The sequence below is a fragment of the Perognathus longimembris genome, chromosome 16 (assembly GCF_023159225.1).
Source record: "Perognathus longimembris pacificus isolate PPM17 chromosome 16, ASM2315922v1, whole genome shotgun sequence".
NCBI lineage: Eukaryota > Metazoa > Chordata > Mammalia > Rodentia > Heteromyidae > Perognathus > Perognathus longimembris.
The window spans coordinates 11,993,697-12,065,785 of NC_063176.1; positions in this window are offsets into that span (position 1 = coordinate 11,993,697).

Here is a 72,089-nt window from a genome sequence, read left to right on the forward strand (position 1 = left end):
AACATCATCAATAATAGAAGCTACAGATACACATGGGATGTTGAAAGTAGTTACAACTGTGATATAACAATTGTCTCCATAACATGGAGTTCATTTCACTTAGCATCATCGTATGTGTTCATAAGGGTATAGCTATTGGGCCTTGTGGTGCTCTGCTATGACTTGCCTAAACCTGTACTAATTATTCCCAATAAGGGAGACCATAGAGTCCATGTTTCTTTGGGTCTGGCTCACTTCACTTAGTATAATTTTTTCCAAGTACTTCCAATTCTTTACAAATGGGGCAATGTCATTCTTTCTGATAGAGGCATAAAATTCCATTGTGTATATGTACCACATTTTCCTGATCCATTCGTCTACTGAGGGGCATCTGGGTTGGTTCCAGATTCTCGCTATGACAAATTGTGCTGCAATGAACATTGTTGTGCTGGTGGCATTGCTGTGATTTTGTTTGTGGTCTTTTGGATAGATACCCAAAAGTAGGGCTGCTGGTTCATAGGGGAGTTCTACATTTAGCCTTCTAAAAATCTCCATACTGCTTGCCAGAGTGGCTGAACCAGTTTACATTCCCACCAACAGTGAAGAAAGGGTCCCTTTTGGCCACATCCCCTCCAACAATTGTTATTGTTAGTTTTCTTAATATATGACATTCTTACTGGGGTGAGATGGAATCTCAATGTTGTTTTGATTTGCATTTCCTTTATGGCCAGTGATGTAGAGCATTTTTTCATATGTCTCTTGGCCATTTTCAATTCCTCATCAGAGAAGTCTCTTTGTAGGTCTTTAGCCCACTTGATGAGGGGGCTATTGGTTCTTTGCAGTTTTGTTTTGGAAGAAGGCAATTTTTTTAGTTCTGCATATATTTTAGATATGAGGCCTTTGTCCGTTGAATGGCTGGTAAAGATCTTCTCCCAGTCTGTGGGCTTTCTGTTTATCTTGCGAGCTATGTCCTTTGCCGTGCAGAAGCTCTGCAGTTTGATGCAGTCCCATTTGTCCAACCTTTCTTTGATTTGTAGCCTTTCTGGGTCTTTGTTAAGGAAGTTCCGGCCTGCGCCAAGGAGCCCAAGTGTTTCTCCTACTCCTTCCTTTAGTGTTTTCAGGGTGTCTGTTTTGATTTCAAGGTCTTTAATCCATTTGGAATTGATTTTGGTGCAGGGTGATATATAAGGATCTAGTTTTAGTTTGCTGCATGTGTTGAGCTAGTTTTGCCAGAACCATTGTTAAAGAGGCTGTATTTCTTCCAAACTATTGTTTTAGCTCCTTTATCAAAGATTAAGTAGGCATAGTTCTGTGGGTTCATTTCTGGGTCTTCAATTCTGTTCCACTGGTCTTCAGGCCTGTTCCAGTGCCAATACCAAGCTGTTTTTATTACTATAGCTTTATAATACAACTTGAAGTTGGGTATTGTAATTCCTCCAGCACTGTTCTTTCTGCTTAGGAGTGTTTTTGCTATTCTAGGTCTTTTATTGTTCCATATGAATTTCTGGATTGCTTCCTCTATTTCATCAAAAAATGGTGTTGGGATATTAATGGGTATTGCATTGAATTTGTAGATAGCCTCTGGCAATATTGCCATTTTGATTATATTAATCCTCCCAATCCAGGAGCATGGGAGGTTTTTCCATTTCCTTAGTTCTGACTTAATTTCGTTTTTCAAGCTTTTAAAGTTCTCCCAAAGAGGTCTTTCACTTCTTTGGTTAAGGTTATTCCTAGGTATTTTATGTTTTGGGGGGCTATAGCAAAGGGAGTAGCTTTCCTGATTTCAGCCTCGGTCTTCGGGTCGTTAGCATAGAGAAAGGACATTGATTTTTGAAGGTTTATTTTATATCCTGCAACTTTGCCAAAGTTTTGGATCAGCTCTAGTAGCTTGGGGGTAGAGTCTATGGGATTCTTTAGGTATAGAACCATGTCATCTGCGAAGAGAGAAAGTTTAACTTCATCTTTTCCTATTTGGATCCCCTTTATATTTTCTTCTTGCCTAATTGCTCTGGCTAGGAATTCTAGTACTATGTTGAAGAGCAGGGGAGAGAGTGGACATCCCTGCCTTGTTCCTGATTTTAAAGGGAATGGCTTTAGTTTTTCCCCATTTAGAGTTATGCTTGCTGTTGGTTTGTCATAAACTGCCTTGATTATATTCAGGAATGTTCCCTGGAATCCCAGTTTTTCCAGGGCTTTTAGCATAAATGGGTGCTGGATTTTATCAAATGCTTTTTCAGCATCCAGAGATAAAACCATGTGGTTCTTTACCTTGCTCCGGTTGATGTGGTGGATTACATTAATTGACTTGCATATATTAAACCAACTTTTCATCCCTGGGATGAATCCAGTTTGATCGTGGTGTATGATTTTTTTGATGACCTGTTGAAGTTAATTGGCCAGAATTTTGTTGAGAATTTTTGCATCTATGTTCATCAGGGAGATCGGTCTATAGTCCTCTTTCCGTGATGAGTCTCTGCCTGGTTTTGGGATGAGGGTTATACTGGCTTCATAGAATGAGTCTGGAAGTGAATGTTCTCTTTCAATTTCATTGAAGAGTTTGAGAAATATTGGTGTGAGTTCTGTTTTTAAGGCCTTGTAGAATTCTGCAGTGAATCCGTCTGGACACTTGCAAAGTCTTTTACCCATCTGCTGTGCTCCCCAGACTCTATTCAAGAAGTTTCTACATATACCTATAAGTTTTAATGTTTCTGTGACTTCCCCTTTCAGTAGTTTCCAAATTTTGGGTCTGATGTTGAGATCCTTGATCTACTTTGAACTGATATTAGTGCATGAAGACAAACAAGGATCCACTTTTAGTTCTCTGCATATGGATGCTCAGAGCTAAAAATGGCAATGAAATACCTGAGGAAATGCTCATTATCCCTGGTCATAAAGAAAATGCAAATCAAAACAACTCTGAGATTCCATCTCACTCCAGTAAGATTGGCCAACATTGTGAATTGAAACAAAAAATGTTGGCAGAGATGTGGGGGAAATGAACACTAATGTACTGCTAGTGGAAATGTAAAGTTATACTAGTACTCTGGACAGTAGTCTGAAGGTTCCTCAAAAAACTAAACACAGGTCTTCCCTGTGACCCAGCCATAACACTCCTGAATACCTACCCTGAGTATCATGAGCCAGGATATAATAAGGACACCTGTGCGTTCATGTTCATTTGTACACTATTCACAATAGCCAAGATATAGAAATAGCCCAGATGCACCACAATAGATGAGTGGATCCAAAATGTGGTAACTATACACAATGGAATTTTACACAGCCATTAGAAAGAATAATGTCATTTGCATGGAAACATATGGAACTAGAACAAATCATGTTAAGTAAGGTAAGCCAAGCTCAGAGAGAAAAATGGTACATATCCTCTCTGTTGTGTGGAAATTAGATCTACAATGCACTGGGATATGACCAATTAGACAGGATTCTAGATACTCACACATAGTGAGACCAAAAGAGGTTACTCTTAGAAGAGAAACGCAAAGGGGAAATGCCTTAATGCCTCGTCATATTTAGATAAACTAGCATACATACTGAAACAAACACCAAGATATAGAAACAAGAGACTTCTTTTTTCTTATTTCCCTCTTCTCCCCCCCTTTTTTTTTAATTTTTAGTTTTGAAGATTCTGTCCTCTTTATGGTATAGTCAAGAGTACATCTTTGCGGAGAGGGTACAGAACTCAAGGGGAAAGTTTCAAAAACTGCAGCAATAGAGTTCACTGGACATTAATGAAAATGAACTATACAACTCATAGGTGGAGATAAGAGTGGAGGATGGGGAGAGAATGAGGGAACAAAAGACACTGTGCACATAACCTGACTCACATAAATATAATCCTTCGTACATCGCTTCTATAATAACAATAAAGTAAATTAATTTAAAAAGTATGCTTCCATAAATAGTTTTTTACTAATATTCTAATTCATTAACTTACGAATCTGGCTATCTTAATTTCACTAGTCAAACCATTAAAAGTAAAAGGTATTAAAGTAAACAAGGCACCTTTGTTTTCTTCTTTTTTAAATTTTAGCATTATAGTGCTGTAGTTTGGATCTGGAACATCCCCCAAACACCTATACTTTGTCCCTGACCTGTGACACTTTTGGAATATGGTAGGAACTTTGAAGTGGTGAGAGCTTGTTCAGGCTGAGGCCACCTGGGAGGAAGCAAGGGAGAAAGAGAATCCGCTCATTTCTCTTCTCCCTTTCCCACTCTCCCACATGAGTTCATTTTGCTTCCCGTGTATGTTATGATTTCCTGTATCACCACATGTCCAAAACAATGCGGCAACACAGCCAGGGACCGACCCCTCCAAAACTGTAAGACAAAGCAAGTCTTTCCTCCTGACAAGGTGATGCCCAAAGCATTTCGTTACAGTAACGAAAAGCTGATGACACCTTCTGAGAAAATAAAAAAATTGATGAGAGATTTTACACTCCAAAAATTATGTGATGCCTCCAAAGAGTAATCAAGTAGGCAATATTTGAAAGCATAAATGACACATAAACTTTGACATATATGTCATTATTTACAGCAAAAATGATTATTGTAGTATAAGCTAATAACATTCACCAAAAAAGGATTAAAGAATCAGCCAAAGCAGTTTATGAAAGATGCCTTACTCAATATGAGAAAAGAAGCATTTCATATTACTTAATCATAAGACAATAAAATATACATTAGCAAATAAGAAAGGCAGAAATTAAAATTAAACCTACATAACATACTTAAAATATACTAGTAAATAATCAGGAATAATCATGAAACATTGGGTGAAAGTCTGCAATGTTTAAAATAGAAAATAATGAGGAATCTATATTCTAAGTAAGTTAGGTTACTAAAAATAAACTGGAAGGAAACATAGACTTATTGTGTCTGTATAGACATACTTTGGACGTCAAATTTTAAATAATTATGTGAGCCAAGTGTATACATTACACTGAAGTTCAACCAAACTTCTCATTTTTGAAAACCTAATGCAAAAAGGTGAACTAAAGGTGAGACGTTAAAAACACATTAGAGATCAATATAAAAAAAAAGTGGCACTGGGATCAAGCCAGAAATAATGTAAAAAATTGTAAAATGACTACTTTACAGAGTTACAAAACTACTCAAGAATTAAACTTCCAATCCATAAAAGTATTTTCCATTGGAACTAAGCACTAGTGTTTTCACTGAATTCTCACTATTGTGCTGCAGCAGTGGACATTATTCACACTTTGGTAGTAGTAGTGTTCATGGCATTAACTTTCAACTGTCATTTGCTGAAATGTATACCACAAATCGAAGGTAATAGGCTACATACAAGAGGAGTCTTTGTGACTTAATACAGCCCTTCATTTCCAATGAGCAAAGAACTCAATAATAGCAAATACAATTTCATATCCAACTGGGATATATGCCTTGTAGTAGCTGAGCATCAATTTGTGATTACCAATTTGTCCTTCATGAGTTGCTATTACAAATGGACAACTTAGGCATGCTAAATGACAGCTACTTTCTTATAAAAAATATTAGCTTTCTTATTAGAGCCTTTTCGTTTCAACCATGTTGATTTCTATCTTGAAAACTATTACATGACATAAGAATATTTCAGACTATTTAAAAAATCACAGTTACGCAAGGTGAAATAGGAGTTAGTAATGAAGAAAGTCAGTTAAATACTAAATTGACTGTTCTTTGGTTGGCTAACTCATGTTTTGAATTATTCATGAGGAAGGAGCCCTGATGGACCCCAATGGGCTTATAGAAAAACCTTCTATCAACAGAACTCTTTAAGGCTTTCTCCACTCAACTCATGAATATTTTTGGGCATAATGCTTAAGCTTGTCTAAATAATTGTGCCTTTTTTCCTTATCTGCATATGGATTTTTTCTTTCTTTTTTCTTATATTCACTTTCTCCTTTGAAGTTTTTACAGTAATGTCATATGATCTATTCACTTTTTTAATCCCCCCTGTAGTTTCAAGCTTATATTTTATTACATCCATGTATCAGCATTACAGAGGGGAAATCTCATCAATGGAACTCCTCTCTAATTAACTACCTAATTTAGGATGCCAAAGGCTTGAGTTATGAAAAATACTGATAGAAAAAGTTTTGAGCAGTTAACAATAATTGGGTTGATTCATACAGAATGTATAAATGTTTAATTACATGGTCTTTTACAAATCAGTATGCCATGAAAACAAGAAAAGACAGACTGAGTAATGAAGTCCAGTGTGTCTCCAAGGAGAGAGAGATGAACTATCAATGGTTGTACTGTTTGAAATCAGCTGCAATGAGACAACAGGCTGCCAAGAACATGATGAAAAGCTCAAACTGTTGAAAAGTGAAGTGTTTGGAGAGATAGGAAACAGAGACAAAAAACTCAACCTGCAACAAACAGATCATCTTCTCCATAAGAAAAAAGAAAATATAAGGTATCCAGTCAGACTTTAGATGTGGTTAGAAGCAAAATAAAACTTTACAAATTTTTTGACATCTTTCCACAAAAATACATTCAGAAATGCTATTATTAATGAATAACAGCTTTTTATGAATCATGGGAAATAGAATTTAATTCACTGATCCGTTATAAAATGCTTCATAGTAGAATATTCCCCTAAAGTCATTATTATAATAAATGTCAATACCTACGAAAATCCTCAAAATATCTTTTTTATGTATTCATTTATGAGCTATCCAAATCAATGCAAGCTGCATTTATTAAAAATCTAAAACACAGTAATAATGAGAATGTTACAACATGTATCGTGTGTCCCAAGGTGATTCATTCCAAATGAAGATTGATTTGACTATTAGACCAAAAAAATGATCAATTATATCTTGGTTTATATACTATATCTCCCTGTTATGGAAATAATTCTAAATGAACATTTTACTTACCTATAAAAATATACACACTGCTTGCCAGAGTGGCTGAACCAGTTTACATTCCCACCAACAATGAAGTAGGGTGCCCTTTTGGCCACATCCCCTCCAACAATTGTTATTATTAGTTTTCTTGATATATGATATTCTTGCTGGGGTGAGATGGAATCTCAATGTTGTTTTGATTTGCATTTCCTTTATGGCCAGTGATGTAGAGCATTTTTTCATATGTCTATTGGCCATTCTCATTTCCTCATCAGAGAAGTTTCTTTGTAAGTCTTTAGCCCACTTGATGAGGGGGCTATTGGTTCTTTGCGGTTTTGTTTTGGAAGAAGGTAACTTTTTTAGTTCTGCATATATTTTAGATATGAGGCCTTTGTCTGTTGAATGGCTGGTAAAGATCTTCTCCCAGTCTGTGGGCTTTCTGTTTATCTTGCGAGCTATGTCCTTTGGCAAGCAGTATGGAGATTCCTCAGAAGGCTCAATATAGAACTCCCCTATGACCCAGCAGCCCCACTTTTAGGTATCTATCCAAAAGACCACAAACAAAATCACAGTAATGCCACCAGCACAACAATGTTCATCGCAGCACAATTTGTCATAACGAGAATCTGGAACCAACCCAGATGCCCCTCAGTAGACGAATGGATCAGGAAAATGTGGTACATATACACAGTGGAATTTTATGCCTCTATCAGAATAAAGAATGACATTGTTCCATTTGTAAGGAAATGGAAGGACTTGGAAAAAGTTATACAAAGTGAAGTGAGCCAGACCCAAAGAAACATGGACTCTATGGTCTCCCTTATTGGGAATAATTAGTACAGGTTTAGGCAAGTCATAGCAGAGCACCACAAGGCCCAATAGCTATACCCTTATGAACACATAAGATGATGCTAAGTGAAATGAACTCCATGTTATGGAGACAATTGTTATATCACAGTTGTAACTACTTTCAATGTCCTATGTGTATCTGTAGCTTCTATTATTGATGATGTTCTTGTATCACCTTCCTGTGGTTGTACCTACACTATCTCTGTAATCTTATCTGAGTATATTGGAAACAGTGTTTATGGGTATTGGAAGTAGGAAATTCAAAGGGAATACCAAAATTGAGAGACACAGGGTAAAAAAAGAGAAACAACTCCAAAAGCAATACTTGCAAAACTGTTTGGTGTAAGTGAACAGAACACCTCCGGGGGGCGGGGGGGGGGGGAAGGGGAAGGGGGGAGGAAGGGGGATATGAGGGACAAGGTAACAAACAGTACAAGAAATGTATCCAATGCTTAACGTATGAAACTGTAACCTCTCTGTACATCAGTTTGATAATAAAAATTTGAATAAAAAAATATGCACACATTTTTATGGTTAAAAATGAAATTACACTAATTCATTTAAAATTGACTCAAATGCATGATGAATATTCACAAATAAAGAAAATTTGAAGCTTTCTGTAATATGATAGTTGAAATGATAAGTTTATTTCTGCTCAGTCTCCGTATTTTCTTGAGAACAGAGTAAAGGAATTAATTAGTGTATTTTCCCAGTCATACATATAATTCTTAATAAATATTTATAGTTTATATTTTCCTATAAATTGCACAACAATTTCATTGGTAAAAATTACAAAGGCAAAACAATGCAACAGCAATACTTACAACACAATATGCTATAAACCAACTGTACAATATGGAGGAGGGGACGGGAGGGAACCAGGGAGAAGGGCAGGTGGGAGGAAAATGAAGGAGGAGGTATCAAGTTTGATAAGAAATGTATTCACTGACTTATGCATGAAACTGTAAACCCTCTGTACATTACTTTGACAATAAATAAAAAATTAGATTGCACTAATTTAGTTAAAATCGACTCACGAATGCATGATGTATATTTATGGAAAAAGAGCTGAAGCTTTCTTATGACATGTAGTTAGGATGGTGTGTTGATTTCTGCTCTATCTTGATACTTTCTGGAAGAAAAGATAAAGGAAATAATCATTCATAAACCTGCAACAATAACAGTCTGTGAAATGAGAGTAGAAAAGTGCTATCAAAAACATTGAAAGCTTGCTCCCATATCTTGGAGTTCATTTCACTTAGCATCATCTTATGTGATCATATCTGCTAGGACTATCCTAGGCATATACTAATTATTACCGATGAGGGAAACCATAGAGTCTATGTTTCTTTGGGTCTAGCTCACTACACGTAATATGATTTTTTCCAAGTATTTCCATTTCCTTACAAATGGGGCAATGTCATTCTTTCTGATAAAAGTATAGAATTTCGTTGTGTATAAAACTTCTTTTTTTTTTTTTTTTGTTTTTTTTTTTTTTGGCCAGTCCTGGGCCTTGGACTCAGGGCCTGAGCACTGTCCCTGGCTTCTTCCTGCTCAAGGCTAGCACTCTGCCACTTGAGCCACAGCGCCGCTTCTGGCCGTTTTCTGTATATGTGGTGCTGGGGAACCGAACTTAGGGCCTCATGTATCCGAGGCAGGCACTCTTGCCACTAGGCTATATCCCCAGCCCTGTATAAAACTTCTTGATCCATTCATGTATTGGGGGAGCTCGGGGTTAGTTCCATATTTTAGCTATGGTAAATAATGCTTCAATAAACATGGTTGTGCCAGTAGCTTTCATATGGCCTTGTTTGTGGTTCTTTTGGTAAATGCCCAACAGCCGGGTTGCTTAATATGGAAACAAATGGTTTATCATTGTTGTGGTTATTTTTAACATACTATGTGAAATTTTTCTTCTGTTCATCTTCTCTATGATTTAGCCCCTTTTGGCATTGTATTTTATTCTGGTACCCTGGGTATTGTAATATACGTTTGTCTGAATTGGGGAAGGGAAGAAGAATATCAAAATGGTAAGACAAAGAGTAAAAGGAAAAGCAATGCAACCACAATATTTACAAGACAATATGTTGTAAACTAACTGTACAACTCATTGAGGGGGGGCTGGGGGGGAGGAAAGGTGGGAGAAAAATGAGGGAGCAGGAAACAAGTTTGACAAGAAATGTACTCACTAACTTATGTATGTAACCGTAACCCCTCTGTACATCACCATGACAATAAAAATAAAAATTAAACGTTGAAAGCAGCAATGTGGATAGAGGTAACTGACCTAAATGAGGAAGGGTGAACCCTAAGTAACTCTGAAAGCAGATTTCTCAGTGTTAGGTGTCATGAAGTACTAGGTAATGGCTCTTAGTCTTCACAGTGAAGAGTTAGATGCTGAAGTGCTACTAAGTACTGGGCAATTAGGTCATGTTTCCTCATTTTCTGATAGGCGTTAGATGACTATGATTCTCAACTGCCAAAAGCAGCTGCAGGTTCTCAGCATAATAGCAGCAAGAGGCTCACTCTCTGGAGAGCTCAAATTAGCAGGCTGAATTCTTGAAACAAAAAGGCTAGTTGAAGATCAGGTGGGCTGAATGAAATTGAAACTGATCTGAACTGTGATAACTGTAATATACATAAAATTTGTTGCAGGAAGAATGGAGGCCACATTGACCACAGCATAGGAAGGAACTATGAAGCATATTTTCTGGGAGGGCTGATTAGCATCAAGGAAACTTCCTAGGTACTGACATGTTGGAATATCCATCACACTGTGTAGACCATGACTGTTATACCTTAATAAATCCCATGTCAACAAACAGTACTTGTGAAACCAGAACTGACAGAATTTTAATGCCTCAATCTTAAGTATAAAGAAAAAGGATTTACACGGATTTGAAATGAGGCTTTGTTGATATGGAAAAGACTAAAATAATACAAAATATGTGAGCACATTTTAGAGTATACGGTATACTCTAAAAATAGTCATCAGAGAGTAAAGTGATATCCTATAGAAATAGGAGATGGCTATTTCTGTTATATTTCATTTTATAAATATTGTAACAGACTATACAATAGTACATAACTGTGTAACATTTATCACTTAAAGATGTGTAACAATGTTTTAATTTGCTAAAGATAAATTAAAATTAAACATGGAAAAGGTCTGGATCTCAAGGACCTAGCTGACACAGGGGTTCGTGTGTACTTTTGTGTAGTACCAGGCAATAATTCAGGTTCTTCACTAATGGTTGACTAGATAACAGAAACCAAATTGCAACAAGCACATCAAAATGTGAAATAATTTTAGGAAAATCAAACTTATGGAATTTAGATTCTATATGTGCAAAAGAAATAGAGAATGAATATGATCAGCGCATGTTATGTGCATAGATAGAAATATTATAAAAAATCCTAATTATGTGTACAATTAACATGTGCCAATAAAATAGGTGGGAGGGTGGAGCCAAATGTAAAGGGGTGGAAGAATGAAGGGGGGAAGGGCTGAATGCAGGCAATAATTCAGTGTACATAGCACAGAATTGAGAACTATAATGGAAATGAGGGCCAAATAGGATGAAGATTTTGAAGTGATGACACAGATCAAAAGGCATTGTACACATAAACTGCTTTGTCAAATGGGAAAAAATTCAATTCATAACCTAAAAATTAAGAAAAGCGAGGGAAATGATGGATTGGGAAACAGGTGAGACTGTTGAATGGTGTAACATTGAACAAGATGCACTGTATTCATAAACTGCTTTGGTGAACGGAAACTCCTTTCTCCAACTACTTAAAGATAATAAAAATATTCAAAACGTTGAAGGCATATCTCAAGTCTTATCAGTTCTAACATGAAATTATATGTTTAATCTAAAGTGGTAAGTGTTCTAAGTGGACTAGCAATATCGGACGGACTCCCTTTTCCTACCTAGCTATAATTTTCTTAATGAAACGATATTATCAGAATTATTTTATGCACAGACATGTTTATTTTGTTTTTATTGTATAGTTCTCATCCAATGTAAGAGCTACCTTTATCTGATTTATCAATTATATTTGCTACTAGACTGTAATGAAGTAGAATAATTTCTTAAAAACAGAGTAGACATTCAATGAACATTTCTTGAACATTATTATGATGTATGAATTTATATTCGATAAATATGAAAAATAAATTAATTTCAAAGCTGTGTGATGCTGCTGCATAACGCAAATCTTCTTTGTTTGAAATACAGATAAACAATGCAGGAAGACATATGTTCTTTTGTGGCTGAAGCATTGTAATTAAGCAGATTAGAAAAGGTAATATATGCAAGCCTACATCCATTCATTGTAGCTTTCTAACATAATGTCAATAACTTAATTAAATTGCAAAACATTTTTCTTTCCCTGATCTGATTCAGTCCTGTGTGTGATATTCTTACAACACAATATTCAATTTTCACTGAAGTTTATGCATTTCAGCTATTACTCCTTTGCATTAAGCTCCTCTGTGCAGAAAATAATTGGATGAGCAGTTCTACTAAGTGGTCAAAGGCTGGGCACTTTAGTTATCAACTCGCTTGCAGTTCATACCATTTGTTAAGTAACAGGAAAGATGACTTGAATTTTCTTGTGTTCTTTCAGCTGGGAATCAAGTGCAAATGCTTTGGACATCCCTGACATTCATATTCCTGAGTGAATACAATTCAAAGAAAGTCAAAAGTCTGCATCTTAGGTAGCTAACATTAATATATAGACAAAATGACCACATCCAACTGAGTTACAGATGAATATCAGTATACTAGAGAGCTATTTGCAGATTATGATTTAATCGTAAAGGTAAATAGAAACTGCATGAATTTTCTAATCATTTCACATGACATTGCCCTTATTAAGGACCTGAATCATAGTCTCTGTGAAATTTTATTTTCAATATTCTATACCTGCTTTAGTCAATTTATAATAACTCAAAAAGCTGAAGGTAAAGAGTTTTTATGAAGAAAAATTTTAGCGATTACAAGAAATAAAATCAATCGCTCTTCTTTTTTTCATTCAGTTCTTCTACTTTTTGGATAATCTGTTTCAAAATTTCCAGGAAGTGACCTTCCCGTCCATTCTTTACCTCTTTACCTTTGCCTTCCCCAGTTTCCTTGTAGGCAAATTTTCAAAGAGCAATTCTTGCAAACTGACAAGACAAGCAGTGCCCTGGTCCTTCGTGTACTGCTATAGCACAATGGCTGGTTCTGGATAATTTATGAAGAAGAAAAAATTAGTTGACTGCTGAGTTGGGGTGCTGGGAGGCCCCAGAACATGGAACTGACACCTGTTTGGCTCCTGGCTAAGGCCTCAAGAGATTTCTAACTTGGCTAGAAAGCAGCAAGAGCCCCAAACCAGAGTCATACTGGCTATATAATTTCATATAACACTTTCACTTTCATATAACAGCCCAGGCCTGGGGAGGGAGCAAGAAGTTATTTCTTTAATAACCAAATCCCTTCTTAGAGGCGTCACCACCTTCTATCACTGCCATAATGAAAAGAGAATTCAACATTCGTGCACGTTATCCAAACATCAGTGCTCTGAAGGATCATACTGACTCCCGTAGAAGAACTGAGAAACAAACAAAGAAAAATTAGGTTTCCCACTTTCAAAAAAGGAAACTACAAATTCAGGAAGGAGGCAGTGGGGTGAATTTTGTGAGTTTAGATTACCATTAAGTTCAATACTGGTCAATCCAGGCTGTGGGGTTAATTTATGGCTTCTGTGTCAATTTAAGGTGAGAGAAATAGGCATAGGAGTGTGTGTGTGTGTGTGTGTGTGTGTGTGTGTGTGTGTGTACATGGACATATACCACGTATGCATTATGCATTACTTTTTTCTAGCTTACTCATTTAGCCCACTGAGCAAGACTATACACTGAACCTAAGTAGCAATAAGCACACCTGGCTATTACATTTTGAATTCTAAATACCTTTCTCCACTAACAGGAATCAAGACTCATTAAGAAAATGGCAAACTTGGAGAGTGGGGCAAGAGCAACACCAGCCTAGAACATACCAATAAACTGGAAAACCAATACAGGCCCTCAGCAAATGACCGAAAATGTCAAACACACACACACACACACACACACACACACACACACACACACACAATCTTAGGCCTAATTCATCGAAAGTTGAGCAACAAAACAATTTCATTGTTATTTGATGTTTTATTTACAAAAGAAAGAAGAAGTTAACCCCTCTGTACATCACTTTGAAAAGAAAGAAATTTTTAAAAAGTTACTGTTTGGAAAAAATTAAAAATTGAAAATAGCTTTAAAATAACTATTTGAGGATGTCACCACTAGAGGTGAAAGTTTGATGGGGAAATGAAATCGCTTCCAAGTATCCTCTGGCAAAATGCATAGTAACTATTCATCATGAAGGAAAAAAATAGTAATTTGCCTTGAAGACATCAGTTTAATCAAGTGATGTCAGCTATAAATCACTAGTAATGAGAAAGAGATGTAGATCTTACAGTAACCTACCGGTTAAAGTGAAATAAAAATGCAGCTTCCTTGGGCTTATTACTGTAGGTACTACACAAATGTAGATGGGGAAGTAGCTAGCCGAGTAACCAAAGAAATAGGTAGAGATGACCCTCAGATAAGTGAAGTGAGATGTCTTCAGTTGTGGAGTCTGGGTGGTGGGTTTTCCTCTTCACAGTTTTGGTTTAGTGTGTATGGTTTGTATTTTTTGTAAACTTGCTCTAAATTTAAATTGTTTTACAATAATAAGAAAGGAGCTGGGAACTGGTGGCTTATGCTTGGAATCCTAACTACTCAGGAGGCTGAGAGCTGAGGATCATTGTTCAAAGCCAACCAGGATGAGTGTGTGAGACTTCTATCTCCAATCAATGGCAAATAGTTGGAAGGGGAGCTGTAGCTAAAGTGGTAGACTGACAACCTCGAGCAGGAAAAAACAAGAGCCTGAAACCAATATTATCACCATATTAATTAATTAACTAGTCAGTTCACTAATATTTTTAAAAAGGTAAAAGAAAGAAAGGAAAGGGAGGGGGGTAGGAGGGACGAGGTAACAAACAGTACAAGAAATGTATCCAATGCCTAATGTATGAAACTGTAACCTCTCTGTACATCAGTTTGATAATAAAAATTTGAAAGAAAAAAAAAAGAAAGAAAGGACAAGCATACCGAAGTGGCTCCTTTAGGAAATAAAAATAGTTTCCCAAAAGGAAAACCAGTTAATATTAGGTGCTTTGTCGTGATTCGTTGGTGTCTAAGGTAACTAAATTTACCAGGATGGTAATACAACCAGGACATTGAGTTAGAAAAGAACCAGAGACATGTTAATTGCCAGCAGGCCTATTAGTACAAGAACCTGCGACTGTACATTCATTCTTTTGCTCACAATACTAATTTGCCCTACTTTCAAGTGTAATACAGACGGCAAATGGCAACCGCTTCATGCCCTACATCTTGCTTCGGTTTTCCTAAGAAATCAGGAGTATTGGTCTGTAAGTTGAGAGTCTCACACTTGCTCAGCAAGTTCTCTGCCATTTGAGCCCTATCCCCGGCCATGTTTCTTTTAGGTTATTTTTCAGATATCTCGTGTCTTCGTTTGGTCAGCATTAAACAGAGATCTTCCTGAGGATGTCTGCCTCCTGAGTAACTGACATTATGCTACCATACAGTTTAGATGAAATCTCTACATGTTCTTCTAAATGTTTCAAAAATAGAACTAAAAAAAGCCCTTCCCTTGCCTTAACCTTTTCCCATGTTTGGTTAACAAAAGCGCTAAATAGATATGCAAGATTTTTTTCCCTTTACCATATTAAAACCATACACATATACAAAACTATTACTCAGAAATAGATTGTCACCATATATGAATTCACATGGCAACAACAACAATAAAAGAATGTTATAGCTGTGATTACAAAGGTTCAAGAGTAAGAAATCACTGAGGGCCCAAATAAACACTTGTTAAAATCAATAAACATCTACATCAAATTTTTAAATTGGTATTAGGAGAAGAATTAATATTTTAAAATGTTTTTTCTACATTGATACTGCAGGAAAAAAGAGCAAAATCAATTTACACAGTGTAATTCAAAAATACACAAGTTCATACAAACAAGTCTAACATTTATTATCATTCTACTTCCATCATTCTTGATGGGAATCTCATTTACTTGTTTTTGCATCTTCTCATTTTTCCACTGTGAATTTTTCTTGCAGCCAAAGTCAAGGGAATATGCTGAGTTCATCCTGCTTTGGAAACACGCTTGTCAAAGGTGGTTCTTCCGCTTGACCCAGGGAGCATCACGCTACTGGGAGAAGGCATGTTTTGGCTGGAGGGACATTGAGGTTGTATTTACTTTCAGAAGTAAAACTGATGCACTTTAATCCCTATTTTTGGAGCAGGTTGGCTTGAATGCCAACAGAGATTAATGAGTGATTTTTTTTTATCGGTGGTTTTCCAGGACTACCTTGTTTTAGAGGCAACAAACCATGTGAAATATCTTCAGTTGTGCTTTACCTACAACAGAACAGAAAGGAGACCATCTTCTCCTTATAACAGTCTTCACAGATAGTCTCCATTAAGAAATGGTTGACTAACAATTCTTTAATTTCTGCTTACTTACCAATTTCTTTCTTTCTTTCTTTTTTGTTGGTCATGGAGCTTGAACTCAGGGCCTCTGAGCTTTATTCCGCTACCACGTTGAGCCACAGTGCCACTTCCAGTTTTCTGGGGATTAATTAGAGATGCAAGTCTCACTGACTTTCCTGCCTGGCCGGGATTACAAAGATTTCAACCGCGACCTTCAGATCTCAGCCTCCTGATTAGCTAGGGTTACAGGAGTGCTCAGCTCTATTTCTACATCAACATACATACTGACATTTTCAAAGCTTTGATTAAAGTTACGATAGTCCATAAATCCCTTAATAAATACTTGACTTAATGAGGAACCCTATAATCTTTATTAAGATATATTGTATTCATAAACTGCTGTTAGATGGTAACTATTTTGTACAACTGCCTAAAGATAATAAGACAACAATAATAAAAGATTTAGAATTATTAACATCTAAAAATATACCTTAATAATTCAATAGCTAATATAAAGTTGTTACTTTAAGTTTAATGATAATTCAAAATATTAAGCATGGGCAATAGTATCAAGTAAGAGGCAGATTGCTCTGCTTCTAGATATGAAATGCAACAATAGTGCTATAAAGTTTTCATATATCCAACAAAGACTTTAATTGAATGGCTGCTATTATAATGCATAATATTATAACTGTAACTATTCTTCCAAATATTTTATTTCACTTTATAAAATACTTTATAAAATACTTTCCCAAATATTGCATTGTATAAAATACTTCAGTTCATTATATAAAATGAAATATTTTTGAAAATAGAATCTCTTGCTCACTTTCAGGATTAAGGTCAATAAATGTTTTAAAATTAAAATAACTTTCTTTAAAAAGAAAGGTAGCTTGGTACTGGGTACTGGTGGATCACGCCTGTAATCCTAGCTACTCAGGAGACTGAGATCAAAGTCAGCGAGGCAAGCAACTCCAGAAGACTTCTTTTTGGTCAGTCAGGGAGCTTGAACTCCCAACCTGGGTGTTGTCTCTGAGCTCTTTTTGCTCAAGGCTATTGCTCTACTGCTTTGAGCCACAGTGCCAATTCCAGTTTTCTGGTGGTTAATTGGAAATCAGAGTCTCACAGACTTTCCTGCCCAGGCTGGCTTTCAACCCCAATTCTCAGCTCTCAGCCGCCTGAGTAGCTAGAATTACAGGTGTGAGCCACAAGGCTTCTCCAAGATTCTTGAGGCCTTAACACCCCCAGTACTGGCACAAAAAAAGAAAAGGAAAAACAAACAGCACACTGGTGTGATCACATGCAGCTTTTTATATATAAACTGATTAATGTTCAAGAAAGTGTTCACCCCTTAGTGAAGGATTGTCTCAAAGTCGGTCTTCCTGGTGAGTGATAAAAAAAAAAGAAAAAGTAAAATTTTAGTGTGTACTTGCTGCACTGTTATGGCTGTATACTTGCTTCAAATATAATTACATTTCCACGCTCCTAAGTCCTAGAGTCATCTGTGCTCTACTCTCCAAATAGATGAAGTTAATGACTTGTGTCTTGAACCAAGGATCAACAAAGAAAGAAGAAAAAGACTTGTGGGCATCTCACCATGATGGACATATTGACTATTAGTAGAGAATCTAAATTAAGTATAAAGTGACCTTGGCAACGTATCCATTTCCTCCCTAGAACACAATACAATGAGGACACAGCCACATCATTATCCAAATGCTGCTTCATCATTACATAGACGATCTGTAGTGTTCTGCATCCATCAATAGAAGATGGGATTCAAATAAGAGATAAAAGGTTCTCCTCTGAAATATTTTTTAAAAGAAAAATGCCCTTCAAGGAAAACAAATATTTATAAGAACTCTGTTAGTGATGCAAAAGGGTTTATAGCTCCATCTAGTGGTCAGAAAATGTTTGACCTGCCCTTGGTCACAGAAATGAACAGCTCTGGCTTTAAGACAATTATAATCCCAATGACCATTAGAATCTTGCTGTGCTCCTGGCTAGTGATGGAGATAGTTAGCACAAGACATTACGTTAGATGACTCTCATCAAAAATGTGATAAGAGAATTACATAGTCGGCTTGCTTGATATTTCAGATCACATTAGTATTATCTCCATCTTAGAAGTGAAATAAGAACTCAGCATTGTGCGATGGCACAACTTGGAACCCAGCAATTAGAAGGAAGCACAGGAGGATCTCAAATTCAAGACCGGCCTGGACTAGATAATGAAATCCTATCTTTAAAAAAGAATAAATAAGACAAGACACTGGTAGCTCACATTTGTAATCTTTCTCTAGATGGGAGACTAAAAATAGGATCCCAGTTGGCAGACAATCTCCACAGAATAGTTCACAAGACTCTTAGGTACACACAAAGCCTCATACATGCTATCCCAAGCTATACGGGAGCATTTCAGTGCCAGCCCAGGCCAGGCAGAAAGGTCTTCGAGATTGTCTCCATCAAGGAAAACTGGAGGTGGTGGGACATGCCTGTCATCCCCACCATGACAGAAAGCCTGAAAGTAGCCAAATCCAGACTCAAAATATCTCTTCTCTTCCATTTTATTTCCATCTTCTATTGGTGTTGAAAATGACTTCAGATTTTCTGGGTAATGACAAAGCAGCATTCTGGTAATGATGCAGAAGTGTGATTATTACTTTACTTGAAAGAAACCTATCCAAACAAAATGAATGCTATCGGAATGGCTCAGAAGTACTATGTGGCCTAGCAAACACAGGGCCCTAATTCAAACGCACAGTTCCACAAAAGTTAAAACAAATTAGAAAATAAAATTCTAGCTAGGTGCTGGGTGGCTTGTGCCTGTAATCCTAGTTCCTCAGGAGGCTAGGATCTGAGGGTCACAGTTTCAAGCCAATCTGGGCAGGAAAGTTCCTGAGATTACAATGAACAAACAAAAACATGAAAATAAAGTCATGGCTCAAAGTGGTGGAGCTCTGCACTTGGTGTAGTTATCAAGATGCAGCACATTTTTTTGAAAATAAAAAAAAAAACTGTCAAGCAAAGAACCTAGGCAAAGATGCAGTACTTTTTAAAATAATTACTTATTTACTGTCAAAGCGATGTACAGAGGGGTTACAGTTTCATATGTTAGGCCTTGGGTACATTGCTTGTACTATTTTTTACCTCCTTCCTCCTTCCCCCCTCCCCCTCTTCCTCTCCCCCCAGGAGTTGTTCAGTTGGTTTACACCAAATGGTTTTGCAAGTATTGCTTTTGGAGTCGTTTGTCTTTTTGTCCTTTGTCTCTCGATTTTGATATTCCCTTTCACTTCCCTAGTTCTAGTACCACTATATACAGTTTCCAATGTACTCAGATAAGACCCAGTGATAGTGCAGGTACAACCACAGGAAGGGGATACAAGAGGATCATCAACAAAAGAAGCTACGGTTTCACACGGCATGTTGAAAGTAACTACAACAGTGATATAACACTCATTTTTATAACATGGAGTTCATTTCACTTAGTGATGCAGTACTTTTTAAAAAAAAAGAAACCAGAGAGTAAAATAATAGTAAATATTTTAGACTACATACAAGAGCCAAATTTAAGTTCACTTAAACTCTTTAGCTTTAGGAACAGGCTCTTGTGTGTTTTGTTTTTTATATATTATGATTATGAAAGTATTAATAGAGAAGCAACACAACTTAGAAAGGCTTTATTTATATTTCACCTGGATCAGTAATAAGGCTTTTTAAAATCTTTTAGTGGTTGCACAAAGGAATTGCCATTCAGCAAAGCAATTTATAAATGAAAAGCATTTTTGTCAGTTGTGGGCTTGAACTCACAGCCTAAGCACTGTGAGCTCTTTTGGTCAGGGTTAGCACACTACCACTTCAAGCCATAAGTCCACTTCCGACAATGCATTGTGATCAATGTTGTAATGAAAATTTAAAGGGAAACACTAAGACATTTATTGGATATTAAAAAGACCTGCTTGCTGTAGATGAGGTAACCCTACCCTGAATGGTTCTGGGGTACATCAAGTGACAGACTGAGAGTGGAATGTGAAGAGAAAGCACTTCAAAGCTACCTCTGAAATCTTTGAGGCAAGGAGGATGAAGCCCTCATTACTACATAGCTAGCATGAACAGGACTGATGCAAATTAGAATCCTTGCCTTTAAGAAGTCTACTTTGGAATTAATTAAATTTGAAGTGATGGACAACATCTTACTGAAGTTCTCCTATGAGGATAGAGAAAAATAGATCAGAGCTGTGTTGGCAAATCAAAGCCAAAATTATAAATGAATATCTTCATAGCAAAGGCAACAGTTGCACCTATGCAAGAGAAAAAAGAAGTTGAAAAAATAGGAAATTGAATAAAATGACTAAAGGGAAGTTAGGGTGTTATTTTGGCCAATATATTTTTAGATGAGAGGGGACACAGGCCTTTATAGTCAGTGTAAACCCTACAAGGAACCCAAATCTTTAATAAAGTAATTAAAAACATCAAATGAATAGTTTGGTTTGTTTAAAGAGACAGGGTCTCTCTACGTATCACCATAAGGCAGCCGATTGTGAGACTATGCTTGCTATTAGTCTCCAGGGACCCTTCTGCTTTAGTTTCCTGAGTAACAAGGACTACAGTTGTATGACACAATGCCTGGCTAAATTATTATTCACCAAAGATCCTGTGTGATCTGATGAGCTGAGCAAGTGTGTCTTGTGTGCATATAACCGTTCAAGAGTTTAGAGGTAAAACAAGAAAAAAAATGGGGAAGCATTGTCACTCTCACAGTGGTAAACCTGTGATTTTAACCATTGCCCTTTTGCAACGCTGGGGACATCACCATCTGTTTATGTGCAATCATTCCATATCCACCAAATAGATTCTGTTCTTCCATGTCCTCAGTAGCTAACATTTAACATGCACCAAGTATTTTATCCCCAGAATAACAATGTGTGAAGAAGATGGAAGCATTCGCACAGGGAGTGAAACTAACCCCACGAGTCTCTCAAGGAAACGGGTCACTACAGAGTGAGAAACCAGTTTTTCTTGCTTGACACATATAAAAAAAAACTGACTCCTCATTTCCACTTATGCTTCTGTTTACCTGACAGCCCCTAAGAGCTCTTTGGGAGCCACTGAGAGTTCTCAAATAAATATGCATTTCAGCTTGTATGCTTATCTTGAAAACTCATTTTAATTACCCAGTAGACATTAGCAATGTCTTTCCAGCTGTTACTTTGTATTATGCCCTATAAGTAAGCCTTTCAGATCTTTTTACAAATGTATGTTTGACCTAACAATGATGTGGATGCTCAAAGAGTGGCAATAATAAGCTGTAGAAACTCTGTTCTCAACTGGGAAATGAACTTAGGCAGATTTCCTAAAAATTACCCTGGTCTGTGACTTCCATACAAGGATATACAGTATGATTAAGACTGTCATGAATTTGATCCTTAAGATCTATTAGATTCTCAAGACATACCTTTGAGTCTATAAAGGCAAATAATGACCAATAAATTAATGCTCAGGGACACAATGAAAGAAAAAAAAAGTGAATCATGCAATTACTTTTCTGATTAATAATTTGGCCCATGTGTAGCACATTCTTTTTGAATTAAAACTAAATCATTCCATAGAACCAGACACTAATAACTCACACCTATATTCATACCTACTGAGGAGATTAAGATTTGAGGGTCGTGGTTCAAAGTCAGTTTAGGCAAAAGTTCATGAGATTCATGTCCAATAAGCCAGTAAAAAGCTGAAAGTAGAGATGTGGCTCAAGTTGAGAGAACATTAGTCTTAAGTGAAAAAGCTAAGCAAGACTGTGAGGCACTAAATTGTAGTCCAATACTGGCAACAAAATTTTTTTTAAAAACTCAGCCAAAACTATGAAAGTCCTCTATGATTTGGGCCCATCAAATTTGAAAAGCTTTCTATCACTATATAAACAAATGCAAGTACATAACAAATTACCTTGCAATGTAGGCAGGTTTATGATAGCTCAGAAAACGTCTTCATTCCTGAATTCCAATGCTTTTACAAACCATTTCTTCTCAGACACTAAAGAAAGCTGGACTTGGTCAGTTCCTTCCAATCCATTTTGTCTTAAGAAATCTCAAGCATAATTTTTTTAAACCCTCAGATTATTCTCTGCTAGAAACTTTGTCCCTTTCGAGAGTATGTATTTCTGAAACACCTAAGTCTTCTAAGAAGACTGGCTTTTTTTTTTTTCATTTTGTAGCAAATAGAAATTTATCCTGCAACTCCCTACAGAAACTTGAGAGAAAAAATCAATGATCACTCTGACAAGAACAATGACACTTTTTTTTAATCGGGTCACCTAGCTCCAAGTAGCCTGTTCTCCAGGGACGGTTTAGAAAATCAGACCAATCTGAGCTTGCTCAATACTCTGGTTACCCTTCACACATGATCTGGAAGAATCACTAACCCACAGCTCCGAGAAGGTGAAGTGTGTTTTGATTCACGAGTAAGAATCCCTCTGATTACCTCGATGTAAGAGCTGCTGCTCTAGCTGCCTTTCCCCATTTAGACTAGTCTGTTACACCGGAACCAGTCAATGGACATCAGCTGCTACGGAATATTGTTGGAGAACATAGCATTAAAATCCAACTAATAACGTACGTGTGTATGTTCAAGAAAGCACTTTGATTGTTGGAAAAGCCTCGTATGTGTGTTAGCTTTCCCATATAAATGTTAACAGGATGAAATTGAGAAACGAATCCACAGTATCCAGCTAAAACTTTCTAGATTTGAATGGAATATATAAACTAGGCCAAACAGTTCATCACGTACAACCCACTATGAGATGGCCAAAATAAAAAAATCACATTCACCCTTTGATAAGTAACCTGTTACATATATGTGTCTTTCAGATAACCAATACGTAGTTCCCAAACAAGATTGGACAGCACCATTAGCCATCTGTTAACTGTTTGCCTTTGTTCAGGAGATTAGAAAGAGAGAGAATAGAAACTAAACTTTCTGACAGGAGGAAAATTTTTAATTTGGGATGAAGCTCTGAAGTGAAACTAGGGGGTTTTCTTTGGATGGTGATGCTAGGGTTTGATGACAGAGCTTCATGGTCGCTTGTATGGCCTGTTTTTCCACTGTCTACTTTTAAGATATGTTCCTGCTTCTCGCCCAGGCTTGTGCCTGAGCCACCATGCACGTACTTCCACCTCCCTGTCCTTGCTGGGATTCAGTTATGTGCCCTGAATTCCTGAGTCTTGAGGACATTACTGTCTGGGCTGCCCTAGAACCATGATTCTGCCATTCTCAACCTCCCAAGCAGCTAGGATTACAGCCACTGGTGTCTGGCAGAGGCTCTTTTTATTCCAAAAAAAAAAAAAAAAAAAGCTGAGCATAAGAGCCCCGTCCTCCTTCATGATTTCATTTCAAAGTCACAGTACCCAAGTCCTTGAGAAAGATATTCCAAAGCTAACAAAAGGTTCCTGTAGCTCCTAAAAGACATTTTTCAAAGAGTACTTACATTACAAGAGTTACAAGATAGTGGACTAATGAAGCTTTGAGTCTGAACTCCATCACTTACTACAGTGCTCTTAGACAGACTACTTAAATCTCTGAACTGCTATTTCCTCATTTGGAAAATGTAAACAATGATGCCAGAAAGGATTTTCCTGTGTACTTACTTAGATGCTGTTTTCAAAACCTTTAGTGGATAGCTTAGCACATGGTTAGTTATTCCTCAGGAACAGTGAATAATTTTTCTTGCTCTTACAGTTGTTTACTTCATTTAGAAAAAGAACTTATAAATTTATGTTAAAAGCTCTTACAGTATGAAAAGCTGATTGCACAGTGGCCATGAGAGTATGAAAATTTGAATACATCATGGCCATGCTGCCATAATTATCTTGTAAACTGCAAAACATAGACACTGAAATGAATGGATTTCCAGCCCAAGTCTGTTGCTCTAAAAGATCTTTGAAGTTTTTATTGACTTTAAAAGGAGGGGAAAAAAGAAAAAAGAAGGCAATATTTGAGATCTGTGATAAAAGCTCAGAGCATCAGGAGCGGGTAAAACAGAGGTCAGGATTACCTTCTCCAGGTGTATTGATGTCTGTGATTGTTCATTTCAGCAGTAAATCTGCCACCATAAGAACCCACATTGTGTATTTAATCCTCAGCAGAAATTCCATTTCTGGCAGTGGGAAACATTGAGGGTGATCTTTTTTTTTTTTTTTTGTACTTGTTCTTCCTTTGTCTCTATCTCTTTCTGTCTCCCCTTTTTCTCAAAATTATTTCAATTACAATGCAAAACTTTTGGAGTGACTCTGTATTATTATAACAACAGGTACTGGGCATGTCTGTAAGCCTAGCTACTCAGGAAAGCGACACTTGTGGCACTGCCGGAGCCTACATGGGCAGAAAGTCCATGAGACTCCTCTCCAATTAACTAGCAAATACCTCAGCTGAAGGCGTGGCTCAGGCAGTAAAGTGCAGCCAAGCAACCAAGCAAGCAGCACAAGGCTCTGAGCTCCAGTCCAAGTCCTGCACCAAAATAATTGCTAACAGGCAATTATAATTATATATAATTCTATATAAACATAATTATAAGAGGGGAAGCAGAAGTTGGCATTGCTCTGTTTTTCAGGTAATTATTCATAGGTCCCAAGATTAAAAAACAGATTCCACTGTCACCCCTGTTTGACAAAGGGTGGAACACAAGCAAACAAGTGTAAGAAACTTGCCTGGAATGATGTGGGACCTGACAAACTGAATTAGTGTGGTGTCAGGCACTTAGGACATTTTGTCCTCAGTCAGTCTCAGTAGGAGAAATAAAGACCACAATTAACTCAATACTGAATTGATCTTTGTTCAACTTATAATGACAATAATTCTATAACTAAAAGCAGATAAATGGAATGAACTAGATCCTATCACAGAGCTCTTTGGAGATGAAGGCAGCAAAGTCCCTGTTATTCTGCTAACCAGGAGCTTCAAAATGGGAGAGCAATGAGCCTCGATCTCCAGCTGCTTTGGGAATTGAATTTTACTTGAGGTGACCAGATACGTTTACTTAAATAAACAGGATTTTGAAAGCCTAGCATTGAAACTCCACCACAATTATGATGGTTACTTAAGTAATATTTAAACACATTTATTGAATTCAAATAAAAAGCCAAAATAAGAACCTAATCTAAATATGCATTTTTGAAACCTCCAATTTTCTCTAGTATTACAGAAATACAGCTATTGTGATTTGAAAATATAGTGTGAAATGTAACTATTTTGAACATGTGCTACTTGCAATATACTGGTAAAATAAACTATGCATGATTACTGGTTAATTAAATTATCTTTCTAAATTCAAAATTGATTCACCAGTGCCACTACAATAGTATATAAAAGGAATAGCTCTTGTGTTGGATATTGTGAGGGTTTATTGTGTATTGGGTATTGTGAGGAGCCTCGTTTTCTGACAAGGTCAGGTGAGATGCAGTAAAAGTTAGATTTTCCTTATGCACAGCAAAGTGTCACTTAAGTGAGCAACTGTTCACCACACAGTACAAACAGTGCCACCATCAGCTGCATGTGAGGCGTGCACTGAGTTTCTTTAACTTTCTGTGTTCACAGTCTCATTATCAATGAGATTTAAAAATTACACAAGGTGGGATCTAAGCGCTTTTCAGTTTAACAACCTATTTTGGACAGAAAACTTGATACAGCTGCAGCAATATCAGAACCTAGTAATGTCCATCGAGTAGGTTCTACCATTTAGACTGTACTATGCCGTGTTCTAGTTCATGAGTTACACAGAAAAATAATATCAATCTACTCAGGGAAAATACTGTATAAAATGAAAAGAGCTGGGAACACAAGTATGAGTAAACTCATGCCTCTCCTAAAGAAACACACAGCTTACTAAGACATAGTCTCTCCGAAAATTCCCCATTTCTCTCTCTACATGCTTTTATAGTATTCTTGCTCATGAAGCAACAGATGCATTGGGCCACTGATCACTCATGAGTATGGAGGGCTCTTGGTTTACTCGCTGATCTTGCTGAAGCACTAGGGTTGGGAATATAAACAAACCTTAACAATGCAGATCTCATTAAGCTATGCTAGACTGTGTAATTTACTAAGGGAAAATAAGCACTACAGACAGAATAAGCCTGTGATATTAAATACAACTGAGCTGTTGTGTCTAATATTCGTGGTCACAAGAAGTTAAGGAAGAGAACAACGTTTCTTCCAAAAGTATATTGTATAGTGAAGTTGAATATGCTAGCTTTGTTGGTGTAGGATCTTCTCTGGTGAACATCTACATTAATTTATAAACTAAATTACCATGTCTAAGCCACGAGCTTGGGGCTGGGAATATGGCCTAGTGGCAAGAGTGCTTGCCTACTACACATGAAGCTCTCAGTTCGATTCCCCAGCACCATATATATGGAAAACGGCCAGAAGGGGCGCTGTGGCTCAGGTGGCAGAGTGCTGGCCTTGAGCAGGAAGAAGCCAGGGATGGTGCTCAGGCCCTGAGTCCAAGGCCCAGGACTGGCCAAAAACTAAAAATAAAAAAATAAAAAATAAAAATAAGCCACGAGCTACAGCTCAAGAGTACAATAGACTCACAGTCTTTTGCATGTCACACCATAGTGGCTTCACCTACACAATTCTCACCAGCAGTAGTGCAAAAATCTAAGAATGATGCAGTTGATCATACATAATATCAATAAGACATACATTCAGAAGTAAAGGCCAAAATGCAGGTGTTACCTATAGCTATAGGGTTCTAATCTAGTTGGACTCAGTCATCTTTGTGGAGATTATGTCAGTATGAAAGAAGATAAATTTTCTGTTTTCCCCTTATTTTGAAGAGCTGTTGTAGGACCATAACTTCTTGGGCAACAGAATCTAGAAGGCTTCGGGAAGACTATTCTTTCTCACTTAGATTCTGAACTTTAATCTTGGGATGAGGCTGTGATTGTTTTTGGGGATTGAGGTCTCTCAACTTAACCCTTAATTCTGCTTAATTTCTTTCTTTTTTTTTTTTTTTTTTTTTTTTTGCCAGTCCTGGACCTTGGCCTTAGGGCCTGAGCACTGTCCCTGGTTTCTTTTTGTTCACTTCTGGCCATTTTCTATATATGTGGTACTGAGGAATCAAACCCAGGGCTTCATGTATATGAGGCAAGCACTCTTGCCACTAGGCCATATTCCCAGCCCCTCTGCTTAATTTCAAGACATCAGGACACAAGTATATGAGTCCCTAATAACTATTCTTTAAGAAGAAGGAAAAACAAGAAAGAAAATTAAGCAGAAAATGAAAAAAAAAATCAAGCAGTAGATGCCTATTCCAAATCCTTGATAGGCGATGGGTATATGCCTTTGGCAGTGGGCTTTGAGCTTCCCACAAAACAACGTCCTTCAGGGAAGCCAGGGTGGTCTCAGTGGGAAAGTGCCATCGTAAAGGTTGTCATGACTTGATCATTACCTGCTTCAATGGCTCCCGGCATTCCTTCCTCTCTTTAGGTATGTTTCCAAGGAAGAAGAGTGATGTTCCCTACTGGGTTCTTAGGCAGTACCTGATGATGCCTTCTCTGCAGGGCTGATTCTTTTCCTTCTGAAATCTCACAGCTGGGATTTTTTTGTTCTTCTCTGACACACCGCTTTTGACAGTGACTATTTGCCATCCTGTTGCTGAGACAGGAGAGCAATCTGTACTGTGATCTCCATTCCTAACATGGATGCTTTTTCTTGTTATTTTTTTTTTCTTTCTGCAGCCCCCTTGTTATCTGTTTTTTCCCTCAAAACCTTCTGTGTGTTTCTTCATGAACTTAAACTCACATGTTATCGGAGGTTTTTACTGCCCCCAGGCTGGAGTTAATTTAAAGCTCCCTAATTTATTAATTCAACTTAAACTTATTAAAAGTCTACCAAATGCTGGATTCTGTTCTATGCATTTAGAAATTCCCAATTAGTACTACAGTTTTAGCTGCAGTTTTAACAGATAATGAAGCAGACGATGCCTCAAGAGGTCCCGGCTTTCCTCTTGGCAGCATGTTGCCATGGGGTTGCTATGGGTGAGTTTGAACTAGTGTGATTCTCCTGGCCTCGCTCCACAGTGGAAATTTGCTCTTCTTCCTCCCCTAGATCAGAGGTTTTTTGAAGCAGCCATCTTACGTTCTTACAGCTAAAAAACAAGTCTTTCGAAGCAGATAGTACTATCTCCTTGAAGCAATATTTGAAGCAAGTATTTATATTTGGGGAAAACTGAAGGGGTGTAGAACTATTATATTTTTTAGTAGAATCTGTAAAACAACATTTTCTAATTGGCTTTGTCAGCATATGCTTTACATATGCTTTCGCTCTTAATCAGAGCACATGAGATTACATGTTATTTTACTTTAAAACCACCCCTCTACTTCAATACATAACATGTCAGGTAGAGAAAAGTACTATGGAAAAAAATAAAACCATGTAAAAATAATAGAAACAGATGGTGCTATTATATATAGTATTATCAGGAGACATCTCGCTGAGGAGGTGACTTGTTTGGAGTAGAAACTTGCCTGAAAGCATCCAAATTTACTAGCCCAAGGAAGTCTGCTCCAATAACTAGGTGTTAGCTTACCTGTCCTTGGCGTTCTCTGTCTTTTGGCAATGTCTTCCATAGGACTGGTTCATTTTACCCTCACACCAATATTCACAAGTTCAATTGAATTTCCTCAAGATAGGTAGGTGTCCATTACATAACTTTACAACCTTCAGCTGACTGTGTTATTTTCATCACTCCTTCTACAAAGTCTAAAATATTTTCCTCTATAAAATATAGGATATTTCCCTCATCTCAAACTGAAGATTTCTGCTAAGCCCTAAAATTTTAGAAATAGCATGGGGCTAGTCATACTTTCTAGTACTTTCAAATATAAAATTATTGCATTTTTCATATTAAAAAAACTGTCAAGCTGATTCTGCATATTTGCACTATCTTTCAAAGTTATTTTGCAAATAAACCAGAAGTGAGAAGTCTCAAGGGACAGAAAGCAAAATGAATATCAGGAAGCTGGAATATATATTGTAGGAGATTGAGGTCAAAGGGAGGGAGGTAGATGAATGGAGAGATGAAGAGCAGGAGAACATAGTCATAATATTCAATATACACGTGTGAACATGAAACTAGGTAAATTGACTGGGGTTAGGAAAGATGAGAGACAATGATGGAAGAGGTAATGTTTATCAAGATGCATTGCACTCACAGAATGACATGTTGAATGGGTATCCCTTTGTACAACTATATAAGTATAATTTTTAAAGTGAATTTTGGATCTCCAGAGCAGTTTCCTGGTAACCAGGAATACTGGGGCTTAAAATGGTAAATTTTGGTTTTTTCGAGAAAGATGGCGCCGAGACAATAGGGAGGCACCCCGACTCGCACCAACTGAATAGCGAGCTGGGAACTCCAACACCCAACACTCCACCAAGAACCCAGCAAAACCAGCATCCAGAAGCAGTGGAGAAACGCAGGAAAACAAAAAGGAGCAAAAAAGAAGAACCGAAAACCTACACGGAGCCGGAGATTCACCGGGGCACCCTCCCCCCACCAGCCGGCCCTGGCCCAAACAGGGTCAGGCTGGGAAAGGGAAACCCGGCGATCGGCAGACAGGTTGCCAGGAGCGCAAAATCCATATAGCGGGAGACCCCACGGACACAAAGCAGGGTGCGGACCAAGACACACCCAGCAGCGACGAGAAGTTCGGGTCCACACCGGATTCGGACAAGGGAACCCAGCGCGGCAGAAAGAGGGAACGGGGGAGCCACCACGACACTTCGCCAACCCCTGAAGGGCCAACGGCGGTGCGGGACACACACACAAAGCAGCAAAAGTGAGTCCCCCATAATCCCTTCCCCCAACGGGAGACCCAAGCCCGACAAAGACGATATATCTCCCTCCCTCCCCCTCCCCACTCCCGTGGGAACAAAGATTCCCCAAATCAGGCGGGAAGCTCCCAGCAGGCACTGGGAAGCCAGTCTAGCAGGGGAAGGGCGGAACAGCCCCAAGCCCCCAAAGGTTCCTGAACTGGCAGAACCGGCCCCGCCCCCTTCCCAACAGGGGCCAGGGACGGCCGGCAGGGCAAGCCCCACCCGAGGCACCTAGACCTTGCGGACTCTTACAACTAAAATCACAGGCGCTGGTGGGCAATACCAGCCCAGCAGGGTCACCTGAGCCTGATCTCGTTCCCCCTCCTCGCAGCGGAGGCGAGGTCTGAGGGTGCCAAGCCACACCCGGACAGTCGATCCCACTGGGCCCCACACATACTGCTTCCCCCCCCCAACGGACTCGTGGGAGGGCGCAAGCACAACCCAACAACCCAGGGCTCGCTCTGGGAGGCAGACCCCACTTAAGTGCCTGTTGTAGGGGACTCACAGTGCACAGGAGGGCGGGGCCCCGGCGAAAGCGCCCGCTCTGATAGGCGTGCCCTGCACTGGTGGGCGGGGCCACAGCGACAGCACCTGCTGACGCAGACACGCCTACACAGAAGGGAGGGAAGATCTACACAGACTTCCAGATGCGCAAATCACAAAGAAACATAACTCAGTTCATCAAAGGACAAGCCAACTCGCCAGCTCCAAAAAGCAGCACGACTGGAGAGGAGATGGAGAATAAAAAAGCAAATGAGGACATGTTAACAGGAATGATCGAAACCGTCAGAAATGAAATCAGAAAACAATTCCAGGAGTTTAGAGCGGAAATCTGGAAGGACACCCAGGAAGCCAAGAAAGAAATGGAAGCAAAACTGGATACAATGCAAGCCTCGTTTAAAGAAATGGAAGCAAAAATGGATACAATGCAAGCCGCCTTTAAAGAAAATCTCCACACCCTGAGAATTGAAATGCATGAAAAAATAGATTTAAAATACAACTCTTTAAAGGAAGAAATTTCCACGATCAGAGCTGATATGACAACCATGAATAGCTCTCTGACATCCATAAACTCCGCAATTGAAACCATAACACAAAGAGTGGACCATATGGAATCCAGAATCTCTCGCCTGGACGATGAAGCAGCTGACAACAACCAGAAAATGACCACACTCCAAGAAAAGGTGAAGCTTCAGGGAAGATTACTCCAGGAACTAATGGACAAAGACAAGAGATATAATCTGCGTATAATTGGAATAGAAGAAGGAGCCGAATATCAGAGCAGAGGGCTTAATCATGTTCTCAATAAAGTTATTGCAGAAAACTTCCCCAATCTCACAGGGGACCCCATCCAGGTAACCGAAGCCTATAGGACACCTGGCAGGCCAGACCCCAGGAAAACCACCCCAAGGCACATAATATTCAAGACTACAGACCTCAAGATTAAAGAGCAAATTCTGAATTCAGCCAAAGCGAAGAAGGAAACTTTTTTCAATGGGAAGAGGATTCGAATAACATCCGACTTATCCACACAAACTTACCAAGCTCGAAGTGAGTGGAAGAACACCATCCAAGTACTTCAGAATAACAATTTACAACCTCGGATCAAATATCCAGCGAAACTGGAGTTCACATTCGAAGGGAGAACCAGATCTTTCCACACCAAAGAGGAGCTAAAGGAGTATGTGAATAAAAAACCAGCCCTACAGCGAATATTAAGAGGGGAAGCCCACCCAACAGAGATCGTAAAAGACACACAGACAGATTCAGAAAGAAACTTCAATAGCCAAAGTCCAGCAGAAACACAAGCTCACTAAAGACAAGAAGAAAAAAAAAAACAACAGGAAAAAACAGCCCAACAAGAAAATGGAAGGAGAAAAAACACCCTTATCCTTGATCTCTTTAAATATAAATGGCTTAAACTCCCCGATCAAGAGGAGCAGACTGGCAGAATGGATCCGCAAGCAAAAAGTTGACATCTGTTGTCTACAAGAGACCCACCTTACAGCAAGGGACAAAAACAGGCTTCGAATGAAAGGATGGAGCAAGATCTACCAAGCAAATGCACCCACCAAAACGGCAGGTGTAGCCATCCTGATCTCAGACAAGCTGGATTTCTCTTTAAAGTCCACTCAAAAAGACAAAGAAGGACACTACATATTGATACAAGGAAAAATCCAGAATCAAGACATCACGGTGATAAATGTATACTCACCGAACAAAAGAGGCCCGACATATGTCAAGCAAATTCTCACAGAATTACAGAGCAAGATAGATGCAAACACAATCATAGTGGGTGACTTTAATACTCCTCTCTCTCCAAGAGACAGATCCAACACCCAGAGGATTAGTAAGGGAGCTGAGGACCTAAATAACACCATTGCCCAAATGGATCTAACAGACCTATATAGAACCTTCCACCCTACAGAGACCCAATACACCTTCTTTTCAGCAGCCCATGGATCATATTCCAAAATAGACCACGTCATAGCCCACACAAAGAACCTCAGCAAATACAAAAGAATTGACATCATCCCATGTATTATATCTGATCACAGTGGATTAAAGGTAACCCTCAACAACAAAGGATACCACAGAGCCTATACACACTCTTGGAGGCTAAACCCCACGCTGCTATCCAACACTTGGGCCACAGATCAAATTAAAGATGAAATCAACGAATTCATAAGCCACAATGACAAAGAAAACACATCACAAAGAAACCTATGGGACACAGCTAAGGCAGTACTGAGGGGCAAGATCATTGCACTCAGTACCCACATTAAAAGAATGGAAGCAGAGCAGGTGAATACCCTCACGATGAAACTAAAACAACTGGAGAAACAAGAAATGACAGAATCTAAAACGACTAGGAGGGGAGAGATTACAAAGATTAAAGAAGAGATAAATCTGATTGAAAATAGAAAGACCATTCAACAAATAAATAAGACTAAAAGCTGGTTCTTTGAGAAAATAAACAAAATTGACAGACCCCTTGCAAGACTCACAAAAAAAAGAAGAGAAGAGACTCATATTCGTAAAATCAGGGACTCCACAGGAAAAATTACAACAAATACACACGATATTCAAACAATCATAAGGAGCTATTTCCAAAACCTCTACTCAACAAAAAACAATAATTTTACAGAAATGGATCAATTCTTAGAGAAGTACAAACTGCCCAAACTGAACCAAGAAGAAATAAATCAACTAAATAAACCAATAACTTACGGTGAGATACAGGAGGTAATCAAGAACCTCCCTACTAAGAAAAGCCCAGGCCCAGATGGATTCACCAATGAATTCTACAAAACCTTTAGTGAGGAGCTAATTCCAATACTCCTCAAACTCTTCCGCGAAATAGAAACGGAGGGAAAAATCCCGAACTCATTCTACGAAGCTAATATCATACTCATCCCCAAACCAGGCAAAGATCCAACAAAAAAAGAGAACTACAGACCAATATCACTAATGAACACAGATGCAAAGCTCCTCAATAAAATATTAGCTAACAGGATCCAGAAAGTGATCAAGAATATCATACATCATGACCAAGTAGGCTTCATCCCTCAGTCACAAGGATGGTTCAACATCCGTAAATCAATCAATGTAATTCACCACATAAACAGAACTAAAATCAAGAATCACATTGTTATCTCAGTCGATGCCCAAAAAGCCTTTGACAAAATACAACATCCATACCTATTAAAAGCTTTGGAGAGAACAGGAATAGATGGAACATTCCTCAAAACAATAAAAGCCATATACAACAGACCAACTGCTAATATCATATTAAATGGAGAGAAACTTAAATCATTCCCCCTAAACACAGGAACAAGACAAGGATGCCCACTCTCCCCACTTCTGTTCAACATAGTACTGGAATCCCTAGCCATAGCAATAAGGCAAGAGGAGGACATCAAAGGGATCCACATCGGCAAGGAAGAAATCAAGTTATCCCTATTCGCAGACGACATGATCTTATATCTCAAGGACCCAAAAAACTCAGTACCCAAACTCCTACATCTAATAAACCAATTTGGCAAAGTAGCAGGATACAAAATCAATCCACAAAAGTCAGCAGCTTTTCTGTACACCAGCAATAGACAAACAGAAAAGGAAATTATGGAAACGATTCCATTTACAGTAGCCAAAAAAAGAATAAAGTACCTAGGGATCAACTTAACCAAGGACGTGACGGACCTATTCAATGAAAACTACAAAAATCTAATAAGGGAAATCAAAGAAGACACAAGGAGATGGAAAGACCTCCCATGCTCATGGGTAGGCAGAATCAATATAGTGAAAATGGCCATACTGCCCAAATTGTTATACAAATTCAATGCAATACCTATCAAAATCCCAGCCACATTCTTCACTGAAATAGAGAAACCAATCCATAAATTCATATGGAACAGCAAAAAACCTAGAATAGCCAAAGCAATTCTAGGCAAAAAACATAGTGCAGGAGGTATCACCATACCAGACTTCAAGCTCTACTACAAGGCCATCATAACAAAAACAGCATGGTATTGGTATAAAAACAGATCGGAAGACCAGTGGATTAGAATTGAAGACCCAGAAATAAAACCGCACTCTTACAGCCAACTGATATTCGACAAAGGAGCTAAAGACATACAATGGAATAAACATAGCCTCTTCAACTACTGGTGCTGGGAGAACTGGGCAGCCATATGCAGAAAACTCAAAGTAGACCCAAGCCTATCACCATGCACCAAGATCAACTCAAAATGGATCAAGGACCTCAACATCAGACCTGAATCCTTGAAACTACTGAAGGACAGAGTAGGAAAGACACTAGAACTTATAGGCACAGGAAGGAACTTCCTGAATAGAGTCCCAGGCGCACAACAAATAGGGGAAAGACTCAACAAATGGGACTACTACAAATTAAAAAGTTTCTGCACAGCTAAGGTCATAGCCACCAAAATAGAAAGACAGCCAACGATATGGGAAAGGATATTTACCAGCACAGCAACAGACAAAGGCCTGATATCTGTCATCTACAGAGAACTCAAAAAACTAAGCCCCTCCAAGCCCAATAAACCTATTAGGAAATGGGCAAAAGAGCTAAAGAGAGACTTCACAAGAGAAGATATAAAAATGGCAAAGAAACACATGAGGAAATGCTCAACATCCCTGCTAGTAAAGGAAATGCAAATAAAAACAACCCTGAGATACCACCTCACCCCAGTTAGAATGGCCTATACTCTGAACTCAGGAAACAACAAATGCTGGAGGGGCTGTGGGGAAAGAGGAACCCTTCTCCATTGTTGGTGGGAGTGCAAATTAGTACAGCCACTTTGGAGAACAGTATGGAGGTTTCTCAAAAAGCTCAATATAGACCTACCCTATGACCCAGCCATACCACTCCTAGGCATCTATCCTAAACAGCAAAACCCAAGATATCAAAAGGACATTTGTACTTCCATGTTTATCGCAGCACAATTCACAATAGCCAAAATTTGGAAACAACCCAGATGCCCCTCCACAGATGAATGGATCCAAAAAATATGGTACTTATACACAATGGAATACTACATAGCGATTAGGAATGGTGAAATATTGTTATTTGCAGGGAAATGGTCAGAACTCGAACAAATAATGTTGAGTGAGACAAGCCTAGAACACAGAAAACAAAGGGGCATGATCTCCCTGATATATGACTGTTAACAAAGGGAGATGGAGAGACAGTAGAGACCAAGTCTGTGAACACTGTATATGTGCTTGATACATTGTATACTGCATATGGGTCTACCTGACCTAGACAAGGGATGGGAAAACAGGTTGTAAGATATCACAAGAAATGTACACAATGCCCTACTATGTAACTGCACCCTCTTTGCACAGCACCTTGTAAAAAAAAAAAATTTATGTTCAATTGATAATAAAAAAAAAAAAAATGGTAAATTTTGGGCAAACTAGAATGTTCTTTACAGACTTATCTCCCAAAACTCCACCTGTGACAGTTTGGGAGATCCTCATTTACAATATAATTTCTTAGATCATTCCAAAGGCTCAGCCATACAAAAATGTTTCCACCCAACTGTTCCTCTAACATGAACTAATCTTTCAGACCAACTTTAACCCTAGCAGTTAGAGGTTCTGATATTTAGTCATAGATCACTCTTTTACCACCAGTAACTGACAGTGGTAGTAGCCCTGTTCAGAAGGACTTGAACATGTAAGCAGAATCTCTATCCCACTCACTGCTTTCAGAAACTTCCATTACTGGGCTAAAGTATATGTCAAATGCTCCTATTCTATCTATCTTCTCCAGCACCGCCATGGATTTATCATAGATGAACCTCACAAACTAAAACAGAAAGGTTATTGGGACTCCCAAACAGAATGGAGAGTCTGGAGGAGGATTAAGCTCCCGTGTGGTTGCATAACATAGTTTTTCTGGTTGTGAGGATTCTACAATGAGGGAGAAAGGAAATGAATGTTTCTGCAGACATCTATCTCACTCCAACTTATTGGAGGATAGGAATTTTTACTTCAAAAGTCCTGGCTCAGGATTAGAAGTAAAACTGGGGTGGTAGAGCTTAGCGTCTTAGCAAATATGAGACACTGAATTTAAACTTCAGTACTGTCTGCTAAACACAATATCCTGGTTCACCCCAATTCAATTTTCCAAGCTTGAATCGCAGCTTCTGGTCAAATTATCAACAAATGTTACCTACTATCTTGACTTTCCTTCCAAATACAACCTTGATCTCTTGGCCACTAGGAGACTCTTACATTACTCTTTGAAAATTCTAACTCTCAGGAATAGCATGTGCATTTAACTCTCGGATCACTGACAGTAAAGCCAGGTTGTCTACCCTGGCTGTCATGCTGCAGCAATCCTCTCAAAATGTCCCTGGGCTTAAAATTTATGTAGAACACCCTAATCCTTCTTAGAAGAGTCTCAGCTTTACTGTAGGGAATTCCAACCCCTTCCCACATTAAAAGATGCAAATAAGTATAACAATAAAGATTACAGCAATGAGTACACAGAAATCACACACACACATACCTTCTCATGCTCCCCTCACTTGGTTACAGGGCTTGAATTTAGGGGCTTCACATGTACTCTACTTTCTTAGTCATAGCTGGTGTTCTACCATTCAAATCATGCCTCCAAACCTGCTTTTGGCTGATTAAAGATAGAGTCGTATAGACTCTTCTTCTGTAATGGATGACTTTGATTACCAGTGCTCTGGATCTCAGCTTCCTGTGTAGCTAGGATGACAAGCCACTGATGCCTGGTTTTAAATGTGGTTTTAAACCTCATGATATGAGGTCACTGAAGTTGTGATATTCTAGAGTCTTTCTTGATAATGCTGAGTAGTTAGCTTCACTTCGTATTTTCACACTATTTAAAAAACCATTAACTTAAACCACCTGTCCCTGTTCAAGTACTGTAAGTGGAATTTCAGAGAATTTACAAACACACATGCCTATGTACGTGTGTGTACACGTGTGTGTGCATAAGAATCATTTATTGAATTCATTTGTGCAGAACTCATTCCCAGTGACATCTCTTGATATTCTAGGTTTCTTCAATTTTAATAGTAATTTCAATTGAAATAATGCCATAAGTGTTACAATCACATAATTATATCTCTATATCATAGGAAAAGTGTTCCTTAGAAGCAATTCCATTGCCCTCCTTGGCAAACATATCCCTGCGAAGAGTTACATGCACACTCCTACATTATAAATCAGGATTGATTCATACTTGCTTCTAAGAACCCAAAGCAGGATTTATAAGGTGTGATAGGTACTTTCTCTTCATGGAATGAACTTTCTTCTCCCACCTTTTACAATGAGCATAATATGTCTTCAAACAATTTGAATCCATTCTAGGCGATGTCAGATTCGATGATATTTCCCATTCGTTTTCTGTGTCAGATATGAAGCATTGTCTGCAGCTAGCCGCTCATATTCTCTTTGATCCTTTTTTCTTGTAACTTACTCAAAAGTTATTTCAGGGTTGGTTGAATAAAAACTATTTCTTTTTTAAATTAGATGGATTAAAATTGAATTTCAAAAATTTAAATGATACAAACTTAGTCTATCAGAATAAAATTACACAAACATAAGTCCGTTAGGTTCCCAGGTCCTCAGATTGCTGGATATAAGAAATAGTAGCATGGGGTACTGGTAGCTCACAGCTGTAATCCTAACTACTCAAGAGGCTGAGATCTGAGGATCTCAGTTCAAAGCCAGCCCTGGCAACAAAGTCTGTAAGGCTCTTCCCTCCAATTAACGACCCCCAAACCAGAAGTAGAGCTGTGGCACAAAATGGTAGAGCTCAAGGCTTGAGCAAAAAAGCTCAGGGACAGCACACAGGCCCTGAGTTCAAGCCCAAGGACTGACAAAAAAAAAGAAAAGGAAAGGAAATAATGCCAAAATTGAAATTAAAACACCAAATGCTGTCTAAAACTACCATCCCATAGTGTTAACTATTATAAGAAAATTGAAGCTGGTATTTTAGGGAGTCTTGTTGCTCTGGGAATTATTCATCAAAAAGTGATTATTACGCTCCAAACATTTGCTTATCTCTTATTTGAGTATCACTCATTTTAATCTTTCATTTTGTTTTTTCTTTTAATTCTCTTCTTTGTTTATATTATGTATCTCCTTTGTCAGTCTATGAGCTCTGGAGGAGGAGGGCAGGACAATGTCTAAATCTCTTCCTGTCACAATATTGCTTTGCACACACATTAGGATTTATTAGATGATTATAAGTCTTGGTTAATTGATTTTTTTCTCAGCCTGATAGCCCTTCTCCACTTAGGTGAAATCCATTGGCCACCAAGTGTATAAGAGATACTAATCCAAGAAAGAGCTTGTGAAGTCTACAATGAGCACTTCATCATAACTGAGGGTAGAACCCATTTCTTACATCAAATGCCAGGCATGGTGCAACAAGCAGAGTCATGGTGACTGCATTCCTGCATGTGAAATGGATTGTTAATTACCCAAGGTGCTTTATTATCTTTGTCTACCTTACGAAATAATTCAGGGCTATGTCAGGGAAAGGCATCTGATGAAGAATTGATAGTTACATATTTGCTGCTATAACGAGCCTCTTGTGGTTTGTTGCTTTCTGAATAGGCTTATCAAACTTTGTCTTCCTATTTCAAGCTATTGTAACTATCTGCCAACACAGGCTGACATCCCAAAACATTTTAAACCAATTGAATGCCCAGAAATACTGTTATCAAGAGACATAACTGGAAGATGAACATCATGATCTATATTTGAATAGGATTTTTACAGTGTTGGCAACCTGTCAATTTTAATTTCATGATTAACTACCATGAAATGCTGTAGGAAGAAAACTTTCATTTTCTTCTCCATGGTAAAGCTAAGCCTCGAATATCATACTTCCAAATTCTGTGAGCCCTCTCTTTCCTTCATTTAAATATTTCTACCTAAATTTCCAAGGTAAATTAAACATCAATAACTTCCAAGATTGAGAATATATTTCATAAGAACCTTAATATATTTTAAGTTGAAAGATGAATTTAAACATTTTAGGGGTGGAAGAACAACTTATGCCATTTTGTTTTGTCCAGGCAGGATCAATCTCAGTTCGCTCTAGTTTTAATGCATGGAATGTAAGAATGAAATTCATTTCAGAAAAGAGAAGCAATAATAATTGTTTTTCTTTTATTATTTTATCTCAGTTTGACTCACTCTTCAAAACCTAATCCCATATTTTCATTGCCTCCCCCTTTTATTTTGAAAAAACAAGATATCTCCAATTTTTATTTGAAAATGTTCTTCAGATATAATTTAATTGGTGCCATGTAGTTGTATACTAATTTTAAATTTAAAGAACACTTTGGAGAGTTAAGAGTCATGACTAAGGTGCCACAAGAAAAGAATAGAACCATAAATATATTTTATCAAAATAATTTTAACTTGTGAGTTAAGGAACAGGCTCTATAGACAAACCTCTAAATTTCCTGGCATGACTTCCACCTGTCATTTCATTTATTCAGAAGTATTTGTTGACCCATCTTTTGGGAATAAGGCAAGATTTTTACCCCCAGGTAGCTCATACTAGGTATAAATAGACACTGATATATATATATATATATATATATATATATATATATATATGTACATTCAAGGTAGACAAGATTATCTGTGCCACAAAGGCTAGCACAGCTTGCAGAAAAATTGATGACAGAGAAAGGGGAAAACTAAACAAATTGAAATAGATATGCTATTAGTCCACTCTGCATCACTACAATAAAATATCTGAGACAGCTAAGAGAGAAGAAATATACGAGAGAAGAAATATTTAGCTGAAATTTTTGGAGTTTCAAGCTCACATTTTGGCTGAAAACCTCATATGCCTGATTGTCAATGAAGGACCAAGAGAGCGAGAGAGAGCTGAGTGGAGCCGAAGTCAAGCTTTAATAATGACCCTCTTGAGAAAACTACCGAAGAGTCCTGGAAAAATTACTTTCTAGGGTACACACCCAACCTAAAGACCCCACACTAATGAGGATCCACCCTTCAATGACCCATCATTTCCCAACAGCACCAGCCAGGAGACTCTGCCTTTAACCACAGTGGTACCATGGGAGACCTTAAAGCTAAACATGAGCCATAGTAAAACACTGTCAAGTGCTTAAAATATTTACATCTGTGTAAAAAGGAAAACGCTGATGATTTTTAGCAAGAGACAACCAAAACCTTTCAAATTAGGGCCTTTAAAATGGGGCTACCCATGTAGGTTATCTCCAGTCCCACTGAGGGGTAAAGTAAGTCTATAAAGTAAAATAAATCTATAACCTAAAAATAGGTATAAACTACATCTATAAAGCAAAATCTATATTATATAAAATAATCTAAAACAGACACAGTGTCCAAACCAATCTTCTCTTCTTCCTTCTTAAATCAATTTTATATTTTTGGTTCTATGGAATATCCACTAAACATGATATGCATTGAATATGTATACACTCATCATATGTATTTTATCAGGTATAAATGTCTGTCTCTGTGTATATTTTTACTAACCAAATAAAGTATCTGTTTCATTACTTTATAGGCATGCTATCAGAGTGATTCAAATATTTTCCAGGGCCATTTTTATATTTGGATTGTATTTTCTTTAAGATTATTATAAACATAGTAGGAGAAACTGCAATTATTCTAAAACTTTTGCTATAAATCCTGTTTTCTATGTCATGCTTTTCCACGTGTTTAGAGAAGAATGATAGTACACATTTATTTTCCACTCAGGCATGAGATAATTGATGTAGCCAGTGAACATCTTCTGATGTCAAGTCCCAGAACAATTTATCGATCCCAGCTCTCCCATGAGCATTAGGCCTACATCAGAATATCTTTTTAACTGTCACAATCATAAGAAATTAGTAGATTTTTTTTTTTACCAAGCCTCTTCTTCTCTTGCAATGTGTTCCTCTTCTTAGATTATTCATCTTCACTTAGTGCCCTATGTTCTAAGCAAAAATGTTTGCAATTGTCGATTTTTTTTGTTGTTGTTGGTCATGGGGGCCTTGAACTCCAGCCTCAGGTGCTATCTCTGAGTTTTTCACTCAAGGCTGGCATTTTACTACTTTGAGCCACAGCACCACTTCTGTTTTGCTGTTGATAAATTGGAGACAAGAGACTCACAAACTTTCATGCCCAGGCTGACTCTGAACTGCAAACCTCAGACTTCATCCTCCTGAGTAGTGAGGTTACAGGCATGAGATACCAGTGCTCAGCTTAATGTTTGTGTTCTTGATGATGGTTAATCATTTTACTGAAAATTAGTTTAAATATCTTATCTCCCACATGTGGCTATCTATCTAATAGTTCTTATAGGATTCATCCTGACCTTAGCGTGCTATGCTCTCCTGTGCCAGGTGCTACATTTTGGGGGTTGCCCATCGTGAAACCTTGAAGATGCTTTCCTTACACCTACTCCGTGTTCAATATTACTCCACTCCTGGCCATTCTCCTATCCTTCCCTTGCTGGTCCTGGGTTGTGATCCCGTAGGAACTCCTTTTGGGCTCCTTCATCTATAATGAGGTGCTTTCCCATGAGGCAAAAGTGGAGGAAGGTTGGTACTTTACCTAATTTTAGCTTCTTACTATCACAGTAAGTGACTAAATGCCTTATTGTTGCTTTAATTTGGGGTCATTGATTTCATTCTACTAGCTTAAAATCTTAATATCTCAGGGCTCCAAGCTCACCTGATCTCCTTCCTGATGAAATGGCAATAGAAGTAGGTAATCAATCGAGAGCATAATACAATTGTGGGGGAGGTAGTTGGAGGTACCATTCTGGATTCCACTGGTAACTCCCAAAGGTGTCTTGGGGAGGTGGCTTTCAGTGCTAGTGGTGAAACTCTTGAGGGAGGCCAGGGAATCACTTGTGATTGTTATGGTTTCAGGGGCACTTTGCCAATAGGCTTTGGGGGCATTAATGGAAGCCATGAAGAATCCCTGGATGATAGCAGGTTGCGTGAGATTTTTTATTCCAACAAAGATCTTGATACTTCCTTTGAGTTTGTGACCCTCTGTCCACACTCACCCAGTAGATTCAATTAGAAAACAACAGAAGGTGTTAAGGATGATCCTTTGGGTGCTGCTTACTGCCTTCATTTAGTGAGCCAACTGGCCCATGAGCTTTTGAGAGCTGAGTAAATACCAAGAAAGTTTCTGGCAAAGATTATACACCTCCCAGTGCAGCAAGTTGTAGAAATTTTAGGGAAAATAAAAAGCCCAGTTCAGTAAATTTACTGAGTGTTTTTGTCTGGTCATCCTGAAGAATCTGTAGACTTCATCAAATCCTGTCTGACACATTCTTTTATGTGTGGGTCAGTCCTCAGACCTTAGCCTCCTGAGAAGCTAGGTTGTCAACCATTTGTGAGCCCCTAGCATCCTGCCCTGCATGTACTCCTGCTACGGGCAGGAAAGGAGAGTGACCTGGTAGGCAATGTGCTACTACAAACTCTCTTGAGGGTTCACAAGAGCAGCACTGCTGGCCAAACAGATGCAAATACATCCACAGCCCATTCCCAATCACTTCTTAAGCCAGGTCCCTGGACTGAGAGCAGAAAAGCCATCTGCACTGGCCAGCTGCTGATGTGCTTCCCTATTTCAAGGAATCTGTAGCCAGGTCATAACAGATGGCTGCTACATTTGATATGGGTATACTACCTTTACTGAGAAGTTGAGATTCATTTCGTTCTTATTTCATTATACATGAAATATTACAGAGTTGAAAGTTTTGATATTTGGAGACTATCTTGACCCTGTATTGTTGTCCTTTTATGCATTTTTATTGTTATTATAACGGTGATATACAAAGGGGTTGCATTACACAAGTAATTAAATAAGAACAATATCTCTCCTTCCCTCGCTCCTTCCCAGGTTTCCTCTCCTATCCCCATCCACAAGTTGTATAGTTCATTTTCAACATATTGTCTATTGAGTATCACTGCTGCATTTGTTCATCTTTTGTGCCACCATTTCTGTGGTCCCCTTACCCTCCCAAAGACAGATAAATGAACTAACAAGACAAAGAGAAAAAAATAGCAACAAAGACAAAAACAACCTCATTTCCATTTCCTGGATCTCATGTCAATAAATATTTAGGTTGATGAAACAGCATACTTCACTTGTAGAGCTTCAAACATGACCAATTTCTTCAACTAAGTCTAAGGATGTTAGCCAAGTAAAAGGTTATTCACTACAAGTATTCACTAATTTTAGTTTAGGATGAATGACAAAAACAGGGAAGTGTGCTTTAAGTTCTTCTCATGATTCCTTTCTATGTTCCCTAAACTCATTCCTGGACTTGCAGTCTATTTTAGTTTTGCTAACCCGATTTCTGATTCTAGTCCAGGGGTCTGGAAAGCATGGTCATTCCTATCAACTATATTTCACTAATGTCATAATGATCACTAGACTGTATTCATTAACTATCATGAAGTGAAAGGGTAAATGATGTCAGAATTTTCCACTTTACCTACTTAGACTTAATGGACTATTCTGCTATGAGAACTTTACAAGTAATTCATTAAATTGATAAGCAAATAATTCACATGATTTAGTCTATAAATTCTACAATTCCACATCTTTTGTATCTGTATGTTTACTTCTAGCATAACTAGCCTCAGCTACATCCTTGCACTAGATGAAAAATCTGTGGCCAACGTTACTCCTCCAGCAAACAGAACTCCTTTGCACCGTTATTTTATTTCTAATATTTTATTACCTTTAATCATACAAAGAAACTTCATTCCAGTATGTCAGTTGATGAGTATAGCACATCTTTTTTTTTTTTTTTTTTGGCCAGTCCTGGGCCTTGGACTCAGGGCCTGAGCACTGTCCCTGGCTTCTTTTTGCTCAAGGCTAGCACTCTGCCACTTGGGCCACAGCGCCGCTTCTGGCCGTTTTCTGTATATGTGGTGCTGGGGAATCGAACCTAGGGCCTCGTGTATCCGAGGCAGGCACTCTTGCCACTAGGCTATATCCCCAGCCCAGTATAGCACATCTTGATCATCACTTCTCTGTCATTTTCCCTGTCTGTCTCAATGCCACCCATCCTCTCATTACCTAGTCCCACTTTCACATATGTGATTGGTAGTGCACAATGAATATTATTAACATATTTACCTTATTCTTTAGCTTTGAACAAGTTTTATTTATTTCAAAAAGAGAGCCTAATGTCATGAAATACTGTTCCAAGTCAATCATATCTTTTTGAGTTGTCACAAAAATATGTATGTCGCATATTGAAGCAAGATAGATAACCAATTATAATAGACATTCCGAATGCACTTCATAGGAACTGCCAGTCAGCACACAGAATGCTATTATACGATACTTCATTTGTTTGCTCATGATGTGAATTTTTGGAACAAAGGGTAATATGAACATAACAAGAGCTGACAATGGCAAGATTCAGTCCTTTTATCATTATAACACCTGATTTCTTAAGTATCTATTGAGAACACGCTGCCAGTACACTGCATTATACACTTACCATATCCATTCTTGACTCTAACATAGGGAATAAAAGTTAACAGATAATATTTAAGAATGTGAACCCAGTAATCTCAGTTACTCAGGAGGCTGAGATCTGAGGATGGCAGTTCAAAGCCAGCCTGGGAAGGAAGGTCCAATGAGACTCTTACTTCCAATTAATTATAGGCCAGAAGCTAAGCTGTGGCTCAAGAGGTAGCGTTCTAACCTCCAGCTGAAAAAGCTCAATCCCAGCCCCTAGACCCTGAGTTCAAGGCCAGAACTAGAAAATACACACACACACACACACACACACACACACACACACACACACACACACACTACAGAGTCGTATGTGTCTTTTTAAACCTGTTTTTCCCAACTTTCATGAGTTGTATAAAAATAGTTACACTTCCCAATCACTCTAAGTCCCAGGATTTTTGCTTTCATAAATTATAGAAATGCCTACTTTTTAGGAATATGAAGAGGACTAAGTCATTTGTGGTATATAATGGTCACAGAATATATTAAACAAAGTGCCTAGGAAATTGTTTTGTCAACATCATCATTATTCTTTCATTATTCTTAGTATAACATCTCACCACAAAAGAAAAAGAATGATCAGGATCTGACTCACCTCTGTTATAAAAAAATGACAAGGAAGCAATTTGGAATCCATGTGAAAGATAACAACCCCAAAGCTTTCTGGGAAACTTGAGTGTCGCAGTGTCACACAAGTTCTCTTGCTGTTCTTCATGGGGTTGCTTTCATCAGAGCCTGTCTAAGGTGTAACTAGAGCATCATATTTCCTGTGAGGTAATGTGCTTTGATTTTGCCAGTATAAATCTTAGGACACAATTCCTAATCAAGTAAATGTGATGTTGTACATGTTTATATAATGCAGGCTTGGAGTGATGTAGTCTGTGGTTGTTTCTCAAAAGAATTGATTGTTATTTTCATAGGCTCAATTCCAGGTAATTTTTATGCTTTTCCCAAGTATTTTTGTAGTTGCTTTACTGTCTTCTCCACTTATCCATCATCTCTACTCTTGTTTGTCACGTTAAACATTCCTGTGAATCAGCAGTCGTCCAACTCTTTAGCTTCACCTACAAGAATACAAACACACACACAGAAAGAGAAAGAGAGAGAGAGAGATGGAGAGAGAGCGAGAGCACTTGCATTGTTCACGGCTTGTTCTTTCCTCCCAAACCTGTTCTCCCTGCCAAATTTTTTCCTTTCTCCATCAATTTCCTTCCCATATCAGTTTTGTCAGGACTTGATAAAGCTTTGCTACTAAATCAATCTGTTTTCCCTCACCTTTGCTACTGAGAGTAAAACTTGGCATATACATACATACTTATATAACATACACATTCATACGTATGTATATATTATATAATACATATGTGTATATAACATATAAAATTCAATATATACATATGCATATTTTATAATGGGATTATATAATATAGCATACATTATAATATAAGTATATGTGATTGTATTATATTTATCTGAATTAGGAACAGAAAGGAGAAAAAAACAGAGAATTGAGTACAGAATTTGAATACCACAAACATTAAAGTAATATACAATATGTAATTGACACATACGCATAATGTGTAATATAACATATTAAACAATACATAATATATGTATGTATATACCAAGGTTTAATCTCAGAGTAAAAAAGTTAGAGAAAGGAGAAATAGATTTAGGAGCAAAGCTTTATGAAGGCTTGACAAAGTCTAGTAATAGATTAATACAGTATAGATAGACAGAAAGTTGAGCACAGCCGTCTGCCTCACCTAAATAAAATTCCTTTGCAGTGTTTCAAATACATGTCTTGGATTACTTAAAAACAGAGAGTTTATTCTATAAACATAAAATTTTTATAGAACAAATGAGTTGTTGTATGACTTCTGCCAAGGTGATTTGCAGAGTTCTGTGTTGTATTCAACATATTTTCTCAAAAGGGTCTTGCCCTTTCAGAACTTACATTTGTAGGCCTTAGTAAGGAACAAACAGAAAAGCCAAAAATACCTGGACAATATTTGAGTTGTATCAAGAATGATGAATACCTAGGTCCTGGCAACAATATACAAGAGTAGGCTTTTCTGGTATATTCTCAATCTGCCCACACTCCAGCATCAAAGAATATCTGTTTGACAAATATGGACATCCTGGTAATCAAATCATGGAATGTGTAAAAAGGAGAACTGAAAAGTAAAGCAAATTTGGCTTGAATTGTGGATTTCACTAACTGTTAAATAATGGAATGGAACACTTTCAGGTAGAAGTAAAAATAGTTAAAAATGCCTCATTCTGACAAACATGTCAGTTCCTTTGAGGGAGTAAGTGAAATGAATTGGTAAAAATGTACAGTTTCAGACTAACCAATAGCCTAGCTTCTTACAATAAGCCAGTGTGATTTCAAATTCTGCTTACTGCTTGCATCTGACAGGCACTATTTCAGGTCTCTCTGCCCAGACTTTGCTTGAGACTTTCTGTAGTAAAACTAAGAAGCTGCTAGAGGATTCTACCCCAGAGAGATTGCTTGAAATTTCACACACAACTCATTTCAAATACATTAACATAAAAACATCACCCAGTTTTGTCTGTGATTTAAAAAAAAAATGTTTAAGCAGCTGTGCTAGAAAGTAAAAAGATATTTGAGTTTTCCCTGCTTGAGGTCCACCATTTCCTGTCCTCTAAATGAAGGAATTCAACTTCCTCTTAAATAGCACAGCCATCTGCCTAACCTAAATAAAATTCCTTTGCAGTGTTTCAAATACATGTCTTGGATGAGTCTGTAGTGATTAAAATTTAATATGTGTTCTGTCACTTTACTCATGTTTCAATCTATTTAATCGGTCTACTATATTTCGACATTGAGTAGGTGAATAAGAAGCTGTGTTATTAAAGTTTCCTTGTTCATCAAGAATTCAAAGTAGAGTATAAACTCCAGCTTGCAGGTCTAAGAAGCAATAAAACAGCAGCTATCTGCTGAAGGGTGGCAAAATGGCTTTAAAATCATATTCTACTACCTCCAAAAAAGTTCCAGAAAGTTTGAAAAATGACTAAATTATTTATAGTAATCATATTATCTAACAATGCCAGTGGTTCTAAAGATAATTATCATTTTATAGACATGCAGCCAAAACGCAAAGGTTGTGGTATGATTTTTTTTCTTCCTAAAGATGATTATCAACCAAATTTCTTTCTATCAGATTGTTGAGTGAATTTATTTCTTCCCAGGGATAAATATGATCAATAAGCAGAGGCAGGACTCCTAAGACTTTATAGAAACCAATTTAGAATTTACGTGGGTTTATTTCTTATACCTCTTGACTCCTTTCTTTGATTTTGAGCCAAAATATAGAAGGTTTGGTTATGAGAAAATGATGATTTTTCAACAGATATCATACCACCTGGAAAGCTAAGCAGCAAGATACCTATAAAACAGAGTTGCAACTTTAGTCCATTCTGTTATTTTTGAATGAACTCCATAATCAATCTGGAAATAAGATGAAAGTCTTACCAGACCATTTATGAAACTGAATGTGAAAACTTCAGTGGAAAAACGTAAGTGATATGAATCAACAGCAGAGAAAAAGAGGTCAACTGAACTTTCCTATAATCTCAACAGGCTTAAGAAAAGTAAGAGCCAGAGAATTCTGATAAAATGTGGTTGGAGCCTCAACGCTCCTTGTCAGCAGTTGCTTTTCCAGCTGTTTCCCACTGCACAGCACATTAGACAAACATGTGAGATTTAGCACAGGAAGAAGCTAAAACAATTTCCTAGGGTTATAGAGTATGACACGTTTAGTTTATGAACACCACTCATTATGCAAAACAGGATGTTAAGATGCAGTTTAAGATAGTACTGAAAGGAATTATCCAAATAGGTAATTATTTGCAATGGTGCAAAAATGCCATACTCAATCAAAATGTAATGGATTTGGTTGGGAGATGAATTTCAAAGTAGACATGTGGAATCGTAGGAGATAAATCTAGGTGGAGGGGAAAAAAGACATCTTGGCACTTGTCAGTTATTAATCTGCAAACAAATACTACAGAAGCAGATGGAACTGAAAGTCCTGTACCTCAAACTGTAATTTGTAAATGTCAAGTTTTTGTTGTTATAATAGGGCATTTTATTCATCTTATGTTGTTTTTAGTATCCTTATATTGTTTTTATCCTTTATATATAGATATGCTAAAAATTGCAATTACACTCTGAAACACAAGCAGGTATAAATCAGAAAGAGCTGAAGGAAAAAAATAAGCTAACTAATCTCTGAGCAGGCTTTCAGGTCCCTTCACTTTCTACTTGAAGCTCACTCTTCATTCCTGGACATGTCACCTTTCACTAAATTAGCTCTCTGAAGAATCTGCCATGCATATCACCAAGTTCTGTATGTGTGAGTATGGTAAAAATGTATTTCCTTATATACAGTTCATCCCTCAGTGAAATATATTTAACTACCCACGTGATGAGTAGGTACAACAGCTAAATTGTCTTATCATTTTATCTTTGCATTAACATTGATGGAAGTTAGTACAATATTCCATTCCCTAGATATGATCTATAAAGCTTCACATGTATTCAAGTTCAAGGACTTTCAATATGACTAATGAACAGTATACATATGTACTCTAAACCTGCTTTCAAAACCAGCAGCACTAAAGTGAAAGTTAGGCCTTCTTAATACAGTTCTATCCAGGATAAATATAAGTTTGCATTGTTTTAAAGAAAAATGGTTTACTAAAAGTAAATTCATTTGCAAAAACATAAGAAAAGCAAGAATATAAATTAATCATATTTCTCCATTTTAACCCAATTCATCAGAGTTTTTTTTTCTCATAATGAATGTTACCACTACAAAAGAAAAGTCTTTCACCAAATTACTCAATTTTATCTTACATTTTTTTGAACTCACTAAATGTGTAAGCCTATTGAAATCATCAGGCTCTGATGGGTATCTACAAGCTGCTTTAATATATAAAGTTACTGATGAGTAGCTATACCATGTCTTGAATGTAGCGTGAAGCATTTATCTTTCTAGTGAGCAGTGAGAAAGGCAATAACAGCAGATGCTGGAAGATCTAGAGATCCCAAAGCCTAGACTCTGTCTTTGTTGATACAACGTTAAGACTGTGCCTTAAGTACTTTTTTTGGACACTTACTAATACAGTTATTCTGACACTAATACCATAATCTTCCTCACTGACTTTTCTCTTTCCATTATCTCAGCTTCCTATAGACTGAAAACACCAAACAGTAAATCACAGAAATAAAAAATTCACGAATTTTCAATAACTTTTACTACATGATATTGTCGTAATTGTTCTATTTTGTTAGTTACTATGATCACTCTGCCCACTTTATAAATTCAGCATTGTTGGACATACACACATGCACTTCAACTTAGACTGTTATCATGCATCCAATTCTGAGTTTTGGTCTATGTCCAGGCTAGTGACATTGTGTTGGGAAGCGCAGCGATAGGGAGCTGCTCAGCCAGCCAGATCCTCACCGGGCTGAGTGCCAAGGCTCCGTGGTGTGATGGGATTCTGAGACTGTCTCGTAGGTTAGCTAAGATATGTGAAGTGCATTTTTAAGTTGCGATGTTGTCATCTAACAATGGGTTCCTTGAGAGGTAATGCATGGTAAATCATCTATATAGAAAAAAAGCACATAGTATTTGCAGCTTCCATATTATCCATGCTTCCAAGCACCCTCTGTGAATTTTTTAAGACATTTTCACCTAGAATAAGGGGACTGCTGAGTCCTATGACAAAAAGGAAAGCTAGGGATACATGATTCTATCTCAAGATATTTTTATTTACTGGAATCAAAAACCTTTATTAGATTATTTTTAATAATATATATATGTGGCCTTCTGATAAATTCTTGGGGTCTCTGCTTCTAGATTACATTGTACATGAGTTGAGGAGAATCTTCATTTTACTCTCCATCCTTTGACAAATGGAAATGCTTCAAGACTTTCTTTTTTTTAATAATTACTTATTTATTGTCAAAGTGATGTACAGAGGGGTTACAGTTTCTTATGTAAGGCAGTGGGTACATTTCTTGTACAATTTGTTACTTTCTCACTCATTTCCCCCTCCCCCTCTCCCTAAGATGCATTTTAGGAAATTATATTTCCTAAACTCTTAAGCAGAGTCTTTCATCCCTGACTCTTAATGCTTAGTTTCTCAACAAATGTTTGCTATCATCAGATATGTCATCATAGCCATTAAATTCCATTCATAAGTAAGTTTTTCATGCGTTGGTTTTGTCACAGGATCTTGCTAATCCTACCAATACATTGTGAAGCAGGTATGATTAACCCACATTACAGATGATAAAATAAAACATCAAAGAGAATAAACAAATCGCACATGTCACAACCTCTGGGCAGCATGGCACAAATCAGCCTGTCTATAATGACTATTCTCTTGAATCTTCATTTAATGGGTAGGCCTTTCCTAATGTGCATTAATGGTTGATGTAAAGTCCACATTAATTGTTCTCCAATGTAGAGAGAACCAAAAAAGAAATTTGTCATTTTCTTTGAACCAATCACCCATCTACCCTTAAAGTCTTTTTTTAATAAATCAAGTTATCAGACAGCAGGAATGGATGTAGTTAGTATCTAATCACAGTTAGTATCTAATCACTAAATCTTACCTTGATATTCTGATAAAATGACTATAGGTCAAAGGAAAAATGATCAAATACTTATGTAGAACAAGTTATATTAACTAATTCTAGTTATGGAAGTTTTCTGGAATCTGTAAACAATTAGTTGAAAGGATGGGATGGAAGTTTCAGCAATTCTTGTTTTTCAAATCTAACACTATTGCTTTTGAGCCAAAGTTGAGGACAAAATTGATTCCTGTTCATCTCCCAATCTAGTGAGAGCCCCTGTCATTCCACCAAAAGCCACATACCAATCACCTCCCACACTTGTTTTCACACAAGCTCCCTTTAATTGATGATCTGTCAACAACATCGAGCTTACAGTGATAAGATGTGTGGGTTTTATAAGAGCAGTCAGAAATTTGTTTATTTTTCTAAGAAGGTCAAATTCAACTCTGCTGCAAATGTGTTTTCTTGTGAAAGTGAGCAACTGCTCCTATCTAGGATGCTGGAATCATCCCAGAAACCACATCGACTAACAGCTGAGCTTGTTCAGTGCCCATCTCTGAAAGCTTCAACTTAATGCACGTGTTAGGCAAATAACAAGCTATCACAAAAAAGGGTGAGGATTAGGATGGAAGGTCTAGAAAAACAATTTATAAAAATAAGTTTTGAAAAGGCCTACCCATAGCCGCGCACTGGTGGCTCACGCCTGTAATCCTAGCTACTCAGGAAGCTGAGATCTGAGGATTTTCGTTCAAAGCCAGCCCAGGCAGGAAAGGCTGTGAGACTCTTATATCCAGTTAACCACCAGAAAACCAGAAATGGTGCTGTGTCTCAAGGGGTCGAGCTCAGGGACAGTGCCAGGCCCAGAGAGTTCAAGCCCCACGATTACCACCACCACCACCAACAACAACCAAGTCTACCCATTAAATGAAGATTCTGGACAATACCATTTTCTCACCTTACTGAAGTATGACTGAAAATTTAAAGTTTATTAATGATGCTTGATGAGTCTCATCAACAGACATATTCATCTCCTCATATAGTTTACCTTGTGTTGTATGTGTAATAATATGTAAAAAGGTTCAACCAGCAAATTTCAGCTACATAATGCATTCTTAGTAACTATTGTAATACTCAATGTGAGAGCTCTACAAGTCATCGGTCTTATAATTCAAGGCTATAAGCTTAGTACCGAAACTACTTCCTCTTCTATGCTCCAGCTGTGAGCAGCCTCCAATCTACTCTGTTTTCTGTTTGGTTTGTTTCAGATTTCACACAAAAGTGAGATCTGCAAGATATTTTTTTCTGATTTTTAGGACTGGCAGGATTTCATACAGCACAAAGAATACCTTGCTTTTATTGAACTTATCAGGAAATAAAGTATTTTTATCATTATAAATGTAATTATAACTATTTACATTATCCTCAGTAAAGTGATCTTTGAATTAGATTCATTCTGAGTTCTTTGTAGACCTGGATAATCATATATTCCTAAAGGTTTGGGAAATGATTGTTGTTGTTGTTGTTTTTAGATAAGCACCTTTTAATTTTCTTTCTCTGTTCTGTCTCTTGGTTTTCCACAATGCAAATATTGTTTTTTAATTCATCTTGCATCATTCATAGGCTTTGTGGTTCTTTTTATTGTATCTATATTAATTTTTTTCTCTTCTGTCTATGTATTTTTAAAATCTGTCTTTGAGTTTGCAAATAGTTTTCTCTGCTGGATTGAGTCTACTGTTCAGTTTCTCCATTGCATTATTACTACCATATTTTTCAGTTTTAGAATTTTAGCTTGGTTCTCTAAAAGAAATCTGTTTTTTTCACTAAAATTTTCTCTTTCTTCATTATTTTATTGATTTGATTTAATTGTTTATCCATATCCTCACCATTTTCTGACAGTACTTAAAATAATTACTGTGAATTCTATTTCATGTAACTCATATATTTTGAAATTAGTTACAGAAAAGTTATAGTACTCCTGTTGATAATATGATGTTTCCTTGACCTTTCTTGTTATTTCTAGGGGCCTTGCATTTATACATGTTTGAGGGATCACTGATCTATTTTACTCAGTTTTTAGATTGCTTCCTCTATTTCATTAAAGAATTGTGTTGGGATATTGATGGGTATTACATTGAATTTGGAGATAGCTTTTGGCAGTATTGCCATTTTCATGATGTAAATCCTCCCAACCAGGAGCATGGGAGGTTTTTTCCATTTCCTTATATCTGCTTTAATTTCCTTTTTCAGATTTTTAAAGAAGTTTTCATCATAGAGGTCCTTCATATTTTGGGCTAAGTTTATTCCAAGTATTTTTGAGGCTATTACAAAAGTCATTTATTTCCTGATTTCTGCCCCACTGTCCTCATTGTTGGCTTACAGGAAAGCAACTGATTTTTGTGGATTGATTTTATACCCTTCTTCTTTGCTAAATTTTACATCAGTTCAAATTACTTGGGAGAGCAGTGTATGTATAAATACAGGACCATGTCATCTGCAAAGAGCAAGAGTTTGACACCTTCTTTCCCTATTTGGATCTCCTTTGTGTTTGTATCTTGCCTTATTGGTCTGGCTAGAAATTCCAATAATATATTGATGAGGAGTGGAGAAAGCAGACATCCTTGTCTCATTCCTGATTTCCATCTACTGGATTGGGGTTTGGCTTGTTTCTCTTTTTCTAGGAGTTTAAGGTGCATCATTAAATTGTTGGTTTGAGACTTCCCCAATATGTTGATGTAGACACTCAAAGCTATAAATTTTCCTCTACATACTGCCTGTGCTGTGTCTCAGAGGAGCTGGCATTTTGCATCTCATTTCTATTAAATGTCATGAACATTTGAATTTCCTTTCTTATCTCCTCAATGACCCACTGCTGATTCAACAAAGTACTGTTCAGTCCCCATGAGTTACAGAATCTTCTATGGTGACTTTTGATGTTGAGCTCAAATTTTTTTCCATTATTTTCTGAGAGAATGCAGGGAATAATTTCTATATCCTGAATTTACATAGATAGATTTGCTTTGTGACCTAAAACATAATCTATTTGGAGAATATTCTGTATTGCTGAGAACAATGTATATTCTGATGCTGCTGTGTGAAATATTCTGTAGTTGTCTGTTTGGTTGGGCTATGCAGTTGTTTGGTTTTGAGGTTTTTCTGGTGTTTTTTCCAGGTTAGTCTATCCAGAGAGAACAGTGGTGTGTTGAAGTCACCAGCAATCATTGTGCTTGGATCTATGTGTGATTTTAGGGTAAGTAGTTTTTATTTGATGAATTTGGCTGCTCTGGTGTTTGGTGCCTATAGAACTGTTACAGCCTCCTATAGAGCTTCCTTCATTAGTGTGCAATGTCCTTTTTATCTCTTCTCATTAATTTTAATTTGATGTTTATTTTATCTGATATGAGGATTGCAACTCTGGCCTGCTGACGGGGGCTATTTGCTTGACAGACTTTATTCTAACCTCTCACTTTCAGACTGTGTTTGGTTTCTTGGATAAGGTATGTCTCTTGAAGATAGTAGACAGATGGATTTTGCTTTCTGTCCAGCCTGCAGCCACTCTCAACTTTTACAGCCTACCCATTTTTCTTCAGTGAAATTTTACAGGTTTTTTGGTTTGTGAATTCCCGTAGCTGATATAAGCTGCATGTTGAGCTGCTATGACTGCGACGTCTAAGTTTGCTGCAGAGGGGCAGGGCCGCCTCTCCCTGTGCCTAATCCAGGTAGTTGTTCCTCCCTGGGAGAAGCTTCCTCCTGCTGGGCAGGGCTACCTTCCCCTGGGCAGAGTTGATTCTCACTGGTGAAAACAGTGCCTGTTGAAAACTGGCAGTGCAGTGGCTGCCTCGCAGGCCAGTGTTACCTGCTAGAGGCTCTGGCCAGATCTATGCCAGGCGGCATTCCTGGGTGTTGGGAGGGCTTCGTTCCAGAAGCTGTTCTCTGGGAAGGAGTGAAAATGGGTTTTGTGGGAGTATTAACTCTTTCCCTGGGTGCTTTGGACCATTCCTGATCTGCATCCATCTGTGGCCAGCAGGTTTTCTGCTCCTAGTTATCCAGTTCACACTGGAGGTGAGTGAAAATCAGAGCCTTCTCTCTGTCACAGCCATTTCCACTAGTGTGTGCTCAAATATGTCTTCCTAAGCAGCCTACCTATAATTTTCCTCTCTGACAAAAAACGTCTCTGTACAATTATGGCTCACTCGGTGTGACTGTCTACATGAGGACTATTTGATACAATCCTGAAGCTCTGGTTTCTTGGAGACAGCTATGTAGGCCCTCTGCTGGCCACCCACTACCTATCCTTCCTGCTGAGGTTATTATATCCTTTCCCACTTGGGAGAATTCTTTCAAGGAGATTGCTGTCAGCAACAAGCTACTCTGGACTGCAAAGCTAGCACTGGTAAGATGCTTACATCTTGAACTTTTGTGTGCCACCAGGATTCTGCTGTTTTGTTGTTGTCATTCCAAACTTGCCCAGTGATGTTTGTTTACATATAGTTGACAAATCATTGTGTTTGTTGTCTCCCTGAGAAGCATAAGAGCATTGTTACCTCTAAGTCACCATCTTACCAATACCTCACACCTCTAATTAGTACTACATTAAAAAAAAATAGGTGGGAAGGAAAACGTTATTGACTGGTCTAAAGTTTACTCAAACCAGATAGATAGAATTTTCTCTTGAAGAAGGATATTTAGGAAATCATATTTGCTTAACATAACAGCAGAAACTCTGGGAATTTTATTTTTAGAAGCCACAATGAATTCACTATGGATACTGTCCAGTGCCACAAACTTCTATTTTATCTGTTTTACATCGTATTTACAGTCATCATGCCCTTACTCTTTAGCTAACAAAAATTCATGTCTGCACAATCACTGTAAGACTTAAGCTACCAACCTTCAAAAGGCCATGTATAAAAAAGGCCAGATACCAGGATTTTCCTGGGACATGAGTTATTTATCAATTGTGACCACACATGTCACAATTCTCCACTAATCAGTCTTGCAAGACTGTCTTTCTGCTGCTTATTTGACAATGACTTTTTTTATACAATCGAAGAGATGCCAAAATGAATATCCAAAGAAGTCTTGAAAGTCATTAGAAATCACAAATCATATTGTGAAGTCTGAAGGTGTATTTTTATGTGCTTCAAAAATGACTATGAAGGGCTGGGAATATGGCCCAGTGGTAGAGTGCTTGTCTCACACACATGAAGCCCTGGGTTCGATTCCTCAGCACCACATACATAGAAAAAGCCAGAAATGGAATTGTGGCTCAAGTGGTAGACTGCTAGCCTTGAGCAAAAAGAAGCCAGGACAGTGCCCAGGCCCTGAGTTCAAGCACCAGGAGTGGCAAAAAGTAAAATTAAATAAAATGAGTGTAACTCCAACAACCTTTGTTTTAGCTCAATAGTGGTGGTACTTTATGGGAATTATTTTATGTGTATCAATTTCAGGAAATTCTAAGGTGATGCTTGTAGACATCTTTCCCTTCCCATTTACTACTAATTCCTGGAGTCCTCAACCTCCTAATGATTAGTGCTGCATTACTTTGGACTCAGCAGCTATCCTTTTGAAATGTGAGACTTTTGCATTAAATGGTCTGTTATGGTTCAGATAGGAGGTTCTATGTTAACCAAGGAATGACACAAATTTACTTTCTAAATTTCAGTCTGATATTCCAGGAGACTTATGCACCAACTCTTAACAGTCCAAGCTGAGTGACTAATGGCATGTGTTTTATGACCATATCGTTTATTAATGTTATCTTTATGGATAAGGTTATAAGCAGGGAGGTGACAGGTACATACTGTAAGGTAATGATTCCATTTGTCTTTAAACAATGTTACCCCATCCTTCCTTTTCTCCTGCTTAGCTCTGTACTCCTGCCCGGCCCACGGGGTAAGTAAGGTTGACATCCAACCTCTTGTCCAGTGAGAGTTCCTTGCGGCATGGCTGAATCACACTGCTGACACGTTGGACTAGGGAGTGTGGCTGCTACCCGGAGCTCTTCCCTCCAGGGCCGGTGCTGCCTGTGTGGGCCGCGGAGGTGCCAGGGACACCAGCCGGGACAGTGCGGGGGAAGACCGGTGGTGGCCTCCTCTCCCACCGTCCCTGCCCCAGGACGGTGGGCCAGTGGGCTGTGGTGGAAGCAGGGTGGTTCTACATTTGAATTAAATACTTAAAAAAAAAATACCACCACAGCCTGATGATAGGTTCTCTCCATCTAAAGGAGCAAACATTTTTCTTTGAACCATAGATAAAACAAATTTAAATGAAAGGCCTTTATAAATTAAGCATGTTGGTGTTTTCCGGGAAGAATTGGAAGCATTTAGGTTGCATCATATCGAGTTGTTATTGTCATAAAGCAAATATAAATTTTAAGTCTATTTAAATCAATGGATTTAGAAACCAGTTTAGACATGCATAACTTAGAGGGCCAAGAGAAATTAATCTTAGGAAAAGTGAAGTGAAAAAATACAAGCTGTAATTTTAAACTAAGAGTTTTTCATATTTTTTAAAAATTGTTCTTTTCCCATAACGTTCACCTTTTTTTTTAAACTGGGGCAGGGGGGAAGTGGGGAATAGTAACATCTGAGACAAACCTCTGCTAATCCTCCACTTGGTTTAACATTTCAGCTGCCGCAGCTTGTGGGAACTGACTCCTATCCTCCCCTGGAAACCTTTACTTACAAGGCCATAACATTTTAGATGAAAACTGATGAGACAGTCCCAGAATTGGAAGGGGAGAAATTAGACGGTTCCACAAGCTGCCTCCATCTTCACATAAGAAATGTTTGCCAAGTCTTCATTTTAAAAAGAAGAGAGAAAGACAGACAAACAGGGAAGGAAGCAAGGAAGGAAAAGCAAAGAAAAATTGAGGTGGAGACTATGGGATTTGTCTCCAGTGTGCTTCTGGATAAGCTAGAAGGAAAATAACCACAGTTTTAAAAAGCTTATTGCTATTGTAGAGGGGATGTACAGAGGGCTTACAGTTACATAAGTTAAATGAAGTGTGAATTTCTTTGTGAAAAATGTCAGGCCTTCTCGCACTCTCTTCTAGTTTCTCCCTCCCATCCCTACCCACAAGCTGTTCAACAGTATCTAGTGAGTATCACTGCTGAATTTGTTCACACTATTTCCCTCCATTTTTGTGCCTCCCCCTAACCCTCACGAAGACAGATAAATGAGCAAACAAGACAGAAGAAAAACATAAACTTCAACGAAGGAAAAAGCCATCTTGTTTCCATTCCCCGCACTTCATTTCAATACACATTATTTTATTATGATCAAATGCACATAACTATTGAGCCTATGTGATTGTCTCCTAAGAATATCCTCTTTCGGTCTCACTCTGTGTGGATACCTAGAGATCTGTATAATTTATCACGTCCCAGTGTATTGTTTCTTTAACCATCCAGTGTGTTTACTTGTACATTTATAAGCACACTCCAGTTATGACAAATGAGAGGAAAACATGTAATCTGTGTTTATTTGGGCCTGGCTTACTTTGCTTAATGTAATTTTTCCAAATCATTCCATTTCCTTACAAATGGGGCTTTGCCATTCTTTCTGATGGAAGCATAGAAATCCAGTGTGTGTATGTGTATGTGTGTCTATGTGTATGTGTGTCTGTGTGTGTGTGTGTGTGCATGTGCACGCACATTTTCTTGACCCATCATGTACTGAGAAGCATCTGGTTAATTCCATATCTTAGGTATGGAAAATAGGACCGCAATGAACATAGTTGTTCTAGTGGCTGTAGTGGAGCCTGGTTTGTGGTCATTTGGCTAAATGCCCAGGAATAGGATTTCTGGGTCAGAGAAAAGCTCTATGTTTAATCTTTGGAGGAACTTCTATAGTGCTTTTCAGGGTGATTGAACAAATTTACATCCCAACTGTATAGTGGTGTTCCCTCTTGGCCACATTCCCAACAGCATTTGTTATTGTTAGTCTCTTGATGGGATGAGATGGAATATCAATGTAATTTTGATTTGCATTTCTTTTATGGCCAGAGATATTGAACATTTCTTCATGAGTCTATTGGCCATATTTACTTCTTCCTCCAAGAAATCTCTCTTTAAGTCTTTAGCCCATTCATAATTTAGGTTGTTGTTTCTTTGAGGGTTTATTGGGGGGGAGGATTAATTTTTGGGGCTCTCAGTGTATTTCGGATGTGAGGCCTTTGTCAGAAGAACGGATGGTAAAACTCTTCTCCAACTCTGTGGGCTATTTATCTTATTAGCTATGTCCTTTGCCATGCACAAACTCTTCAGTTTGGTACAATCTCATTTATGCACTCCTTTGATTTGCACTTCTGAACTTTCCAAACAAATTAGCTTTGGGATTCTTTCTCCCTCAAGAGATTCAAGGAAGGACTTCTGTGGGAAGGCCACCAGAGGATAGGCAGGCTTGACCAGGTTGGACCCAGTGTTGTTGCAGAGATTGTAGGCAGTGGACCAGAGACTCACCCAAGCCACAGACCTTTGTTATGAATCTGGGGGAGAGTGCGCATTGCAGTCCGTCATATGCGCGAAGAGAGTACACAGAGACCACATTCAGAAAAATGTGTCCAGGGATGAATGACTCAGTGAAACCCCTACTATTCTGGGGGAAAATATTTTAGCATTTAAAAAGCCTTTTACACACTGCCTTCTTGCACTAATTGTTTTTGTATTCACACACATCATACTTGGTCTGAAACAAGTTGCACATGCACGAACCCCCAATAAAGATTTTTTTAGTACCAACTTGACTTACAAATGAAGACTGGTACAGACTATTGAAAGTACTTCCTAGTAATGGATTGAATTCCACTGCAGAGAGCAAGTTTCTTCTGAGTGTGCATTCTATTGTCCTATGTCAGAGATAAGGTTCAGAGAAATTATATCACTAGCCTAAAGTCACAAAGCCATCAGTGTCATGCTGAGATGGCCTCCTGTCCACCTGTCTCATTCTTTACTAACACTTTCCTCCTGGACCATGGTTCTAAGCGGCCCTCTGCTTTACATCAAAATAGCTTGCTTAGCAGGTCCCCAGTCGATTGGATAGGTATCAACTAGTACATGAGCTTATTCTCTTAAACACTACAGGGACAAGGAGTTTCCACCATTGTTGATTTGGTAAATGATGTGTGCTTAAGTAAGACAAAAGCTGGCTCAGGAGTAAGAACTCAGTCATTTAACCTCTGTATATGGCTTTGAGCAAGGCCTTCCTCCTACAAAACTTCAGACAGAATTCCCATTTCTTCAGTGTCTTAAAGCAATCCAGGTGGTATTTGTAATATTAATTGGAAATAACTTATAAAAGGTTATATGATTTCAAGAAATCAATTTTATTATTAGCATAGTAATGTGATAATAATATTATACCCTTGAGAAATTTAAAGTTATTGAAGGAATACTGACTTTGGGCTCACATAATTCTACTATCTTATTTTAAAGAAATCAATAACTGAAATAAATGCATTTGCTTAGTAGTTTTACTACTAAACCCCCTGTCACAAATAAAAGAGTACATGAAATAATCCTCAGAAGTAGACAAAAATTTATCACCACAGAGAAAGAAGCTTAGATTGGATCTTTTCCTTCTCACTGCTAAATCAGAAGTGCTAATAAAAGATGTAAAATCTGTGCTTTTATGACTGTGACAGCACTTTTGAAAACACGCCTGGGTGCTTACTGAGGTGAAAATTTCTGCCTCTAAGTCTCTAAATGCATTTTGAGACCCCTCCATTATTTGTAGATGTGGTTTTGTGTCAACTTATTTTTTATAATTCATAAAAAATGTATAAAAATATAAAATCCTTCCATTCCATTCTTATATTTAAATGGACTGCTTTATTGTCACTTGGTGCATGAAAATCTGATCCCTTTGCTTGGTTCCTACAGTGAAAATTCACACAGCTGCAGGCTACCCTATCAAACAAAAAGAAAAAGAAAAAAATAGGCTCTGGGCAGAATTCTATTGTAAAACATTCCTCAACTGCTACAAGGCTAGCCAAATCCAGAACAAAACGACAACAGTAATAATGAGCCTTTTCAGGTATATGTCAGGAAAGGGAGAGAAGAGAAACTCCTATCTCTAAGGAGAATCACTGAGGAGAATGAAACCTGCTCCCAGCATTCAGATCGGATTCTCCTGCAAAGAATACAGCTGATAACCTTCTGAATTCCTCAGTGCCATTCTCCTATTTCTTTTTATTTTTCATGTATGAGAGGTAATACAAATTGGGTAAGGGATGTGAAGAAGTTTGTATTATTTCTTTTAAGAAAGAGTCCTGCTACCCCTACAACCTCTTCCCAAAGTCTATTGGTTCAGTTGTGATAGCCCAAAAATTTACACCAATGACTAAACTTATAGCTTTAGTACTTTCCTTTTCATGCTCTTGTAGATAAACTATTATCAAATAAGCACAGTGCCATCAACAACCCAGATAAGTACCTTCCAATTTCCCGTTCCATGTGAGTAGGCAGAAAGCAGAGGGCCAGCAGGCTGGGCAACTATCCTAAATGACAATTTAAAATCAGGTCATGGTGCTAAGGGCTCTCATTTGTAATTGGACTTGCTACCAGCTTGCCATAATGGTTTTACATTTTCCATCAAATTTTTCAGATCGTATTGCAACAGAAGTGATGCCTTTTAGTAGAATATTTGATCTAACAGATTCTATCATAAATATTAAGTACAAGTTAGCATTCAGATGGTTTTTAATAAAGTGAGCAGAATGTTTCTCTCATCCAACTTTACAACTCAAATAATTTTTTTACCTTGCTCATTAACAATTTTAAAATATAAGTAGACTTAAAAGTTTTTAAACTCAGGTGTTTAGAATTGGGTATCTATTTATTATTAGGATCTGTGCCAAATCCTTTGGTGAAACCTTATATACATATATACGCACATATATATGCATATATATGCATACACCTATGCATATATATGTGTATATACCCACTATATGTGTATATCCAAGCATATACATTGTATTAACACATATTATATATACTATATATACTACTAACACTATATATTTGTATTCATATGTATTAATATAAATATTTATTATATTTCCATATTATTTTATTGTATTATATTAAATTAACATTCATTGTATATTATGTATTCAGTGTAATATATTTTAAATATATTATATAGTTATATTTATTATATTTATATATACAAATATATGTTATATTTAATACGTATTAGATTCATATACATATAGGGTGAGAGATACATACTTTATCATTTTCCACATATGCCACTTTATTTCCCATTATAATGAGAGTAAGGAATGCCCTCTATAAACCTCAAACCCAACTGTAGAATTTGATAGGATATGATTGATCTGGTATTGAAAGCTAGCCTTGGTAAAGTAAGGTAATCTGTCATCCCCCTCTTCTTGGAAAGCTATTGAAAAATGCTATCTTAAGAAAGGGCCTATATTGTTTGAAGTAAGGTATTTGGGGGACCTGAAAATAAAGAATAATCATGGTACAGGAAGTCTCAAGACATCTAGCCACAGTGTCTGGGTGGGAGATAGCTGTAAAAGATAGGTGTGTAGAGGGAAAGGGCCTGATGCATCTGAGAGAGTTTAAGCATTGGGGAGTGCTGGAGCCTAAGCAAGAGGTGCTCTACAGCCCCGCCATTCCTGGTAAGTAAGTTCCATTGCCTAAGGTCCATGATAGAAATGAAGCACGATACCTGTGCTTGCAGGCAACCAGAACTAGCCTTCTGGTTGTCTGTGCTGACTCTTAAGTGGATTTGTGAGCCATGTGCTCAGACAAACTTCATCACATGGTATTCATACCACCAACCCCTCTACTTCCAATGCCCAAGGAGGTGAACTGCTGGGGATAGTATATAAGCACTAAGAAACACCACCAGGAACTGTGTCCTACTGTGTATTTGTTTTGCAGTAGGATTGAGAGGCCCAAGTCTAGACATTCCGAATCAGGTTACTTTCATGTCCTCCTCCCCCACACAGAAGTAGGTGAACTGCTGAACTCTCTGTGCACTAAAACTAGCAGGCCTCTCTGATTCTGTTTGAAAAAAAAAAAAGGCATTGAGAAAATATTCAACAAAATAATGGCAGGAAAATTTCCCAACATGGAGAGATTATCATCTGTGCGATGGAGGATTATAGAAATCCAATCAGAAAACATGAATCCTAGCTAATCAGGAGGTTGATATCTGAGAGGCTTAAGGCCAGGGCAGGCAGCAAAGTCTGTGAGATCAAAGAGCCAGAGTGGAGATTTGGTTCAAGAACATTAGCCTTAACAAACAAACAAACAAAGCTCACAAACAGAACCCAGGATAGAAGTTCAAGCTCTGCGGTCAGCATGCACATGCACATACACACATGCATGCACACGTGTGCACACACATACACACACTGAAAAAGATGAAGTAACTTACAACGACAAGGCCTTTAGAATGATAACATTTATCTACATACTTTAAATGCAAGATGGCATGAAAAGACATATTTTGAGGCTAAAAGACAACTGCCAACCTACACTAGTATACTGAATGAAGCTATCCTTCAGAATTAATGGAGAAATTAAAACCTTCCAGGGTAAACAGAGCTAAAGGAATTCCTGACCACCAAACTAGTACTGTAAAATATACTTAAGGGGATCCTACACCCAGAAGACACTCAAAAACAGAAAAACACAAGGAAGAACAACCCTACCAGAAGACTATATTAGCATAAAAGGGAAACAAATGGATCAAGTATCAGAAAACAACAAACTTACAGGAAACATGGCATATCTCTCAGCAGTAACTTTAAATAGCAATGGGCTCAACTCTCCAATTCAAACACAGCAGTTTGGAGCAGAAAACAAGATCCATTTATTACTTGCAAGAGTTTTCAAGGTACTATGTGAAATTTTTTGTTTTTTTCTTCTGTTCATCTTCCCTATGATTTAGGCCCTACTGTCACTGTATTTGATTCTAGTACCCTGGATATTTACTATATGTCTGTCTGAATTAGGGAAGTGAAGGGAAACGTTAAAATGGTGAGACAAAGGGTAAAAGGCAAAGCAATGCAGCAGCAATATTTACAAGATAATATGTTGTAAACTAACTGTACAACTGGGGGGAGGGAAGTGGGAAGGAGGGAAGGTGGGAGAAAAATGAGGGAGAGGGTAACAAATTGGACAAGACATGTGCTCATTACCTAATGTACGTAACTATAACCTCTCTGTACTTCACCTTGACAATAATAATTAAAATTTTAAAAAGGAACATATCTCACTGCCAAAAGCCACATTAGAGTAAAAGGATACAAAAAGATCTTCTACATAAATCAACCTCAAAAAGAAAGCCATAGTAGCCATATTTATATCTGATAATACAGACTTCGAACTGAAATCAGTCAGAAGAGACAAATAAGGTAATCTGATATTAACAAAAGTAATAATATATGAATAAGAATTTAAAGTTGTCAACATATATGTATCAAATAGCAGTGCATTCAAGTTAATTAAACAAACACATTTAGGCTTACAAACACTGCTAGATTCCAAAACAGTTATTTTAGCCAGAGTTTGCAGTAACCTACTCTCACCAAGAGATAGGTCATCCAATCAAAAGATGACAAACAAACTTCAGGTTCAACTAACGTCACAGGACAAATAACAGACATAACAAATACTTAGAGAGTACTAGTATTTCACCCAGTAGCTGTCCAATACACATACTTCTCAGAAACCCATGGAACTATCTCCAAAATACATCATATCCTTGGACATTCAGCACGTCTGAGGAAATACAACAAAAAGTGACCCCCCCCAAAAAAAAAAGAAATTAAGAAAAAACACCTCCTTGTTGTCTATCTGATCATAATGGAAGTAAAGGAGAGAAGAACAGCAGAAGATACTCAAAAAGATATTCAAGCACATGGAGACTGAACAGCACAATGATGAATGACACTTGAGTCACTGAAGAAATAAGGGAAGAAATCAAACAGTTCCTGGAAAGTAATGATATCTTACCAGAACCTTTGGGATACAGAAAAGGCGGTGTTCAGAAGAATATTCAGAGCAATTAGTGTCTACATTTAAAAAGAAGAAACCACTTAAATAAATAACCTCATAATACAACTCAAACTTTTAGAAAAACAGAAACAAACCTAATTCTAAGTAGTACAAAGAGAAATAGTAATATATATATGTATATATCCAATGTCAGAAATTAATGAAGTAGAGACTTTCAAAAAATATATAAAGAATCATTGACACACAGATTTGGTTCTTTGAAAAAAATACACAAGAAGATAAGCCATTTGCTAATTTGACCAAAAGGAGAAAAATAAATTCAAATCCAATCAGTAAAATTAGAAATGGGAAAGGAACTATCACAATAAACAACAAAGGAATCCAGAGGATTGTGAGAAAGGACTTCAAAGACCTATAGTCAAATAAGGTAGAAAAATCTAGAAGGGCAGTAAGTACAGTTGACATGTCTAAACTGAACCAAGAGGATATAAACCACCTAAAACAGTGCACAAGAAGCAGTAAGAATGAAACAGTAATAAAGTGTCTCCCTCCCCCAAAAAAACATAGGGATAGAGAGACTCATGTCCAAGATCTACCAGACCTTCCAACAGGAGCTAATAGTAACACCTCTTGTGTTTTCCTAAAACAGAAAAACAAGGACCACTATCAAACTCATTCCCTGAAGTAAGTTTCATAGGTACACTTATTCCAAAAACAGAGATGCAACAAAAAGAGAATTGTAGGCCAATCTTATTTGATGAACACTGATTCAAAGCTCAATAAAATTCTTGCACTTAACAACATACTCAAAAACAACATATCAAAAATGTTGCTTTTTTAATGTTTACTTTTATTTTTGGTAGTACTAGCGATGTAACTCGGGGACTTGTGGATAATAGACAAGAGCTCTAACACTGAGCCACATCTTAAGGCCCCCTTTATTTATTGTTTTTAGTCAGTCTTGGAAACATGCTAGCTTTCAATAATTCTTGCCTCAACCTTCCATATAGCTGGGATTACAGGTATGCACCAGCATACTTGAATGGATCTGTTTTTAATATCTTTTAGTTCAGTTACAGCTGCAATGTTATGAAAATGAGAATTGGGAAAAAAATCTAAGCTATAATTAAAAACTACTTAAGAAAATGCATCTTATGGGAATTTGTCTCATTTTGAGTGCCACCTGCTTTATGTAAAGAGAAACACTTGGTATCTGAAAATCACCTGCCTAGCACACTTAGCTCCTGGTTTCCATTTGAAACACCATAAAGAAAAAAGTAAAGTACCTATCGGTTTGTCACTGTCATCTTTTGCTCGCTCCCCCTGGCCCTCCCCTGAATGGTCACCAATGTCTGTAGCTGTACTGAGCACCAATTCGGTGCTGTGATAAATTCTGGCAAGGTTGTCAAGCAGGTGTTTTTATGAGAAAAATTGAAATTTAGAAAAACTGAGTAACATGGCTGAGTGTAACACAGCATTACAGCTCTCAAGCATGCATGAGGCTTATGGTTTGACCTCTGAACTACAAGGGAGGAAAAAATGTTAAGAAAATTACTCATGGATGTACTATGATGATTAAGATTAACAACCAAGTGTTTCTCAAACAAAAGAGAAATTACCAATATATAATATATGTTTCTCTGTAGCATCTGAATGATAGCGAGAGCAAAAAGGAACTGAACAGGAGAAAGATTTTTCTGGCTTAAAGGATGATGGGATGCTCAATTTTTTTTTGAAGGATTTTGTTCTCAATAATCCATAATTTCTTCACATAGGATTGCTACATTTATTATGAGGAAAAAAATGTTAGTAGTTACTTTTGCCTAGCGCAGCTGTGCTTTCTTTCAATAATGACAATGACAAGCAAAGCAACTTGTAGTTCCTAACCCCAGCATTTTGACTGGGCTCGAGAGCTGCAAGAGTTCAATCTGAGAAGGGTTTTGCTTGAACTTTTGCTTTCTGCTCATTTTACTAAGTCTCAGTGGAAAAAAAGAGGATTGTGTCGCTTTAGGAAGTCAAGACTTCATGGCTACTGGTAGACCTCCAAATTGTCTTTAGTTGAGGACAGGTTGTGTGAGCTGGAGGAAATGGGCTGACCTCTCATTTCACTGCTGAAACATCAGCTAGCAATCCTAATTAGGCTCTTTGTCATTAACATATCAGAAATTCTTCATTGGTAACAGAAGTGCTGTGCTTTCAGAATTAGGGAGCTCAGCTTCTTGTCAAAAATAGGCAATCTATTTCATATTACTGATTTATCCAGCAATCAATAAAATGATTTTAATAATAATAACATACAATGAAAACGCACAAGAGAAATTGCAAATCATTTATGAGTAAAATTATTCATGAAACTATAACTACTTATACTTGTATTATTTTGGTGGCATTCTTTACATTTTTCCAGAAAAAAAAATGTTTCACAGTAAGGTATTGAAGCATAACAAAATCCATAAAAATGATATAAAGGACTCTTTAGTAAGGCTCAAAACCACAGAAGAAATAAGAGCATTTTTATTTTGTGTGTACTTGACTTCTCGTTCAACAGTTTATGGTTTTTCTTTTCAAATTTTGTTGACACACCAGTATATCCCATGCTGCAAGATCCAAACTACTGCCATTCATAAACTGTGAAGGCCAAGAGTCTTGAAGCTTTTATTGGATTTATGACACAGAAAAGCAAAAATAGAGCAGTATGAAGAAATGAATTCAACTATAAAGCAGATTTGAACGTCTTTTGGGGAAGGAGATGAACTGAAAAAGTTTCTAGAGGTTAAAAGTTGTCATTGGTGAGTGACACCATACATTCAGTGATTGAAATGTCAGGTAATGTTAGGTTAATTAGGTATGAGGTACAAGACTTATGTACCAAGAACTTCAGAAAGATTTTATTTAGGTAAATTTTGGTTTGAGGTACATCATTTTACAAAGATTACAATACAGTAAGGAAAGGTCTCTTTTATTCTAAGAAGCTGAATGTTGAAGTGATTCCTAATTAGTAAATATCACATTAAGCGATCTAAATTTTTAAAGTAAAAATAGCACCGGAGGCATGATACATTGATTTTATAGTGATTAGTCATCTTGTGTAGGAAATTCAGCTTTAAAAGAAATATCAAAAGCTAGAGAAGTTCTTAACCATCTAATTATAGAATTTGTACTCAGTTTTATCTCAGAAGTATAAGATACAAAGGAATAACAATCTTTCACAGAACGTAAGTGCTAAGAAGCAAATATGTTCTAATTAGAAGGCTAGTGACACAAGTCAGCCCTTATCTAAACAAGTGTGAAGGAATCCACAGAAAAGCCCAGTAACAGACATGCCATAAAAGCAACATCTTTGGGGTTTGGTGATTTCGTGAAGTTGTGGGCAGTGGAAGAGAATTGAAGATGACTTCTAGTTTCACCACAGACAACTGAGTAGGTGACAATTTTCTGAATCAAGTCACACCAATAGAAGGAGATAAGAGAACAAATAGTTCATTTTGGAACATGTTCTGATGCCAATTTTTACTGATGAGTATGAAAACTCATAGCAGCAGCTCTATATGTCACCGAGGGCTCAAAAGTCTAGCCTGGCCTAAAATATGGACCTAGAGTTATCAGCACATTGAAATGTCTGCAATTTGAGAAGAAATAATAAGGGCAAAAGAAGAGCAACCAAAATGTAGGAAAGCAACAGTTAAAAAAGTACAATAAGGTCACCCACAAGAAAGATGAGCCAAGGAAATAAACAAAAATGCTGATTTCGTTCCTACTGTAAATATTTTCAGGAGTGATATAATAGGATTGTGTAGTAGTTTCATTTTTACTTTGCTGAGAAACCTCCTGATTTTCATAGTAGTTGCAATAGTTTAGATTCCCATCAACAATTTTTAAGAGTTTCTTATATACCCTCCCAGCATTTCCTACTAGTGTTGTTGGGATAAGAGAGAACTGAAAGTTTTGATCTACATTTCATGTATGGCTAATGATGCTGAACATTTATTTGGGTATTTATTGGTCATTTGGCTCCTTTTATTAAAAAAAACTGTTCAATATCATTTAATGAATAGCTTATTTGTTCTTCTGGTATTTACCTTTTATATCTTTTATGTATTTTGGAAATTAACCCACTCTCAGCTGGCATCCTCTCATTTTGCACACTTTCTCTTCACTCTGGTGATTGTTTCCTTCACTTTCAACTTGATACCCTCCCATTTGTCATTTTCTATTCTTATTTCCTTAAGTCCCATTAAGAAAGTCTTTCTGACCTTTGAACTGATTTGTACATGTTGAGAAGTCTTCTATCTGTGGATATCAAGGGTTTTTTTTTTTGCCCCATTTGATGACAGGCCTGTCTTTTCTCCATTTTTTTAATGTTTTACTTTATTTTTTAAAATTTTATTGTCAAGGTGATATACAGAGGGGATACAGTTACATACATAAGGTAGAATTAGATGGATGTTAGCTGAATGGATATAGTTCTGCGTCCTTCTTTATTTCATTCGCCTATATGTTTTTGTGCAGGTAGCATGTTCCATTCATTATTATATCTCTGGAACATAATTTGAATAAGTGTGATATTTATAGCAGTGTTCTTTTTTTCTCAAGACTACCTAGCTATTCTTTACCTTTTATGTGCCACGTCAGTTTTAGGGTTGATGTTTTCATTTCCTTGAAGGATGTCATTGGAATTTTGGTAGCGATCACAATTAATTTATAAATTACTTTTGGAAATAGCAATACCTACTTTGCTGATGATACTTAGTCAGAACAAAGACTCTTCAAGTTAAGTCTTTACTGTCTTTTAGATACAGAGTTATATTATTCAAACAGGGTGGGGAACATGATTACATCCCTCAGCTGGCCTGGGCATGTGAGTTTCATGGCTTGCTGGTATTTCTAGTCAGTATCAAATTGTAGTTTTTAAATGCAGAATTCACTCAAGGGTATATATACTCTCCTAAGAATGTCAGATCACCAGGAATGTGTAAAACACATAAGGGGAATACATTCTCTTTCAAGTGAATGAGAAATTGAATGAAGTGGAATTTAAATGTTTTGTACAATTACTTAAACAAAAAAAAACTTACAAAGAAATTGAATATTTTTTAAACAAACTGACTTTGTTTAGTCCATAGTCTGTGGTTAATAGCATAATGACACACACTGAATAACTTTGAAACAAAATGGGTTTATGTTGGCTGTCACCATAAATAAAAATGGTGAAAGAGGTCCAAGGTCAAAAAGCTGCATCTGGCAAAGGTTTTCTGGCTGATAGATTTTTCAGCTGGCTCAGAGAATCAAATGGCAAGAAACAGGGAGTAAAAATCTCTTTCTATGGTCTCTCTTATGTCATATCATAAAACCATCAGTATTCAATTGTCAGGTCTTTACCTTGATGGGTTATCTACCTAATCATTCCCAAGGTCCACACCTATAAAAATTATAACCTACCTTCTTAATACCTCACAATGAGGAAGAAATTCCAAAATGAATTTCAGAGTGGAAAAATCATATTTTGAAAAATATATATTACTCTAGCTTGCTGTTTACCCATTTTTATATTACATATTTGGTTTGACACTTGTATCAAAATTATATAAAAAATTATACTGAAAATATTTTTTCAAAAAGCATATTAAATTAAATTGTATAAATATAAAAATGAAATGACTGTTTCCAATGAAACAAAAATAATAATTGAACACAGTAAGTCTTCCGTCTATCTATCTATATCAGTATTTCTTTTATTCTCATCCCTATGTCTTCCTCGTCTATCCCTCCAACAAGATCTCTATTGATCTAATTCCCAGAACTGCAATATCAAAAACATCTGATGGGTGTGATTCTCCTGTCTTTCATCATCACCAGGATGAAAGATCCTTTCCAGGTCTTCTTCAGAGTAGTATCATTACATATCTTATTGTGAAGCTTGATGTTGTACAAATTATATAATCACAACAATCTAATCATACACTTCAGAAATCTAGAGCATAAAGAGCAAACATAACCTCCACAAGGGGCTGGGAATATGGCCTAGTGGCAAGAGTGCTTGCCTCGTATACATGAAGCCCTGGGTTCGATTCCCAAGCACCACATATATAGAAAATGGCCAGAAATGGCACTGTGGCTCAAGTGACAGAGTGCTAGCCTTGAGCAAAAAAAAGCCAGGGACAGTGCTCAGGCCCTGAGTCCAAGGCCCAGGACTGGCAAAAAATAAAAAGAGGGGAAAAAAAACACAAAA